The sequence below is a fragment of the Pinus tabuliformis genome, chromosome J, assembly GCF_031772625.1.
Source record: "Pinus tabuliformis cultivar Carrire ecotype Pingquan chromosome J, CPIR1, whole genome shotgun sequence".
Classification (NCBI taxonomy): domain Eukaryota; kingdom Viridiplantae; phylum Streptophyta; class Pinopsida; order Pinales; family Pinaceae; genus Pinus; species Pinus tabuliformis.
Window position 1 is genome coordinate 13,729,098 of NC_142295.1, and position 72,089 is coordinate 13,801,186.

At 40.9% G+C, this 72,089-nt stretch overlaps 1 protein-coding gene across 1 annotated transcript; it reads right to left on the bottom strand.

The window, feature by feature from the left end:
• Window positions 1–41,596: 41,596 nt before the first annotated feature.
• On the bottom strand, window positions 41,597–42,430 carry LOC149225185 (uncharacterized). Its single transcript, XM_089379885.1, has one exon. The coding sequence runs from the start codon at window positions 42,428–42,430 to the stop codon at window positions 41,597–41,599; it is 834 nt and encodes a 277-aa protein (XP_089236011.1).
• Window positions 42,431–72,089: the final 29,659 nt, after the last annotated feature.

Genomic DNA, 72,089 nt, shown 5'->3' on the forward strand with positions numbered 1-72,089 from the left:
TTGGGGGAGTAACAGGCGGCTGAAGTAATTCAACCATCCTACGTTTTCCAGGATTTTGCGAGCAGCAGCGGAAACTGTCAGCTTGTGAGGTTCGCTTCGGTCCGTCTTTCCGCCCATGATTCTACTCAGAAATGGAACAGCAACTGCTTGCGGTGTTTGCGACGCAGAGAAGATGATCACCGAGCATGCAAAAAAAAAGAGATCGTGGATGGCAATTTCCGTAGAATGGAATCAACATACCGTTAAACCATGCCATTCCTTCGTACATTATTTCGCCCGAATGGTGTGTAGCCACGTAATCATGGAGTAATGAGATTACCTTCCCCCCCGCGATCTGATAGGCTGTCCCCAGCCGTCAAAGAGAGGAGCAGCAGCCAGTCGGAGGTCCAATCATAAAGTACAGCATATGAAATTATGCCATGTTTTAGAAAAACAACGAAATGCCGAAACTGAGGCAAAAAGGTAGATCGTGTTTTATATAAGAGCCTGCGTGATATAATGAGGAGCTAGGGGATGGGACGTCTGTCAAGCATACGAAGTCTCCAGCGGTCACTGTCAGTTCCGTTGCCATGATTGGTGGTAATGAATGTTCATGCGATATATACATCGGGTGTGACATATGATCTTTGCAAAGGATAAGAGACAGAAAAATTTAATATCATACTTGTTGGTGTAATTATTACGACTTCTATGCCATTAACAGAGCTCTGCCGCCAACAGGTGTTCATAACCTTGGCAGAGTTGTTTATTTCACCCTCCGGAACCATGATCCTTTGTGTATATTCTAAAGAGTGCTTTGTCAAAATGCAGGCCATTATGTTGGCTTGGTAACCAGATAGCCATAATGCCATTCACAAGGTAGGCACGAAATGTGGTCAGGCCGGCTCGCGATGAGACCCCCTGTTCCAAGGTTTGCTTGTTAATTTACCTTCGGACCATATCCCTGGTGTGGTGGCCGTTATGGGAATGCCACTTCACTTCCATCCTTATGATCATGGTAGGTCGGCTCTTAGTGAGACCCCCTATCCTGCATTTGACAATTTTCATATTTTGTTTTTGTTTTCTTTTGCAGAACACCTCTCTTGTTTATTTTCACATAAGGGTGGTTCCGCACTCCTTAAGAGCGGGGAATGGTGGAAGAAGTCTTATGATCCCAACAGATAGATATAAATCATTCGTTCTTACTCCTAAGTAATGATCAAGAAAGATTTTTAGGGGAATCGTCATGATAAAGATCACCAACCAGGGTACCGGTAAATGACAATGACAGCGAAGATGAAAAGTTCACATCCCTCCTCTTGTCCTCTTATACATACTGGCTTCATAGTGATAGCGATTTATGATGTGCTGATTTTGGTATATCATGGTTTATGTTCATCGCATAAGTTCATTGTTGTATCTAAAAGATTGAGGAGAACATGGGGGCAAAGCATCCTCCATAAGGGCAAAAACATGTCGATGGCATTCCTGAGAGAAGAATTCATTCGTAGGATACCATTTCTTTGAGAGGAACAACGAAAAATCGCAAATGTTGTTCCTTTTGAGAAAGGAACAGCAAAGACACTCAAATGCTGTTCCTTTTGAAAAGGAACAGCAGACACACTCAATTGTTGTTCCTTTTTGCAAATGAACAGCAAAAACACGCAAATGCTGTTCTTTTTGAAAAGGAACAGCAGAATCACACAGGTGTTGTTCCTTTTCGCAAAGGAACAGCAAAAACACACAAGTGTTGTTCCTTTTCGCAAAGGAACAGCAAAAACACACAAGTGTTGTTCCTTTTCGCAAAGGAACAGCAAAAACACACAAGTGTTGTTCCTTTTCGCAAAGGAACAGCAAAAACACACAAGTGTTGTTCCTTTTCGCAAAGGAACAGCAAAAACACACGAGTGTTGTTCCTTTTCGCAAAGGAACAGCAGAAACACGCAAAGGCTGTTCCTTTTGAAAAGGAACAGCAAAATCACACAAGTGTTGTTCCTTTTCGCAAAGGAACAGCAAAAAGCACAAGTGTTGTTCCTTTTCGCAAAGGAACAGCAAAAACACACAAATGTTGTTTCTTTTCACAAAGGAACAGCAAAAACACACCAGTGTTGTTCCTTTTCGCAAAGGAACAACAAAATCTCACAAGTGTTGTTCCTTTTCACAAAGGAACAGCAAAAACACACTAGTGCTGCTCCTTTTGCAAAGGAACAGCAAAAACACTTGGAATACAAGCAAAAAATCAAGAAAACATATATACAAGATGTTATGTACAAGTTATAAAAATGAATTTCTTAAATTATAGGTGAGGAAGATTTCGCTTCCTCTCCTAAGATTTCCATATCAGTATCTTGTCGTAGCTGCTGACAGAAGGATTCCCGAGTGAGTGGCTTTCGATAAAGGCGAACTCGGTGGCCATTTACTTTGAATGCATATCCAGAACCGTCAATTGTGATCAGGGTAAGGGTCCCATTGTCATGTACCTTCTGGATTTCGTATGGTCCTAACCATCGAGTCTGGAGTTTCCCCGGGAAGTCCTGAAACCGAGAGTCGTATAACAGAGCCCAGTCTCCTTCATGAAAGACTTTATTCTTGATAAGTGCATCATGCCATTTAGCTCGCTGTTGTTGAATCAATGCTGTATTTTGTAATGCAGAGAGCCTGATTTCGTCCAATTCATTAATCTGCTGTAATCGATTGATTTGTGCCTCACTCAGATCTAGGCCGACTTCCTGTGCAGTTCGTAGCGTTTGGATTTCGAATTCTATGGGGAAAATTGGCTGCTTTCCAAACACTAATTGATAAGGTGAATAGCCTGTAGTACTTCTCCATGTGGTTCTGTAGGCCCATAGTGCCTCGGGTAGTCGAGTGGCCCAATCACGCCTATGCGATGCAATGGTCTTTGTTAAAATTGATTCTATTACCTTATTACTACTTTCTACTTGCCCATTTGCCTGCGGATGGTATGGGGTAGTGATCTTATGTTGGACATGATAATTGTTAAGTGTTGCAGCTAATTTATTTCCAACAAATTGTGGTCCACCATCGGTGATTAGTTCTCTCGGAAGTCCATAACGTACAAACAAATGGAACAAGAATTGTATCACAGAGTCTTCTGTAGCCTTAGGTAATGATTCGGCCTCGACCCATTTAGTAACATAGTTTGTCGCCACCAGAATGTATGTCCTCTGATTTGATGATGGATTAATGGGCCCAACGAAGTCCAGAGCCCATCGTTCAAATGGCTCAATGACCAATTGTGGTCTCAGAGGCATTTCATCGGCTTGGCCAAGTCTTCCTGCTCGCTGGCAGTTGTCACAGGCTTGTGCAAATTTTTTCGCATCCTTGAAAATTGTAGGCCAATAGTATCCCATCTACAATACTTTATGTGCTGTTCTTTTTTCAGCGAAATGTCCCCCGCATGGCCCGTCATGGCAAGCTTTTAGAATGTCGAAGATTTCGTCTTCTCGAATACACCTTCTGATTTGCATGTCTGCCCCTGTATGGAACAAATGGCCTCCAATCCACGAAAACCGAGTGCTCTTCTGAACAATCTGCTTACGTTCCTGAGGGGTTAAGTGTTTTGGTAGCTTACCGACTGCAAGGTAATTGGCGACATCAGCATACCAGGGTGTTCGAACAGCAACAGCAAACAGGTGCTCGTCAGGAAATTGATCTTCCACTGTTGTTGTTTCATTTGCTTTCGGTATTCGTGAGAGGAAATCAGCTACAGGGTTCTCCTTGCCAGGTCGATCCTTGATTGTGATGTCGAACTCCTGCAATAAGATCAACCATCTGGTTATTCTAGCTTTCGTAACAGGTTTATTTGCCAAATATTTGATAGCAGAATGATCTGTATATAACACAACGGGATAACCTATGATATAATGTCTAAATTTGTTAACAGCATGTATTACAGCCAGGAATTCCTTTTCAGTAACAGTATAATTGAGTTCGGCAGAGGATAAATTTTTGCTGATATAGTAGATAGCATATGGTCTCTTATCCTCTTCTTGCCCTAGGACTGCACCAATTGCTGTATCCGAGGCATCAGATGAGATTTGGAATGGCAAATTCCAGTTTGATCCTCGAATGACTGGGGCTGTTGATACAAGCTTCTTCAATTCCTTAAAAGCCTGGTCGCATTTTTTTGTCCACAAGAAATCAACATTGCCAGTTAAAGCATATAGAGGTGCAGCAATACGTGAGTAATGTTCTATAAATCGTCTGTAATACCCAGAAAATCCAAGAAAACTGCGTACCTCTGTTTGAGTAGTGGGGGTAGGAATAAGCAAAAGAATCTGGATTTTAGCCGGGTCTACCTGGATGCTAGCTGCTGAGATATAGTGCCCTAGAATGAGCCCTTCTGTCATCATCATGTAACATTTTTCGTGGCTCAGACAAAGTCTGGTAGCGATACAACGTTGTAGGACTTTTTCCAGGGTATCTAGAGCTGGGTCAAAATCATCTCCATATGGTGTAAAGTCATCCATATACACTTCAAGTCCGTCATTTATTAGATCTGCGAAGATACTAAGGACAGCCCTTTGGAATGTAGCAGGGGCATTACATAGGCCGAAGGGCAAAACTCGATAGGCAAACGTTCCCCAAGGGCAAGTAAAGGTAGTTTTATCCTGGTCTTCAGGGGCGATTTGGATTTGGTTATATCCGTTGAAGCCGTCCAGGAAAGAAAAGAATTTCTTTCCTGCCAAAGTGTCCAATACTTGATCTATAAACGGGAGAGGGAAGTGATCCTTCTGTGTGGCTTTATTTAACTCCCTGTAATCTACGCAAATCCTCCATTTTCCATTTTTCTTGGGTACCACCACCAGGGGAGAGACCCATTTACTGTCGGAGATGGGATAGATAAAATTAACATCTAAAAGTTTCTGAAGTTCGGCTTTTACTACCTCTTTTAGATGGGGGTTAAGTCTTCTTTGCGACTGACAAACAGGTCTTACATCTTTTTCTATATAGATGTGGTGGGTGCATAATTGGGGATCGATCCCTTTCATGTCAGGGTAATCCCACGCAAATGCTCCTTGATATTTTCGTAACAGATTTACAAGCTTTGTTTCTTGGTCTGGTGTAAGGTTGGCGTTGATATTTAGGGCCTTACCAGGTTCAATTTCCACTACTTTACTATTGGCAACAACAGTCACTGGTATTGTTTGGTCATGTGCGTCTTTCAAAGGGTCTTCCTCTAGCTCACTATCAAATGCTGCCTCTATCATAAAACACTGTGTGTGAGATCTAGATTCAGTTTGACTAATGAAGTTATTGATGGCATCATCTTCTATTTGATCTTTAAAATCTAAAGCCTTCTGTACAGTCAATGGGGATCTGATATTGTTAGTAAGGTATGACACGGAATACTGATTGGTTTTGATCATTGGCAGGCTTGGCTGTGCTGGAGGATATAGAACTAGATTTTTAACATCTGGTCCTTTAGTTATAGTCATGTTTCCCTGCCGGCAACCAATGTAGGCATCGGCAGTAGCAAGCCAAGGTCTTCCTAGTATTAGCGGATGTCCATCCAATCGGGTTTTTGGATTAATTATCAGGAAATCAGTTGGATATTCCCAGGAGTCTACAGAAACCATGACATCGTATAGGGTGCCTTCTGGTCGAACTACAGATCGATCTGCCAATTCTAGCAAAGTAGAAGTAGGTTCTACTGATGTGATGCCAAGTTTTTGGCAGGTAGAGGTTGTCAAAATATTGATTGCAGCTCCTAGATCAACTAAAGCGTTAGTCAGGGTTTGGCCATAGATTTGGACAGTTACAATTGGATTTATGGGGTCTTCGTATTTGATAGGTGTCTCTTTTCCCGATAATAAGTCAGATAAGGTGCCGACTACTTGGACTCTTGGGTTAGTGGTTGTATTCCTCCTTGATTTTTTATGCACAGTTCTTTTATAGTTTTTGCGTATATAGGAATATCTTGAATGGCTTGGAGGAATGGAATTTTTATGTACAGGTTTTGTAACTCTCCCAGAATGTCAAAGTCTGGATGTTGTACTGGTCGTGGTATGACTAATCGTTCCGGGAAAGGAGGAGAGGATGTATTCGCTTGTTGATGGGTCTGTTCTTTATTTACACCTTCTTGTTGTGGTGGTTGTTCTATTGGTAACTGATCTTCAATGTGAACTGTTTTGTCTCCCTCTATTTTTATGATACGTCCAGATCGTAACTGAAGGTCATTGCACTCCCTTAGGTCAGGTCCAGTTTCTGATGTTTCTATAATTTGGAGGGATTGGACTGGTCTATTATTAGGATTGGGATTGGGTTGGGCTGGGAGTTGCGGCCTTAGATTAGACTGGAGGTTTTGTTGTAAGGCTGGCAGAGTCGGTTGAGGGAGTGGAATAGTTCCTGTTGACTGATATGTCGATCTTGGCCAATTTGTCTGCCAGGGTGAACCTTGTGAAGTAGGGGGAATCCATTGTGGAGGGTATGAGTTATTCTGCCAATATGGTGGGGTGTAAGGAAAATTTGGCCAGCCGAATTGGCTTGTCTGATTCATCCATGGATTCGGAGAAGGAAACGGCTGTGATGACCAATTCAGGACTGGGGGTGTAGATTGGTTTTGCCACATACCATATTGCTAAGCATTATACTGCGGAGGCTGGAAAGAAGAAGTTGGGTCCGAAAACATACCAGATTGCCTAGGTTTCCATTGGCGACGTTGGTTAACAAAGTATGCTGGTTCTGATTCTTCTTCTACTTCCTTGTATACTGCCTTCAGTCCAGGAAGTGAGGGGCAGCTCTCAGTAAGGTGGTCTTTCGTACAGATAGCACATGTTTGAACTGTATCTAGCGGACATTCCTTGTGGCTGTGTTTTCTTCTGCATCGGGGGCAGAAAATTGCCAGATTTTGCTCCGCCTCCATTTGCTTTTGTTTAGCCTGCACAATATCAAGCTGAGTAGTTAATGTCCCCAGAATATCAGTTTTAAAATTTTCTAATAAATTCCCTAGTTCTACATGTGTTACTCCTTCTATTGATATTTTGTTATCTTTAACAAACCTATCATATTCTGTTGATTTTATCCTTGTGCTGCCTCTTGAACTCCTGATGCATAAATTAATGATATCAGCAAAATTCTCTTGGTAAATATCCCCTTTTCCCATGATATTCAATGTTTCAATCCACTGTTCTTTCATTCCTCTAATCAATGCAGTTTTCAACACATTATCAGGCAGAGGTAGTGATGCATAGGGGGATCTCTGTAAATTGTACTGGAAACGTTCTACGTATTCTTCTAAAGTTTCATTTGGTCTGGACGTCATTTGGAAAATTTCATCTTTTAGCTCTCTCGACCTACAATAATCCTGATATTTTTTGAGAAAGGATTCTTTCATTTGCTCCCAGTTGTTTATGACTCCACCACCTAAACACATGAACCATCTCAGAGCTACTCCTTTTAAAGTGGAGGGGAACAGCTTTAATTTCTGGGGGTCAGTGGTGTAATCGTACCCTCTACATAGCACATCGAATTCAAATAAAAATGCATCGGGGTCTTCTGATGTAATTCCATGAAACGTCGAGATGTGTTGAAGAGGTATTGCTTTCATGGGTGCATTTGCAGCAGAATCTACTATAGGATATTGCAATGTAGAAGTTTGAGTATTTGGCTGATTCTGCGCCATTGGATCAAATATGTGCCAATATCCTTCCGGAATTTCTAGGAGGGTGTTCCTAGGTTGAGAAGGGACGGCCTTGGCAGGAACTGTTTTAATGACACTTCCCTTATCTGGGATTTTTATCTGAGGGAATGGGGTGCCTTCAATGTTAACTTTGGCCGCGCTCCCCCTATCTGGGCTGTTTAACAATTGGATTATCCTAGAAGGAGACCTTGGTTCCTCTATTTCCCCTGTTTCCCCTTCTCCTTCACAAAGATTGCTTAAATTCCCTTCTTGCAGCCGTTCTGACACAGAATTTTCAATTTCTTGGAAGTCCTGTTCATCAGTCTGACTATGCACCTCAGCGTAGGCTCCAGATGGTGATGTTGTAGCCTGAAGGGAGCTAGTAGGCTGCTTAGAATGAATCTTTCTGAGGCCTACTGACGGCTGAGATTCAGTTTTCTTATAGATTTCGTCTATGAAGGTTGTTCGGCCAAGGGTCACCGGTCCTTTGGCTTTTTCAGGTTTGACTGGAGGTTTGATATTCTTTTCTAGCTTTTTCTGCTTAGTCATGCACTCTAAAAACTACTAAATCCTATTCAACCAGCAATTCTGCTAAGAGAGCGGACGGTGGAGCAGGGATTTTACATGCTCCGTACGCAGGTTCTTACCTTCCGTTTTTAAAATCCAACTCCCCCTAGCAGATTTGCGCACTACTCTGTAAAGGGCAAATGGCTATACTCCTTCCCCGACAACGGCGCCAAAATGTAGAGTTGTAACTAGGGTCTCTCACACCGCTAATTATTCCACATTAATAAGTCAATCCGGGAACGTTTTGTTATTGCAAGAAGTAGCTCAATCCGAGGCTATTTGTCCGAGTAATGCTTAGTAGTACAGTGTTCAGAAGATCCAAAGGAAAACAGATGCTAAGCTGTAACTAAACTAACCCAAAAGATGGAATCACACAAAACAGTTGATCAGTCAAGGGTACGGAAGCAATAACCCATCCCTCTAGAAACTGATTAAAGAAGGGAAATTAGAGCATGGACTTATAGGTCTGGGAGCTAAGCAGCATCTTGCTGAGGCTCACTACAGCCTTAGGCATTCTCTCACACCAAAACAACAAAGGCAGGTAAATGAATCAGCGGAAAGTAAAATGGAACGGAAATGGGACAGCAGTAAATGGAACAGCAATAATCAAATGGAACAGCAATCCTTAATGATTTATGGAACAACAACCATCACCTGTATGTACATGTTCTACACTAATATAGAAATCTGACAATATTGGATGATATAACTATGTTTCTAAACACAATGACGCTACTCTCAAATCCCACAAATATTGTTTCACATAAATCCAATGACAGTAACATTCATACCAGCACTCTGTTACAGAAATGGTTGAATAAAGATACAATTCGACCCTGTGTAAATCCAATTATACAGTGCAGAGTCCTTACTTGGAGAGATCATTCATTCATTGATCATAACAGAGCATAGCGTATCATATAAAGAATTTATCAGATTGCTAAGTAATAAAGATAAACAAACCACACACAAATCACTGTATAATGATACAAAAGCAAGTGTCCTTCGAAGCCGGGCCCTTAGCTGCCAATGGTACACCGCCTTAGATTACTCCAGACACAGAGACGGAATAAATACCAAGTCTTTTATATTAATCGCATCCACAAAAGTATAACAAAATCAGGTTTCAGTGAGACTCAATGATTAAAGTTTGTTCTGGAACTGTAAAATTACAAAAACAGTCGTCCTCTTGCTTAATGATGCTGTGCCATTATATAAAAGAAATGACGGGGATATCTAGATAATCATAGATAAGTAAAGCAGCGATCCCTCAGGATCAAAGATCCTGAGGGATTCGCTAATCATTCAATCTTTCTTGCATTCGTCGAGCCGGTATCCCGCATTCTTTTCCTGGACTATTCAATTCCGATTTTGCTTGATCGTGTCCGCATCCGGTTCCCTACTGGAGGAACAGCAATTATTTTTCCTCTGCTTCTCGCTTTTGGACGGGAACTCCTTGCTCGCACGTCTTCCTGCATAGAAAACGTCAATTATTAGCACTTGAGCTTCCTTTGTCTATTTTTGCACGTTTTATCAAAATCCTTTATCTTCTTTGAATTCCTAATGCAGAAAAGGTTACAATTATTATTGAAAAACCACTAGATTTCTTGTCAAAAGCATACCTTCCAAGTGCTCCACACTTAGGACTATGGTTTTAGGGTAGGATTTGATGCATGGCTTTAGAACTTAGGGAAAAGGTGTTTAGCATAAGATTTGATTTTAGGCATAATGCATTAGGGTTTTAGGTCTTAGGTTTAGTCATTAGGACTTAGATGTAGGATTTAGGGTTTTAGGTCTAGAATCTTAAAAACCCTTTTACAATCTTTCATCACAATGTGACGTAAAACCACATGTGATGACAAAGCCCATGCACATCGTCGACTCAACTGTCTTTGCAACGATAACCCGGATGATGAACCTATGCCATGGATGACACCCTGACGACATATCAAACCTCTGCGATGGATGATACAACCATGTCGACACCAATCCTGTTTGTCGAATGACAAAACACATGTCATCGACCAAACCCTGGGAACTGTCGATGAACTCAAGTCGACAAGCACGTGCTAAACCATCTCCATTGAATGCCATGAAAATTACTATGAACATTACCTAAACAAGCTAATCATAACCAACACTATCGAAACTGAACGACACCCATAAAATAAGGCGATGACGATACTGAACACTGATGACGACACTTTATACACTTGTGTAATTGGATCGATGGATCCTCCTTGATCATCTAGTCGAGTTGAAGTTAGGTAGATCAAAATTCCAATCAGTTGACGACATAGAGTAGAATTAATTGGATTGAGGTTATCATTTCTATAAAAATTCAACCTAACTTCAAAAGGAGTTATCATTGGCTTACAAATCAACATATTGAGCATCTTTAGAATATCCCAAGTATACTTTTCTTGTGACATGAAAATATTATCTTCCTTATACCACACTTCAATGCTCGTGAAATAATGCAACTCACCAAGATCTGTCATCTCAAATTCAGTAATCACGTGTGACTTAAACTTCTAAAATAGACCAAAATTGTTCTCTTTATAAATCAACTCATCAACATATAGTGCATCAAATAGAATATCTTTACTTTATTGAAGAATATAAAGATTGGGTTTAGATGAACCCTTGACTAAGACTTGATCCTAGAGGTACTTATCAATCCTTGAATTTCAAGCTTTTGGTGCCTACTTGAGACCATATAAATCCTTCTTCAACTTGTAAGAACAATATTCTTTTCCTAGAATCTAAAAACCTCCAAGTTTCTCTACATAAAATTCTTCATCTATATAACCATCTAAGAAAGATAATTTGATGCCCATCTAGAAAATTATCCACTTATCTTGTGCAACCAATGAAACAACCATCCTAAATATGTCCATCTTGGCCACTCGAACAAATGTTTCTGTATAATTAATCCCTATTTTGGTGCATAACATTTAGCAACTAAATGGGCTCTATGTTTATCAATTGAACCATCTAATTTATACTTAGTTTTATATACCCATTTAGTACCAATTACATATTTTCCTTTGGGTAATTTACCCAAGTACTAGGTATTATTCTTCACCGAAAATTTTAAGATTGCTTACATACCTTCACTGCATTATTTCTCCTTTGATTCTTTTGCATACTTATCTAGGTCATTCATCTCCATTACTTTAGCCATAAGAGAAAAATTCACAATGGAGATTTGTGATCTAGTAATTCTTTCCTAAAAATTTATATGCAACATATCAATTTCATAACGGCCTTTGGATAATCATTTAGGCTTCTTATTATCTTCATCTATCTAAAACTAGATAGATTACCAATTTTTACTTCATTCTTACTTAATCTATGTGTACATGATTTCGCTAATAAAATCCTTGCTCATCAAAGAAAACTTATCTACTTAATATAATTTACTTTGCTTGAGGATCAAATAACCTATAAATTCTTGCTTCATTATTGTACCCAATAAAAATACACTTTACACATTTATCATCCAATTTTCTCCTATTTTCCTTAAGAACATGTAATATGACATGCAACCAAATAATTTCATATGTGCAATGACTTGGTTGTATCCATAACATGTTTTTTTTGTAGTTAAATTCAACATTTTTCTTATAGGACATTTTTTAGAGTGTAGACTATTATATGCATTTCTTCAACCCAAAATTCAGTTCCAAGAGACTTGGTTTTTAACATGCTTCAATATTTTTCAGCTATGGTGTTGTTTTCCCTTTTTGCTACTCCATTTTGTTAAGGATATTATGGATTGGTAAATTATCTCTTTATCCCTTCCTAGAATAATTTAAAAATTCATTTTATTTGTATTCTCCCCCATTATCTTATTCATAGGGTGATAATTTTGAAGAAAGTTTTATTTTCAACCATTTCCTTGAACGCAAGAAAATGATAAAACACCTTAGACTTTTCCTACAAAAAATACACCCAAGTAATCCTAGAATAATCATCAGTGGAAATAAGAAAATAGCATGCCTCTCTAAAATACATGGTATCCATTAGACCACACAAATATCAATTTACCAACACTAGACATTCTCTAGCCTTCCATGTTCCATTTGAGAAATTTAGGATGGAAGAGTCTAGAGGTTCTTGTAGATAACTCAAATGTTTGCTTGTGAAGAAATGTTATTAGATTAATAATAATGGAGCAACATAATAAACCTAACAATATAATCACCAAATCATGTCATTTTTATGAATAAAATCAATATTTATACATGTACATGAGTTATAAATTCTCCAAACCAACCATCTCCTACAATCACTCAACAATCTCCACAATTCTCTTAGCTATATTTTCTATATACCAAATTATTCATTGAGTGGGTTTAATGGTTAAGAATAAGTGTTGCCTCCTGAGAGATTGTAAATTCAATTCTAGAAATGGGTAGCATATGTACACCTTCATATATTTAGATCGTTGCATGAAGGTGGGTCCCTTGTCCCACAAACAAGGGGTTTGTTGGGACAGGGTCCCCTAGGGTCAGTTTTGGGGAAAAAAGCCTAAGTTTTGTTGTATAAAGTGTAAAGTCTCCGAAATTTGTGGTTGCAGAGCATGTAGATAGTAAAGTGTCATAAAGGGTTTTACCCTTCTTTTGTTTAAGTTGAGTCATCTTTTGAAGATCTACCCATGGTGCATGAACCATGGGATTGTATAAAAAGGTGTGTCTTAGGATGTCTAAGTAAGAAGTAGTATCGATGATGATGATGAATGTAATGGGTCAGTGGAGAAAAGAGAAAAGAAGTCTTAGAGTAGAAGAGAGGCTCTGCAGCTGTGTGCGTAGAGGCCTAGAGTGGAGTCCGTAGCTGAGTGCGCAGGGAAGTCTTGAGTCTGTAAGAAGAACTGAATTATTAATAAAGATATTATTCCAGAAATTCTTGCTTTTTGACTATTTACTTATGTTATGAATGAATGTGCTTTTATGCTGTAATGAATGATGGGTTTATGAAGTAATACTGTATTGATGCACGACTTTACATAATTGATGTTGTTATATGAACACACTTAATATTAACTATTTATACGAAGCATATCTTATTGCATGTTAAAGTTCTCAATGCTTAAGTCGATCTGGGTAAATACAGGATTAAGAGTAATCATAGAGGCGTGTAAGTAGTTGATTCACCTATCTAGGGTCCGCGAAAGATAATCGTAGACCTTCTAGAAGGTCTAGAGGTTGATTAAAGGGAGTTATATCGATAAGACCTAAAGGCTTATCGATCTGCGCAAAGGCAAATTTAGGGCATAAAATGACATTACACTAATCTTTGGGTGCGGAAACTTGGTTCCAGCATCCCCCCATATTGCTTCGAGTGAGACTTCAGTCCATACTCAGCGGATTGATGCCGAAAGGGCTAGTAGTGCAGGGATTTGTTTGGAAAACTAACTCTGAACCTGGGTTAGGACCCACGAAGCCAACAAATGGTTTCGTTTTCGGGGCCGGGATCTACATAAAGAGATGTGTGATGTCGCATCACTGGAATCTAACAAAGAAAGAAATTCAGGAGTGGTTGGATAGAAAGATCCACGTATTCACAGAGCAAGAAAACATAAATATGTGCCTGACAAAAGAACAGTGGTTGGATAGATATCTGTACACAGAGATACATGAGATTTTCTTATGTTCCTTCTTGATCGAACTATAGGAGTGGATCACTAAATTGGCAGATGGTTCAATAGTGTGGACCTCGGAGCTAGTGCAGAGATTGCAAGCCTCTGAAGATAAGATCATGCGCGTTGTTGATCAATGGCTTGATCGCATCATAGGAGGATTTGTGACAGAATTCACAGTCGATACCTCAGTTAGCTACAGCAAAGCAGAGCGATGCTTCTTCAAGGGACTGCAAGGTAAGTATTTAAGATCTTTGAATACTTGGATTAAGATGCTCTTGTGTGAAAAGCGGGTTATGCCATTACCTTGATGTTTGGAGCTACACGAAGTGGAAAGTTATTTAGTGATAGAGGGAGGAAAGGCCCTAAATATAGCCCGCTGATTGAACCTCCTCTGAGTGACAATGAAGGAGCAGCACAGGCTTCACCACAGAGCGTTGTCTAGTTAATAAGGCAAGGGTTTCCGTGAATACCTCATCCATCCACACCACCTCCACCTTCACCTCCACAGCATACACCTTCGCCCACACTGCCACCACCTCCACCACTGTTCAATATGTCGAATACGATGAAGTTTCCCATTTTCAAGGGCTTGGGAAATGAGGACCCAGACTAGTTTTGGTTCGTTGCGAAGGCTGTGTGGACAACCCAGAATATTACAGATGATCATATGAAGAAAGCGCAATTGGTTACTGCTCTATAGGATCACACACTAACATGGTACATTAACTGCACTGATAACCTGATGGATCCATTAGCAGACACTTAGATTGCGCTGAATAAGGAATTCAATAGGCCCAAATCTGAATCACAATCAGTCATTGGATTCAAGGAAATCATGATGAGGCTTGGTGAAACACCCTACGAGATAGATCAGAGACTAAAGTTCCAGATCTGTGAAGCTAACATGAATCTCATAGATGGGCAACACCTTGAATGGTTTGTAGCTTCTCTCTTACCCCATCTAAAGGTTTCTTTATCGCAACAAAAGATTGGGACCCAGGTGGAAGCCCTAGAAATTACGATGAGATTGCATGAGACACAGATTCAAATCGCTGATTTGGGAGTTCAGCAGATTCACGTGGAGTTGCAGAATCTTTTCCTAGAGTTTCAAAGCCTGAATAAGGATAGAGCGACTCAGACAAAGGTGTGCGAAGAAGTTTGGTGTCTGAAATATAAGAGCCAGGGGCATGATAAAGATCACTGCCCCACCTTCATGAATTATGTTGTAGGAGGAGGGCCAATGCCTCTGAGGTCGAAAGCTCAAGCAAGGCCAAGTACAGGGCCTGCACTATGGTGTGCTATCTGTTAGGTAGCTAGAAAACATGTAACAAACAATTGTCACTTTCTGCAGAAATTTGTGCAGACACCGCAACGACTCTTTTGCAACTTCTACAAATCAGTGGGACACGCTAAGCACAACTGTTGTAGCTATGAGTTGATGATGGAAAGAACGTCCTCGTATAGAATGTAGATAGAGAATCGGTCCTCGGATCAAGGCATTGGGGGAGTGCGCGGGGGATATCAGGGGCGCGGACGAGGCCGAGGAGGAGGAGGACCTGGTAGAGGTCGGGGACAAGTCATTTGTTACAATTGTAGAGTGCCAAGACACTACGCACGGGAGTGTACAAGCCCAACACGCCTATTATGCCGATATTATACTCGGATTGATCATGTGATAGAAGACTGCCCTATATTGATAGCTAAGATGTAGGAGAAGAGGGCGTAGCCTCAGTATCCTACCCAGAACCTGCAGATGATGAGGGCTGAACCCTGCAAAGAAGATCCTAATGTGAATATCGTGTTGCGAAGTGGAATGATGACTGGTAAGGATAAAGGAAAACAACTTGCGGAAAGTGAATGGGTCCGCAAGGCTCCAGAAAAAGAGGTTGGGTTTGATTTGGAGCGTGCAAAAGAAACGTTCATGGAAGTGAAGAAAAGCTTCACTAAGGCCTCTACCTTAGGAAGTCAGGATAAGCTGTCTGAAGAAATGGACCCCTCCATGCTTACTATGTTCTTAGAGAGCTGTATGAAGTTGCTATGCGATAGAAAGGTCGTGAAAGGATTACAGGAGTTGATAAATAAATGTGCCAGTAAAGAAAATTCTCCTGAAGGACCTCGCGTAGTCAGAAAAATTGGTAAGCATAAGGCAAGAACTGGGCATGAGATGAGGCTCACCGCGCAAATAGGAGAATATGAAATGGACCAAGTTATTTTGGATCTTGGGTCGAATGTGAATGTTTTGCCTAAACAGACATGGGAGAGAATCGGGAGACCTGTGCTGAAGTGGTCTCCGATTCAATTGAGGATGGAAAATCAACAAAAGATTATCCCCATGGGAATATTGTAGGGAGTGACAGTAGATATTGAAGGCGCGAGCATGTTGGCCGATTTTGAAGTGATAGAGATCGTGGATGACAAAAATTCGTACCCCATGCTCCTTGGTATTGATTGGGCTATCTACATGAATGGGGTAATCAATCTGAAGAAGCAGACAATGTCATTTGAAAAAAATCACTCCGTGTGGTAGTACCTTTAGACCCTACAGAAGGACCGTGCTATACTGAACCGGTCCGTGATTCTGAGGAAAACAACTATAATCTGGACGAGATCTATAAAATATACAACGCGAGATCAATATTGGGTTAATCCAACAGCTGATGGGCGCATTGCATGGGACCGTGAAAGTTCCTGTACATCAGATTTAGATGAAGAGTTGGAGCACTGACAGAACAGGTTGCATGAAGTATCTACACTGCATTGTAACATGATGACTAAATCCCTGCGTTGTGTATCGTTGGAGTTAAGGAGTTTGCCTTATTATGATGGTCTAAATAACATAAATAAATTTTTGTATGCATTTGAATTAGGGAATTACCAGAGAAGCATCACTTCCAAGCCTTGGATTTGCGTTGCGTGCTATGCCTGCAAGACGGTGGGGTACGCATAAAGAAAGTTTTGATGGATGGCACGAATACAGAAAAATGATGAGATTGTGGTTTGGTCACCCAAAAATGTGGCTAACAGAGAAACATGATGGGATGAATGATCTACGCGATCACTTAGCAAAATGGACTGACGCTTATGGAATGGATCCGCAACCGGAGTGAGTGAATTTATTCTGTCACACTTTGGATGTAATACCAATGAATTGGTACCTGGAAACAGAGTTCCGCCATGGCACTGAAGAGTGGGACATTTTGAGATAGGGATTCTTGATGACATTCAACTTTGAAGATGGGTTCGAATGTATTGACGAAGTGTTGCAGGAGGTCAAGGTAGCGATCTTTAGAATACCGCAGGATCCCTTGGATTTGATTCAACTAGATTGGAGAACCCAATTGTGCCATGCGCTGGAATGCTACAATGTGATTGCTGAAGAAGAAGAGGAGGATCCAAGGAGCATTAACATCCCAGAGGCAGAAGGCCACCGCAAAGTTGATGGGCTGCAGATAGAGAATCCATATATCACCGCGCCACTGAAAACCCGATAGGTAAACATTGGCATAGAGGCGGAACCAAAGTTTGTGAAGATGGGTGACTATTGGGATGATGCTCTAGTGGACAAGGTCGTTGAGTTGCTCTGTGAATATCAGAATTTTTTTTCCACCAAATTTTTAGACTTGAAAGGCATCATCGGCGATTTGGGAGTGATGAAAATAACTTTAAAACCATATGTGAATCTTGTTAAGTATAGGCCATATTGCCCTAATCCCAAATACAAGGAAAAGGTCTATCTGGAATTGGACAAGATGATTGCAACAGGTATTATTGAATCGATGGAGGAATTTAATTGGGTGAGTCCAATGGTAGTTCAGGAAAAGAAGAAAAAGGATGAAATCAGGATTTGCGTAGATCTCAGGAAGCTCAATGATGCCTGCGTTCATGATCCTTTTCCAACTCCATTCACAGATGAAGTATTGGATAATGTTGGCAGGCAGGAAGCATATTCGTTCACTGATGGGTTCTCTGGATACCATCAGATAAAGATCGTGCTAGAAGACAGGAGTAAGACGACCTTCGTGACTGAGTGGGGATGATTTCAGTATACGGTAATTCCTTTTGGGCTTAAAAATGTGTCGGTGATCTTCTCGCGCGTAGTCATTGCAGTGTTCAAAGAGTTCATTCACAAATTTTTGGAGGTATATTTTTATGATTGGACAATGTTTGGACTGGTAAAACGCCATGTAGCTAGTTTGTGCTTGATGTTGGATACATGCCGAAGGTATCAGATCGTGCTAAACTTGAAGAAATGCTTATTTTGCATCCCTTTTGGAATCTTGCTGGGTCATGTGGTATGAAGACAAGGATTAATGGTGGACCCTACTAAGATCACAATTATAATTAATTTGGAGGCACCAAGAAGTGTTAAATAGTTGCACACAACACTGGGTCATACTAGATACTATCGAAAGTTCATCAAGAGTTATGCCCAGATTACCATGCCAATGGAAAAGCTATTAAATAAGGGCGCTACATTCTATTGGGATGAAGAATGTCAATGGACTCTAGATGTATTGAAGGAGAAAATGGTCGCCGTGTCAATCCTAGTCTTCCTAGATTGGAATAAGGAATTTCATGTGCATGTGGATGTGTCATGCATTGTGTTGGGAGTAGTGCTGACGTAGGCCGGTGAAGGAGAATTGGATCACCCTATAACGTTTGCAAGCAGGAAGTTGTCTAAGGCTGAAAATAATTATTTGACGACAGAGCGTGAAGGGTTGGCTATGGTGTACACGCTCTAGAAGTTCAGACATTACTTGCTAGGTGGACACTTTAAGATGTATATAGACCATTCTGCATTAAAATACCTAGTCAACAAGCCTGTGTTGGGGGGGGAATATGCAGATGGTTATTGTTGTTTCAGGAGTATGATTTTGAGGTCATTGTGAAGCCAGGATGATTGAATGCAGGGCCATACCATCTGTCACACATTGAAATAGGAGAGTAGCCCACCAATTTGGAGGAGGGGTTGCCTGACGCGCAACTCTTTGCGGTGTGCGTAGCAGATAATCACTTTGTAGACATTATCCACTTCCTAACTACAGGAATGGCCATAGAAGGATACACGAGTCAATAGAAGAAGGAATTGGTGGTGCACATGAAAAACTTTTCTATTATTGTATGCCACTTGTATAAGATGGGATCGGATGAGATATTGCGACGCTATGTGCCGGATTTTGAATGAAACGGTGTCCTAGTTGAAGCTCATGGAGGAGCTGCGAGAGGCCATTATGTAGGAAAAGCAATAACGTAGAAGATCTTACGCGCTATGTTGTGGTGTCCAACATTGCATAAGGATTCCAAAGCATATTGTAGGGTGTGCGATGCATGTCAGAGAACCGGCAGGCCATCGTGGAGGGATGAGTTGCCTTTGAATCTGCACGTATCATTGCAGCCATTTGAGAAATGGACAATTGATTTTGTAGGATTGATTCAGCCTCTGGGAAAGAAGACGAGTGCACGGTATATCATCACCGTGACCAAGTATTTGACCAGATGGGCGGAGGCACAGCCCATGAAGGACTGTACAGGGGCAACAATAGTGAAGTTCTTATTTGGATATGTGTTGACCAGGTTCAGTTGTTCAAATATTTTGATGAGTGATCACGATATGCATTTCCTTAATGAAACAATCACCATGTTGATAGAGGAATTCCAAGTTTATCATCATAAGAGTACACCATATCATCCTCAGGCCAATGGGATAGTTGAGGCATTTAATAAAATATTGGAGGGTGCACTGACAAAGGTTTGCAATGCGCAGAGGAATGATTGGGACGTGCATGTACCAACAATATTATGGGCTTATAGAACTACTTGTAAGAAGCTTACTGGTCAGACACCTTTTAGGTTGGTCTATGGCATAGAGGTTGTGATTCCTATGGAGTACATTGTGACTAGTCTACGCATAGTGGCTTTTACAAGAATGGTGGACCGCAGAGCCTTAGAAGAAAGGCTCATGCAACTAGCAGAGCTCGAGGAAGATAGATTTTTGGTTGGATTCCATCAACAGGTTTAGAAGGAACATGAAAAGGCATGGCACGATCGGCACATCAAACTACGCACCTTCAAGGTAAATGATTTAGTTTTATTATATGACAGTAAGTTTGATAAGTTTCCAGGAAAATTTCAGATGCATTGGCTAGGGCCATATGTCATCAAAGAGATTACCGATGGTGGAGCAGTTCAACTTGTGAAATTGAATGGAGATCCATTTCCAGGAAAGGTAAATGGAAGTCGATTGAAGCCATACACTGAGGATCTGGCCCAATGACTACATGATGGTAGCATAGTCTTAGTGCTCCAGGTAGTTGCAAGGAGGCACGGGACTAAAAACTACATTGCCTGGTTTGTAGATTTGCTCAACAGGGGGTCTGCGCAAAACATAAGGGTGTCACAATACCAGAAGAAGTGTGAAGAGAGCTACGATATAAGGGGGAGACCATGCAACGTAGCTAGAAAGTGACTGTTATTGTCACTGTTCATGATTTGATAGTGAGGAGACAGTTAAGAGGAGTGGGTGGGCAGCATTTAAGGCTGAATTTAAGAATGAAATCTTTGAAAATTTTCCGCCAATATAGCATTTATGAATGGATTTTGGGTGAATGGTTAAATTTGAATTTGAATTCACCTATAAATTATGTGTGGCTGCCCAACGAGAAACACTTTGCATTCTAAGAATTTATGAGTTGAGTTGTCGAGTGTTTATGAATCCTTAGCTTTATGCGGATTTGGTCGTTGCCTCTGTGATTGACAAGTTATCTGAAGACACTCAGCAATTTATTCTTATCACAATGTCCGGACCAACCGAGACCACTAGTACTGGGGAAGTTATCGCCTCTGAGGGAGCTGCTCCAGAGGTTGTGAGTATGGAGGTTCCAACTGCAGTGCCTACGATGCTGAGGTTGCCTAGGCCGAAGCCTATGCCGGTGAGGGAGGTCCCCAAACCGAAGAAAGATAAGAAAAAGAAGCCTGTGCCGGTGCACGAGTCACCGAGGAAGCATGCCACTACACAAGCCCAGAGGAAAGAAAAGCTGAGCGCAAAGGAGAAGGGGAAAGTGGTGGATCTGGAGGCTGAGGAGGGTGCGGAAGATATCGACATTGAGGGGGTGGACCCTATATCTAGGTTTCCGGAGTACATCCCTCCATGCAAGGGAAAAGTGAAGGTCCCGAAGGACCCAGATGCAGGACAGTTCCTCCTCAACACACCCCTGTTACTGGAGAACATCACCTTTGAAGGTCCATGCTTGGTGCGGATCCCGCACTTGAAGCTAGAAGATTGGGATTTGGCAGACCACGAGCAGTTCCCCCACCTTGCTACCAACACTGTCATGCAGAGGGTCTTCTACAAAGAATCTGGTCACTAATATGTTGATCCATTGGATCACACTATTGCCACACTCAGGGCTAAATCCGGCAAAGGCATTTGGCAGAAAGACGAACGAGTGTGACCTCACTAAGAAGATGAAGGACAAGTTTAAACTTGTGAAGAAGCTACGTGCGTACTCGATTACTTCAATTACTAACCCCGTGGTAAGGGTTGGCACACAGATTCTAGTTGGAAAGGTTATGAGAAAGTATCGTGTGGATGAGGTGCCAGCACCAGTGGTTTCGTTGGAAGCATAGTGCACAGAGGGCGTACAGTTCAACTGGGCACGCTACCTGCACAGTGAGTTCCTCATGAATTGTAGATAGGCACAGGATGACAGTAAGACATTCCACTATTCGTGGCTATTGCTCTTGATAGTTCTCATTGCATGGGATTTGCCGGAGGACAACCAATTTCCTCCAGTGGAGAAAGATTTACCGGAAGCCGTGAAATTTGCATCTCTTTGGGCCACGAAAGACGTTGCGTGGGTCACAAAGAGCAAAGTCTTTTGGGTGCTGATGTAGGTGAGAATTCACATGGCCATCAACTAGAAGCCATGGTTGTCATCAACTGTGTTTGAAAAAATCTCAGGGTATGCAGAGTTCAAAGCGGACTTCCACCATGTATACATCTAGGCAAGAAAGGATCCTAAGAAAAAGTGGTTCGACCTACCCTACCTTGCTATGGATGACGCTATTGAAGAGGTCATCAAGTGTTGGCCCACAGAGTGGAATTCTCCTTCTGACCTGGCCGTAGGGACTAGCAAGTCTGCGGAGAAACAAAAGAAGGACGTGGCCAAACAGAAGGTTCAACAGTTGGATGAAAAGCGCAAGAAAGAGGCTGAGGAGAAGGCCCAGGTAGAAGCAGAGCATGCCACGAAGAAACAGGCAGAGTAGGAAGAGCATGGCTCCGAAAGAAGTCAGAATTCTCCTTCACCCCAAACGGAGGAGGAATATTGGTCAGCGCAGGGTGGCAGTGAGCAGCAGGAGAGCAATCGATTCCGAGTGAAGTGGTACAAGGAGTAGGAAAAGGAAGGATGACAGAAGAAGACAAAAGCCACCAAGCTGTCGCTGGATCTGATTACTTTGATGAATGGCGACCTAGATGAAATTGGAGACAAGGTGCGGGATACTACCACAAAACTACTGCAGTAGTTTGAGCAGTAGCAAAAGCAGGCACTGAGCATCATCCAGAAGGGTCTGCGTGAGCTGCAGATCCAGACGACTAGAATCCAGGATAGAGCAGCATTGCATCAACAAATTTGGCACCGGGAGCCACGAAAGCCATAGAGATGGTTTGGTCATTGGTCCTCTGGGCAGTCGCGTTGCCTGATGGAGCTTTGACCATGGAGGCAGCCACTGACAATCCTCTTATCAGCTCTTTGAAGAATATTAGCCTTAACCTGGCTGCGCTCCCCAACGAGTTTCTTCACACACTGCAGGCAAGTGTGATAACAGAGGTTAAGGCCCGGGAGTAGCGCGTGCTGAGCCTGATAAGTGAGTACAAAGTCAACAATGAATAAATGTTCACAGAGAAATCAACAGCACTGGAGGCACAGAAGAAAGTTTAGGCACAGAATGACCAGCTTGTAGCCGTGGTAGCTGAGGCATGCATAATAGTCCCTGAACTACATATCCTGGAGGAAGTGCCGTTGGAGGTGAAGATCAAGAAGCTGGCTGCAGGTGTGCATGACGCCAAGACAGAAGTGGCCAAGTGTTAGGCCCATATACTACTAGTGTAACCCCTTATTGTTATTAGTACAACCCACTTATTATATCGATGTACCCATGTAGTGCCCATATTGTTACTATTGTGCCCCATAGAAGCCCACTATTGTTATTATTGTGCCCTTACATTATTATTGTTATGTCGGCTCTGATTATGTTATGACCCCTTAGACTCCTATATATAGAAAGGAGGTCTTTTCATTTGTATCATCCAAGAATTGTTCATTTATGTAATGCAAAGGAGGTTTCCCCCTCGAAGAGGCTGAATTAAAATGCGTTTATCTATCTTTTCTATCTTCTCTTGAGCTGGTTTCATAACATTTGGTATCAGAGCTTTGGATTCTAGGGTTTTCACTACTCCAAACAGGTCATCGTGGAATTTTCGCTATAAATTTTTTTCTGTGACGTTTCAGAAGTTGAAAACAAAACCCATTTGAGAAGAAATGCCGCTGAACCTTGGGTCTGAATTTCAGAGCTTTTCGTGCTATATTTTCAGAGATATGATCTGAGGAAGTTGGTCTTTTTTCAAACTCCTGAATTTCATTCCAAACAGGTGACGTGGGGAAAATAGTCATAACTTTCTCTCTGGGGATCGGATTGAAATTTTGTAAAAAGTTACAGAAAGAGGACGGACTGTAGTTTTTTGTATGCATTTTTTAGATCCAAAGGTCGAAACAGTGACTCGTGGCATGTCGTACAAGTTCGCTATACTGAACTAGTCTATAATCAAGTCACTATGGGAGATTTCGCATAACTCTTCCTTGGAGAATCCAAATTGGGTCAGACTTGTGGCATTGGAAAGAGGACACAGAGGGATACTGTAGGCCACAATTTCAGAACTTAAAGATCTGAAAGTACAAAGTTACAGTCGTTTCAAGATCGAGCTCCTAAAATCAAGAAAAAGCGAGATGAGGAAGTTTGATGGCAAGGATCCGGTAAATTGGATACTACAGATGGAGAAATATTTCGATCTACATGAGGTGCAACTGTTACAAAAGGTATGTATTGCATCTTCATATTTAGAACCGGATCAATTTTTATGGTATGAGGGGCTTTGTTCTCGTAAAAAACTTGTTACGTGGTCAATTTTCACGGAGGAAATGATAGCACATTATGAGGATACAAAGAGCAACACCTTCTTTAGAGCAACACCACAACAATTGGAAAGAGTAAAAGGGATTTGTGAGATAGTGGAAAGAAAAATTATGGAAACCAGGAAGCATACACCTCACAACTATAAAGATGGAAGTGTTGTTTCTCCTAGCCTTCCACAACCTACAAGGGTTACACCACAACAATTGGAAGAAAAAAGAGAAAAAGGGCTTTGTTACAATTGTGATAGCAAATGCATTAAAGGTCATAAGTGTGCTCAGAAGAAATTATTTTACATAGAATATGAAGAGGAGGAAGAAAAGGATCAAGAAACATCAAAAGAAGAATATATACGCCAGGACCCCATCCCAGAGAAAGAAGTAATGAATCAGACGATATCTTGTAAAGCATTGGCAAGAATTACCACTTCTCAAACTCTCAAGATAGAAGGACATATCAAGAAGAAAAAGGTGCAAGAAGTGAAATATCACATCGAGAAAGAAGCAATGAATCCAACCATATCTTGTAATTCATTGGTCGAAATTACCACTCCTCAAACTATCAAGATAGAAGGACATATCAAGAAGAAAAATGTTCAAGAAGTGAAAGATCACATCGAGCATCAAGAAATGAATCCGACCATATCTTGTAAAGGATTGGAAGAAATTACCACTCCTCAAACTCTAGAGATAGAAGGACATATCAAGAAGAAAAATGTTCAAGCAGTGAAAGATCACATCGAGCATCAACAACAAGTTCTCCAACTTTTAAAGGATAATGCCACTTCGGTGAAAAATCAAAGGAAACAACAGGTAGTTCAACATTGTAGTGAAAAATGTTTTGATGTAGGTGATTGGGTATTTTTACTACTACATCTCAAGAAAGCTATTTATGAGAAGGAAATGTTGGCAATACTACATGCACTTAAAAAATGGCGACCTTACCGAATGGGAAGACTCTTCAAAGATGAGGATGTGGAAGCATTGTTTTATGTTATTTCTATTATCCAACCAGATTGGATAAACGAAGCAAGGGATGAATGGAAGAAGGATGAAGAAGTATGGCCACTTATTCAAAAGTTGCAAAAGATCCCAATTCAAACAATATTGCCAGAAATTGAAGAGGAAGGAAAAATCATATTGGAACCTGGAGCAGTCACAGAAACAAGAACTCGAAAGCTACAAAATCGATCAATTTCAAAGTATCTCATCAAGTGGAAGAACTTACCCGCTGAAGATTCCACATGGGAGGACAAGAATTTTATACAGAAGCATCAAGAACTACTCAAGCGTTGAGGACAACGCTTTTTGAAGGAGAGGGGCATGTTAGGCCCCTATACTACTAGTGTAACCCCTTATTGTTATTAGTACAACCCACTTATTATATTGATGTACCCATGTAGTGCCCATATTGTTACTATTGTGCCCCATAGAAGCCCACTATTGTTATTATTGTGCCCTTACATTATTATTGTTATGTCGGCTCTGATTATGTTATGACCCCTTAGACTCCTATATATAGAAAGGAGGTCTTTTCATTTGTATCATCCAAGAATTGTTCATTTATGTAATGTAAAGGAGGTTGCCCCCTCGAAGAGGCTGAATTCTAAGGCGTTGATCTATCTTTTCTATCTTCTCTTGAGTTGGTTTCATAACACCAAGGTTCAGTTTGAACTAAATCTAAAAATCACAGAGTTAGAGTTGAAGTCACAGCCTTTAACTCCGCTAGATGTTAGAGAATAGTGTGAAGCCACTGTGAAGGATGGAGTCGCAACAGTGGATGTCGTGGTGGTGGATTGCACCGCGCTCTTCGAGCAATCCATGGAGGCAGTCACAGATCTGCAGGAAGATCCTAACCTGTAGAGGTTAAATACATAATCCCATCAATTGCAGTTGCAGTATGATGAAGCAAGAGCGACGACGCACACCATTGCTATAGCACAATGGTTGGCCAAGCTATAGGAGGTGAAACAGTTGCTTGAACAGGTGGAAGTAGCGCAGAGGAAAGAGGCAGTCCTCAAGGCCAGATTGGGGTCTTGGCTAGATGAGGCCTACATTATTTGCACCAACATTTAGGAGAAGTTGGAAATCATAGAGAGCACACAATAGAAAATCAAGGAAGATAGTGTAGGACCAGCAACAGAGCAGCCAGTGGAGCAAATCAAACAAGCAGCCGCATAGAGCGTGACTGAGGTAGCAGTGGCAAGAGTAGAGTTAGGAAGTCTCCACAGTAAGATCTCTATGCCAGCAAAGCGACTCGAGGGCGAGTCACGATCTTTTTGTTGGGGGCTTGTTGGGACAAGGTCCCCTAAGGTCAGTTTTGGGTCAAAAAGAACAAGTTTTGGGGCAAAAAGCCCAAGTTTTGTTGTTCAAAATGTAAAGTCTCCGCAAGTTGTGGTCATGGATTGAGTAGATAGTAAAGTGTCATAAAGGGTTTTACCCTTCTTTTATGTAATTTGAGTAGGCTTTTGAATATATACCCATTGTCCACAGACCATGGGATTATATAAAAAGGTGTGTCTTAGGATGTCTAAGTAAGAAGAAGTATCAATGATGAAGAGGAATGTAATGGGTCAGTAGAGAAAAGAGCGAAGAAAGTAGAAGAGAGACTTTTCAGTTATGTGCACAGAGGCCTAGATTGGATTCCACAATTGGGTGTGCAGACCCTTGCAACTGAGTGCGTAGGGAAGTCTTGTGTTTGTAAACTAAAGTATTAATAAAGAGATTATTCTAGAAATTCTTGCGTTTTGTCTACTTACTTCTGTTATGAATGAATGCACTTTCATGCTGTAATGAATGATGAGTTTATGAATTAATATTGTACTGATGCGCAACTTTACATAATTGATGATGTTATATGAACGCACTTAATATTAACTATTTATGCAAAGCATATCTTATTGCATGTTAAAGTTCTCAATTCTTAGGCCGATCTGGGTAAATACATGATTAAGAGTAATCACAGAGGCACGTAATTAGTTGATTCACCTGTCTAGGGTCCATGAAAGATAGTCGTAGGCCTTCGAGAAGGTTTAGAGGTTGATTAAAGGGAGTTATATTGATAAGCCCTAAAGGTGTATCGACCTGTGTGAAGGCATATTTAGGGCATAAAATGGCATTACACTAATCTCTAGGTGTGGAAACTTGGTTCCAGCATCCCCCCATACTTCTTCGGGTGAGGCTTCAGTCTGTGCTCCGTGGATTGATGCTGAAAGGGCCAGTAGTGTAGGGATTTTTTTGGCAAACTAACTCTAAACCTGGGTCAGGACCCACTAAGCCAATAGGGTTGCATGCACCACTTTGGTATATGGATTCATCGTGACCCTAAAATTAGATTATTATTATTATAATAGAAATGATTGAAAGTATATAGATAGATATAGATATAGATATAGATATAGATATAGATATATATATATATATATATATATATATATATATATATATATATATATATATATATATATATATATATATATATATATATATATATATATATATATATATATATATATATATATATATATATATATATATATATATATATATAAGAAGTATGTAGTACATAGAATGATTTAGTATCCCCAAGGGATAGCTCAATTGGTGGAGTTCATGTTGCTAAGTACCTTGCCAATTAGGAGGTCACGGGGTCAAATCTCCTCGATGTCCTTGGGGTTAAGCCCGCCAAGATAAGTCAGCTGGTAGATCCCTTCAGGTGGATTTGCCCAAATTATTACTCGTGGATGTAGTGGCCACTCAGTGACCGTGAACCACAGTTGAAAGAAAGAAAAAAACATAGAATAGTTTAGTTAGAATAAAGGATTTTTTTGAGGTTCTTATAGTGAGGCCAACACTTGTTCGTGAAGAAATGTTATTACACCAAAACAAATGGAGCACCACAATAATTCTAACAATACAATCACATTTTCATTAATAAGACCAATATTGATACATGTATGAGAGCTACAAGAAGCATTTTAAGGTTGAAAATTTATCTTAAAGTTTAGAAATCTTAGTGTTGAAAAATGTAGCAAGAAATTCTCAATTTGTTTTTTCCTTGATTAAATTAAGAAAAATCGAATTTCCACATCAGCAAACAACTTGGATGCAGTTAATTTGTGTGACATGGCTTGTGTCACCTAGTTTACTCAGTAAATTTCAGTTGGAGGAGTTAGAGTTCAGTTAAGCATGTGTGATTGCTAATTTGTAGTAATCAAGGTCAGTTAGCTCAAGTTGTTTTCAATTAAACTAGTTCCAATTATTGGAGGAACTAGTGGAAGGTTAGTTGTGGAGTGGGACTTTAGTCAAACTCAGTGATCATCCAGTTAATTGATCAATCATCCTAAAGTAGCTATTGCATGCAAATAATTCGAGTTCCCTAGCTATGGTGGAGATTCCAAGGTAGTGTAACATCAATAGTAAACTAGTCTCGAATGTACAGGAGTTGCATGCAGTGCGGTGAACATCCTTGGGAATTGTACAATCCATTTTGGAGAAATTCTCAAATAATAGGGGCCTAATTTATCAAGGAATTGTGCAGGAAATAGGGGCTTAAGAAGAGGCATAAATTGGCTATGCCTGGGTCAGATTTTCTCAGTGAGTAGAGAGATAGATTATTCACTTGCAGCTTATGGTCAATTGAGAAAATCAATTGTCATACATCTCTATTCATCAAATTAATGCCAGCAGGCATTGGGGTTTTTAGCATATTGTTTTCCCTAGAAAAATATTGTATGCATGTGTTTTATTTCTTATTGCATGTCTAATATTTTTGTTTTAAATTGTGAATCAACTTCCGCAGAGCAGTAGAGTAGGTTTGTGTCTTGTGATTTTAATTAAAACTTCATGAATAGTTGCAAATATACACCATAATTTCTATACAGTATCAGAGTAATATTCACAGTAGAACAAGAATTACAAAGTTGTTTCTCAGGAGGATCGAGTTTGCAATTTAGTGTAGCAGGATCTCTTAAGTGCTGAGAAGATGACCTTCAGTAGGTTGAGGCTAGATATGCCTTGGAATGCACCTCTAATTTCATCGCATGGAGTCGATATTGGATGAAAATGGCTTGCTAGAATACATCAAGATAGATGTTGCAAAACCACAAGCATCTGATGCCTAGAACCTTTCTCAGTGGAAGAAAGATGTAGCCAAGGCGACGAGAATAATCTTAGAGGAAGTATAGTATCACATTGTCTCAAATATCCATGGGAAAGAAATTCCATTTGCAATGTGGAAAGAATTGATAGAATTGTTTGAGAATAGTAGTGACCACAAGAAGTTGGCACTCAAGGATAAACTTTGAAATATTAATATTCAGAAGAATGACATTATTCTATAGTAACTGAGCAGTTTCACATAATGTCGTAATGTAATTGGTGGGGTTTGTGTCAATGCTTTAGAGGATGACTTGGTAATCCTAGCCCTTCTAGGCCTTCCCAAGAGTTGGAATAGCTACCGAGATTCAGTGAATGGGAGGGAGAAACTATTGAATTGGGAACTCTTATGACCTTGATTGGTACAGGAGGAAATAAGGTGGAATACCATAGACGAGACTTCATCCAAGGGCGAGGATAAAGAAAACTATGCATTGGTTGGAAAGGTAAACAAGGGAAAAGGGAAGAAATCTCAAAATAAACTAGAATCCATCCAAGGGGTCAAGAAGAAAGATTTGTCCAAAATTAAATGCTTCAATTGTCATGAATTCGGGCATTATGCCACAAAGTTTCCAAACAAAAAGGAAAGAAAGAATACCTCAAGAGGAGAAGTAGGTGAAGCCTCGAATTCACAGTTTGAGCTTGACTTTACCCTTATCACATGCATGGCCAACACAGTGATGGGGAGGGTGTAGTACTTAGATTCAGTGCCTTGTTCCACATGACAGGGTATAGAGAATTTTTCAGTGACTTGGAGGAGAAATATATCCAAATGCACATTGATCTAGGGGACAATAAAAGGTACAATGTGACTAGGATTGGTACAATCACCTTTCAGACGGATTCGGGCTCCCCTCTCAGGCTCAAAGATGTCATGTTCATTCCAGGCCTAAAGAAAAATCTCATCTCTGTTGCAATTTTGGTAGACTATGGTTATGATGTGATCTTTAGCAAAGGAAAGGAATTATTGAGAAACATAGCCACGGTAAAGGTGAATTAGATCGGGGTTTGTGTGAAGAACCTGTATAAGCTAGACATGGAAGACCATGTTGCATTAAGCACTAAGGCAGATAAAGTGCAGGGTCGCGATGTTGGTGAACTTTGGAATATTTTCATCATGGTGTTGTTGAAGGTGTTGGAAATCCTTCAACCAAGAGGGTCTTCCCGATGTGAATTCCCAATTACATCTCACACCATTTGGAATAGGAGCCCCATCCAGAGTATCAGCCTAATTTCCATATATTCTTATAGATTTTCCTTGGCTCTAAATGTTAGTAAGAGAGAGGGATGCACATGTACTTTCGGAAAGAAAGTGAGTGTGCGTGGTGAGTGTTCAATCCTAGGTGTGTTAAGGTTCTTCTATTGAAGAGGGGAAGAGAGGTGAGCCTCTATGGGAGAGGTAATAGTACCATTCTAGTAGAAACACACATAAAAAGTAAGAATTCATCTAACATCCAACAGAATAATCCACAAATATGCCACGGTCATGCAACCAAATTTATCAAGAAGGATATGTCTAACATCCAGCAAATTAGTCCATAAATATGTGACAATCATAACATCCATTACAACACATTCTCAATATGATAAGCACTAAAATACTGAAATAGTTCTACACTTCAGAAAAGGTGAGAAAAAACACGAACTACAAACATTCACAAAACATTCTTACAAATATTCATAATTCATGCATGAAGAACATGATGGCCATCAAGCTTCATATATTAAGTAAAATTTCCCAGATACATGTATATAATGAACACCACAAGCTCCAATAGTGGAGTGTTGGAACCACTCCTTGCTCCACAAAATAACTAGTTTGTCTCTCTAATGCCTTGCGGGAGGAGCCAAGGTGAAAAGTCCTTTTCCCATACAATGAGGGTGTATATATAACCAAGAGGTGATTCTTCACCTTCTGTGTGACTCTTTAACTACCCTCATGATTGTTTGACTTCCCATGACTTTTCAAATTTAAATGAATCTTCACATTCTATATGTGTCCTTTGTACTTCCACTTACAATACATTTTGAGTAAGAATTTACATGGTCCACAATAATTATGTGGCATATGACAACTCATGACATGACATGACACTGCTGACATAGACTGCTTGATGATATGGAAATGCCAAGCCATTGTTGTTGCTCCTTGGTATATGTCTTCAATAAGACATGTGTCCAATGCTTAATCTTCATGAGAGATAGGATTTTTTCTTCATATATACCCTCCAAAAGGTTGTGAATCAAATGGAGTCTTCATGTGGTCTTGCTATTTGGTATTTCCTTGTAATCTAGTGTTCCTTTGTCTTCTTTTCTGATGATCATATTATCTCCTCAACTCCTTAGGTGTCTTATAGCATGTCCTCCTTCATCATCTTTCCATAGCATGATAGATTTCTTGCATCTACAATCCACTCATGACAAGATGACATCAGTCTGATAAACCCCTAGTCTAAGATCTTGCATAATGATCCAGTAACTGAGCCGGAACCGGGTGGTATGCCAACGGAGAGGCTCAGTGACTGTGTAGTTGTGCAACTCAGGAAGTCAAGGGTTAGGCATGAGCCTTGAGACTATGCAATTCATAGTTCAGGCTGGACTGAGGAAGAAGATTGTGCAATTTGGGAGCTCAGTGAGGTAGGATGAGGGGTTGGGCACTGATTCATCCAATTGCACAGTTATGGAAGACAGAGGAGATTGGGTGATTGCACAATTACGTAGTTCAGGAGCTCAAGGCTAAGGCCTCAACCTTAAGACTTCATAATGCATAGTTCTAGTTGGGCAGGAGAGAGAAAATGCACAGTTTTGGGAGTCAATGATCTAGGATGAGGGGTTTTGCATTGTTTTAGCCAACTGTGAAGTTCTAGGAGGAAAATAAATCCTGGTAATTATGCAATTGCAGAGTTAAAGATCTCATAGTTTGAGCTTGAGTTCAGAGATTGCATAGTGCGCAGTTGGGGCCAGGTTGGAGGGATGAATTGCGTAGCTTTGGAGGCCAAGGCTCGGGTTTGAGCACTGAAACTACACAGTGCACAATCTTGGGAGGCAAGAACTATGAATTCCGTAGTTTCAAGAGGAAAGGTTACATCTTAATGGTTGGGACTATACAATGTGCAGTTTAGGTAGGTCAGATGAGGCTAAGTCGTTAGGAATTTTCTGAAATTTGACTAATTGTGGGATTAGTGAAACTAATGTGATTAGTGAAAGGAAATGACGATGATCACACACTTATAAACTTGAAGACATAAGATATAAACAAATGAAAACATACTTTCCTTAGTGTGACAACCTTTGCGATAGGTTATGACAAGTGCAACATTAAAGATACACTTTGTGATGACAATGACGACACTTGTGCTATAGTGTGTGAAAATTTGGGAATGAGTGTGGAACATGCCTACATGACAAGAAAACTTCATTATCACAAATATTTACCTTTGAAACAATCCAAATCCACTTAACATGATGAGTGGCAATTCCCATGCCAAAAGACGACACTTTCTATATGAAAACAAAAGTGCGAATGACACTTGAGATATGTGAACGATGATGAAAACCACACATGCTAGGGCAAAGATAACATGAAAGTGACACTAATTAAAAGGAAATAAAGTGAAAGTGACTGTCATAAACACAAAAACAACACTTGCGATAGTAAAAGTGCGTAAAAGCGACAGTTGGAGAAACTCACAAAATAGAGGTACAAACACAGGTAGAAGTGAGAAAATTCTGATGTCAGTGTGCACTGACTGTTGACATGGATTTGACATTGCACAGGCATAGTCTTGATGGACCATGCTATGCTTGTTCAAGTTTTCGTAAAAGAATGTGCTCATGCACTTGTTACGGGCTAAGCATGTGAGAGAAAGTGACTTCGACACTTCCAATCCAAAAGGGAGCTCAAAGACTTAACAAAGCTAGAAGTGACTACAGAAAGGTCAATCAAAAGATCCATGATAGGCTCCAAAATTCAAGTGTAGGAAAAATTTTGGAGGGTATTTGTCATAGCGACAACACTTGGTGACACACTGGTAGAACTCCAACTTCTCTGCCTTGGTCAATTCTTTCATGCAAGGTCTAGTTCTTCAGGGAGTATTGATTCATCATTCAAATTACCATGGCTTCCCCACTTACCCCGTGCATAAACATAGTCCCCTTCATTCCTTTACTCAGTTAAACACAAACATAAGGTCAGTGATCACATAATCTTTCGAATTAGGATAGGGTAATGATGTTCGCGAGCTTTATTTTTTCAGAGTATAGTTTTCCATCTTTGGTGTTGCTCTGCTACCAACAGGCCTGGACAATACCCCAATGGAGTCACTTTAGGAACAAAAACATTGCACCGCTACCATCGAGCCTAGACAATACCCTGGAAAAGTTGTTTGTTTGACCTCTCTACATAGGAATCTGTTCTCTTCTTTTGCATTTATTTATTTATTTATATAGAACTTTGCATTGGAACTTCTTTATTTCATGGGTGGAAGAGGGATCCCGATTTATTGGGAGTAGGAGAGGTTGTCCCTTCATATAAGGATATATAAGACCTCTGATGTTGGTTTTCTCATTTAGATTTTCCCCTTTTCCTTCTAACTTGATTGGATCAATTCGAGAACACCGAAACATAAAGGCATGAGTGTAGGCATGAGGTTTGATTCCATAATAAACATGGATATCATGGTTCAGCATAAGGATTTCCTAACATAAGGATTGTATTTTTTTTCAGAACATCATCTACCAAAAGGTGTAACCAAGACAAGGAAGAAGGATGGAGAGTTAGCCAAATGTTGCACTGCCACAAAGTGTTTTTCTATTTTTCCACATTATCTTTCCAGCCAGTGGAAACATTATTCATGCAATGTCTTATTCAGTAAAACATGAAAAGAGATAAGACATAACAAGATAACCAAACCAAAATAAATAAACAAAAGGGGGCTAAACCCAAAAGAGGATGTAAGGCAAAAGTATAGAAAGAAAACGAAAGACTACAAAAAGGGAATACAAGATGCATGTGCAAGGAAAACTAACATGCAGTTATACCTACTCCTAACTTATCTAGCTAGAAGGTTAGGGTCACATGTAATGGAATTTCCAATGTAGCCACCATAATTGTTCCTGACCTACATACACAAAGATACGAACAATTAAAATAGATATAAATTAATGTGCAACAAAAAAGATAATAACTTGAATAACTTGCACAAAATTTTGAAGGTCTTGCCTATCAACAAAAAGATAGACCATCACCACTGTTATGGCCTGAATCTACCTCAGGCTGAGAAAGGTAGGTCTAGGGTAACATCAAACCACGCTTAACCTGGTAGCTAGCCCTACTAGGTCGGGAGAGGGCTCTCTCCTTGTCAATCTCAGGAAAATATGGCAAATAAAGCTTGAGATGACTGATATAAAAACTAATTTTAGGCTAGGTATATGCTCAGAAGAGTTTGATTGATTTTAATAATGGTTTGTTGGATCAGATGTGAAAGGCAGTTTTGGGTCCGGGAATGAGCTCAGTTTTGCAGAGGGTTCTATGGGGCGAGGTAGGCAAGTGCATTAGTACTTTGAATTAAGTGAAATTGAGAGTCTTAAGACTGATGAGGAGTTGGAGAGGGCATGGAAATGTCATGAGTCCTCTTCAGACAGTAGAAAACATGTAAAACTAAATAAACCCTAAGGTAGAGCACTGCAACATCAATGATTTCCACCTTTATACTTGATTCATTTAGTTAAGTAGAAAAGAGAGAGATAATGGCACACATAAACACATGATAACTTGAATCACAGAAGGAAAAACAATACTAAGTCACCTTGCCACAAGAATCCCATAAAATGTTGCAAACCCTGGTCTATTTCCTTTCCAAACTGCAGAGATGATGTACAATAGTGCTCAAAGCATTCACAAGAGTCCAACCTTTACAAATGACTGAAAAACACATGATATAGACCTCCAAACCACCTATGCTATCCATTAGGGGTCGAATCCATGAGAATAGGGGTGGTTTCAACCATATCTAAACTAGGAACACAAAAATAGGCAGTGGAACAACTTGCCTCTAAAACATAGGAAACTGATTCATTCAACTCAAAACCACCTACAACTAATGTATCTACCTTATCAAGTCAATATTTTATCATTTTTAAATCATAGTACAACAATTTGCATAATGTCACATCATGAATTTTACCATAAGAGAGAAAAAGTCAAACTAGAAGAAAACTAGGCGAAAAACAAAGTTTTTGAGCAAAATTGGCACTTTTTCATCCTGTGCGTAGCGCCATTTTTCTGTGCATAGTGCGTTTTCCAAGCTGCTTTTGGAGGTCTTCCCGAGGTCCAAATCAGGTGCAGGATAGCTCATTCGAAAGCCCTACGAGTCTACTTTCTGGAAAAACTTTAATTTTTTTATTTGGAGTCCATTTACCCCTCCAAAATTGCAATCTCCCAAGACTGCTTCGTGTGTGGCCAAAAAGCGGAAAAGAGGGCATTTTTTAGGTGTTTTTGGCCCTTTAGGTGACCCAAAACTTGTAGAAATTTCCTAGTAATTTCTAGGCATGCATAAATTTTCATAATGAATTCAAAAATGCCAAGTTTTATTCAAAAGGAGGTCCCTATCAAAAGCGAGCGCCAGGTGGTGCTACGCACCTATTGGAAAAGCCTGTGTTAAAAATTTCTATGCGTAGCGCCACTGATTCTGTGCATAGCGTCGTTTTCAGATCAAGTTTTGGAGGCCTTCCTAGTGTCCAAATTGGGTTCACGATAGCTCGTTGGAAATATTATTGAGTCTACTTTCCAACGCAACTTGAATTTTTCAATTTGAAGTTCATTTGCCCTATCAAAAGTCAAATCTCCCAAGACTGGTCAAAATGTGCAAAATGAGGCTGCCTAAAGGCAGAGTGCTGTTGCAGTCAACTTTTTAAGGTCTTCCTCAACTCCAAATTGAGCTCATGATAGCTCATTGGAAATATATTTGTGTCTAGTTATCATTTTACTCATCAAGCAAGTCATTTGGCCAACCAAGCTAGGAGAAATATTGATTTTCCCAAGGTCACTTCAGAGGTGCATCAATTCTCCTTAGGCAACTGTATTTTTGACATTTCTCTAAAACCATGACACCTGTGTAAAAAGTGAAGGATATTTTTCTTCCTTGGTGTATTATGGCCAAAAACCTCTCTCATGTTTTCCAAATTCATTTTTTCTTTCCCAATTACTCTAGCATTGTTTATGCTTGATTTCTTACTCCATACTACAACTTTTCCGTCAATGAAAGCTAGTCCATCACCCTTATCTTCTAGACTTGAAATAGAAAGTTAGTTCTTATGCAAACCTGGAACAAATAGGATGTTGTTGAGATGAATGTTGCTTCCATTTTCCAGCTCTATAGAGGTTGACCCAATTCCTCTTACAGGATAGCTCTTATTATCTCTGAGTTCCACTGAGTAAGAAGATTTTCCCTTTGATAATGTTTTCAGCTATTTGTGATGACCAGTCATGTGTCTAGATGCATCACTATCAATTACCCAAATGCTCTTGTCTTGGAATGTGCTAGTGAGTGCTAAGAAGAGACATTCATCCTTTGTCTTGATTACTTCCTTCTTTGTAGTAAATAGAAGATTCCATTCTTCCTTGATGCCTTTATTGAGATGACTTGCTATCTTTGAACACTTCTTGAGGAACTTCTTCAATGTAATGGAGATCTTCATAATGCCCTTAGTCAACCTTAGCTCTGAAACTATGTTAAGATATTTATAAGGCAGTGATTAAAGTGACTTCTCTTTACTTGATAACTGCTTGTGATGTCTTTTTACTTATTATCTTTGTTACTTATTATTATGTGTGTGTATCATCAAACAACTACCAAAACAAGAAGAACAAGAACACAAAATATAGGCTGCAAGCTAGGACCAAACCTCTCCACTTGAGAGGAAAACCCGCAAATCTCTTCTCTTCCTTATAGATTCTTCAATTGATGAATTCCAAGACCTTAAGACTAAACCCAATACACTCCAAGACGAAGACCAACCTCTCCGGATGATGTGCTAACCTTGATCTAGTCAAACCCAGTCAAATCTCTTCCCGTAGCACTTCTTTGACCTCCAGCTGCAGAATTTCAGCCTCCACTGCGGATCTTAAATTTTCAGCGCCCCAACAGTTTCTACTGCCACATGTGTGAGCCTTTTCCTTCTAAGCCTTCCTTTGACCTTCGCTTGCCTTTCTTTGACTTCTGGAGCTTGGGGATGACCCTTGGTGACCTTCGCTTGACCTTCTTGCCTTCTTTTCTCCAAGATCGAACTTGTAGATAGAAAACCTAGATCTATTGCAGAAACTCTAGTCCTCCTTAGCATGTGTGAGAGAGAAATAGCCCAAACAAAAGTCTCCTTCATCCTCTTCCTTCTTCGTCGCCTTCTTCTTCCTCCTTCACTAGAATGAGTGATGGATGAATGACTCTCAAGGAGGTCGAGTTTCCTCCTATATATAGGCTCTTCAAGTTAGACGTGGCTCTTTCTTTTAGGCTGACTTGCCAACTGCCAGACCGACTTGGTCTTGGAGGGTATTTTGACCCTTTAAATGACAAAAGTAATTTTCTTTACAAGTTACAATGTGCTCGAAGGAGTCTTCAACTTATGACAATGACTCTTTTGACTTCTTGACCTAGGAAAAACCCTAGAAGCACTCAATGGGTGGCTTGACCTATAAAATGAAAAACCTAGAGCATGAAACCCATGCTCCAAAAACAATAATAATAATTTCTCTTTCATTTTACAATTTACAAGAATCAAAAGTACATTTCATATTTATGAAGATCGAACCTAGTTACACATTTTTCAACAAGCACAAGATTAGCCTTGTTATGCTCTTAACCTGCAAAATAATACCTAGATACAGAATATGCGAAGAAAAGATACCCAGAACACAGAATATGCGAAGAAAATATACCCAAAACACAGAATAGCAATGATTTTATTATTCAAAGAGCAATGTTCACATGCCTCTTCGAGGGGGCAACCTCCAATAGAGCAGAGCTCGATTACAAAATAAGACATGATGCTCCTCGCAGGGAGTCTCTATCCTTTATATATGACTCATACATGCAATACCACGGGTCAATACCGTGAGTTTTATTAATACCATCTATCTAATACTATGGCTAGGGCCCATTTGCAACTAACTGTGGTCCCGTCATTAATTTCGGGTTAACCACTTACAAAATATATGGGCTTTATTGACTCTTTGACTATGACGTGATCCCAAGACATAAGTAAGGGGGTTAGGGTGGGACCCTAACATGCCCTCCCCCTTAAGACTAGCCTTGTCCTCAAGGCTGAAGCTGCGGAAACTACTGAAGAATAGTAGTTGGTTCCCAAGTTGCATCTTCCGGAGAGGTGTCTTTCCATTTGACGAGGACTTCCTTAATCATACAGCCGCGCAGGTGCTTGTCTCTTGTGGCGAGGACCTGTTCGGGTTGAAGCCAGATTGACTCTTCGTCGTCCAGTTCAGGTAGACTGGTTTGAACTCGGCAATTGTTCCCAATTACTTTCTTGAGGCATGATACATGGAAAACTGGATGGATTTTTGTAGTAGGTGGCAAAGCCAACTTGTAAGCCACTTCTCCAATGCGCTGAAGTACTTGGTAGGGTCCATAGAATTTTGGAGATAGCTTCTGACACCCCTTGTCTTTGAGTGATGTTTGCTTATATGGTTGCAGCTTCAAAAAGACTTGGTCCCCTTCTTAAAACTAGCGCTCTGAGTGATGCTGGTCGACCTGTTGCTTCATGCGGTTCTGAGCTTGATGAAGATTCTCTCTAAGATGGGCGAGCATGGTGGCGCGGTGTTGTAGGAGTTGATCCACTGCTTGTACTTTGGAGCATCCCTGGAGATAAGAAATAGGGGAAGGCAGAAGTTGACCATATACTGCTTCATAAGGAGTCATTTTAGTAGAGGCATGATAGTTGGTGTTATACCACCATTCCGTCAGAGGTAACCACTGTACCCAAAGGTGTTGCTTTTCTGAAGTGAAACACCTGAGGTAGGTTTCTAGACATTTGTTGACTGCTTCGGTTTGACCATCCTTTGCGGATGATAGGAAGTGCTGAGTTTTAGTTGAGTGCCCTGTAGCCTGAAGAGTTCTTGCCAAAAATTACTAGTGAAGATCGGGTCACGATCAGACACAATAGAAGTGGGCATGCCATGTAGTTTGAATATCTAATCCATGAAAGTTTGCGCAACCAAAGTTGGTGTAAACGGGTGGGGTAGGGCACAAAAATGAGCATACTTTGACAAGCGGTCCACCACCACCATGATGACTGACTTGTTCCCTGATTTTGGAAGACCTGTAATGAAATCCATGGAAACCTCCGTCCAAATTGATGTCAGAATGGGCAATGGTTGTAATGTGCCTGGTGTGTTGACGGTTTCTCCTTTGTGGCGTTGACAGACATCACATTCTGCGACAAAAGTAAGGATGTCCTTTTTCATGTCGGTCCAAAAAAATGATCTTCTGGTGCGAGCATAAGTTTTCTGAAAGCCCGAATGTCCTGCAATGGGGGATGAGTGCAATTCGGCCAATATGCGACTTTTGAGGGTTGATGTTGGTGATATTACTACTCTGTCTCGGTAGCGAAGAATGTCATCCTGCCAGGAGTAGCCCTTGATGGAATTTGGATCGACCTGCAATTGAGAAATGAGTTGGGATAGCCCTGGGTGTGAAAACCATTCTCTACGAGCTTCTTCAATCCATTCTGGAATGGGGAGGGAAATTGCTAGCAGAGTACTTTCCTCCTCAAATTGGCGACATAATGCATCTGCTACCCTATTGTCTTTCCCTTTCTTGTAAATGATCTCATAATCATATCCCAGCATTTTAGCTAGCCATTTATTTTGTTGTGGGGAAGATAGGCGTTGCTCCAGAAAATATTTAAGATTGTGATGATCTGTGCAGATTTGGAAACGTCGCCCCAATAAGTAAGGGCGCCAGTTGTCGACTGCATGTAAGATGGCCATCATTTCTTTTTCATAGGTAGATTGGCCCAGATTCTTCCCACTTAGTTGTTGGCTTGTGAAGTCCAAGGGTCGCCCTTCCTGTATTAAGACTGCCCCAATACCTATCCCTGAAGCATCACATTCAATGACAAAAGATTTGTTGAAGTCAGGTAGTGCTAAGACTGGAGTGGAACATGTTAGCGCTTGGAATTCACCTAGGCTGAGATAGACAAACTCTCAAGGCTACATCAAACCATTTCACCTCGTAGCTAGCCCTACGAGGTATGAGAAGGCTCTCTCGGGTCAGATTTGATAGATCTTATAATATAATAAGCTGACCAATTAGGATCAAAGATATTAGGCTAGTAAATTGATGAGGGGGGTTTGATTTAATGATTTTTGGGGTTTTTTAATGGAATGACGGGGCTTTTCTGGGCTACATGGGCAAAATCACAGCTTCAAACAGAAAAATATAATGACTACACAGGTTGTCAACTGAGGCAAGGTAGGCATGCAATTTAACACCAAATCTGGTTTCAAACGGGATGGCAAGACTGGTGAGGAGTTAAGGAGGGCAGACAATAACTCTGAATCCTCCTTAAACAGTAGAAAACATCGAATGCGAACAAACTTATAGGAGGAGCATATAATACTATGAATTCCTACCTAATCACTTCATTTGTTCAGCTTGAAAGGGTCATGAAATGAAATGGAATATAACTGATTACATATGAGACAAAGGGAAAAACTTATGCTAAATCAACATACCACATGAATCTCAGCAAACAGAGCTGTGAAATTCCATTAAATTCTCTGCAGAAAATTGTACAATACAAAGCTCTCTGCTTCTCCAACAGCTCCCAGCGCTCAGAAAAACTCCCCTCTCTCCCTCACTCTCTCCAACTTTTTTTATTACAAAATCATTATTTTTATAAACTATTCTAAAACAAAACAACAGATTGACCCACAATCTGGGCGCTGTTTGAAACTGAAATTACAAAAATTAACCTAAAAGCGTTACATCCATTCCATAAACAGAACAGTGTTCCCCTAAATCTGCTGATGATTAGGAGACAAAATCTGGAGAAAAATCTCATGAAATCAAGATTAAGTATCGAAATAGCAAATGTGTTTCTCTTGAAATCAAAAACTCCTGCGCTGTCTCACTTGAATTCCATTAATAGAACATGTAATAACTATCCCCTCGTAAATCTCTAACCAAAAAGCCTAACAATTGGAGCGCAGACTCTTATGCATCTGGTAACAGGTGTTTGCAGGTGGCTGAAGTGAAGGGCAGGTGTCAATCCCATTTGCTGAAGCTACAGGCAATCCAATCTTGCATGCCACTTTGCAAACTGCGCCCCAAATCTCTGGAAATGCGCTGGCCATTCAAATAAGGAAATCTGAAGTCTTAAATAAGAAATTGAATCCTATTCTTCTGCCTATGATTGATATTCTGTGGCGTAAATGAGGGCCGGATCTAGTGCCTTGGCGTGGTTCCCTGTTTTACATTTGTCATTTAACCGCACCCCATCCATGTATTCCAAAAAAAGAACTTTTTCTGCTGACCGGATGACTTCAGGAATAAATACATCAACATAATTAGCAATGGAACTATCACTCTGCCTGCTTCGATAATTAAGGTTCCTGGCAACCTTTCGTGTATTTTCAGCTTCTGTGTTGAAGTCGAGTTCTTTGGGTGCTTCATTACACCATTCATCAATCACTGGACTAAAATCATATTGTGGTTCTGCCCAGGCTATCCATTCAACAATTGTCCTAGCATTCTTCAAATCCTGAAGAATGACATCCTTGATGCCCTTATGCTGAACCTTTACAACCACATCCCGTCCATCCTTCAAACGACTTCGATGAACTTGGGCTATCGAGGCTGTGGCAAGAGGTGTTTCATCAAAATCCGTAAATATTTCACTTTTGGGCTTTCCCAACTCTTTCTCTATGGTCTGGTAAACCTCTGATAATGGACGAGGTGAAAGAGAGTCTTGTAACTGCTTGAGCAGCTGTATATAAACATCGGGAAGAACATCTGCACGGGTAGAGAGATACTGGCCTAATTTCACCCATAATCCTTCTAATTCAATCATGGCACTAAGAAGGCGATTAGCATTCCGTTCATGAGCTCTCTCCCATAGATCATCCCGTTTATCCACAGTAATCCATTCGTCCTTCTTCTGGATTGTCTTGTAATCCAAATATATTGTCAAGGCAACTGTAAATATTTTCAAACGCCTTCTGAAGTTGCTTCCCTGTCCCATTGACAAGAAGGGGATATGCACTTGCTTCCCTTTCCTTTGACTAGTTCCATCCAGTAGAATCCTCGTTTAAAGGACAAAATATATAACAATGGAGATGACTCCCACTCCAAAGACTATCTGTAACCTCCCCAAATAAAGGAATGATATAATATTAAATGCATTAACCTCATGGCAATTGTTCTCTTCTCACTTTACCGTGTAAATAACAAACAGCTCTCGTCCATCTAAACATGAATGTGGTTTCTCCTTTCAATGGGCTTCAGGCTATCTGGCAGAGCATCTTATCACAATAATGGAAATCAACCCCTGGATGGAACAACGCTTGAAGAATGCCGAGAAGAAAAACGAATATGGGATTATTAAGTTAAAGCAACCATGTAGAGATATTGCTGCTTTACTCTGATGCCACCGCCACCATCAAACTTATCTACAATATATAGATACTCTGTTTCTCCATTTTGTAGATGATCAATTACAGGGAAACCATTATGACTATTGCTCTGTAGCATTGCAACTACATCTCCAACCTTAACGACACGTGGAAAATATGCAACCTTTTGATTTGCACAAGCTTCTTTGGCAATCATATTGCGCATATACTGTTTTGGCCTCGATTCGAGCAATGGGATACCTCTCAGCCGAGCTTGCTCTTCATAAAATCCTCCATTAAAAACATCACCAACAGCCTTAGATATGAGAAGAACTAGCATAATCAGGGGCAAAAGCTGCAGATTGTTTGTGATTTTGACCATAATGACACAAAAAGACACGGTCATTCTCATGGATCCTCCAAGAAAAGACGCAGCTCCAGAGACACTTATTGCTGTCCTGACCTTTGAAAACATTGTGCTTAATGCAAATGCCATAGTAATCAGAGATAATGTGAAAGAATAAACAAGTAGAAAAGTCACTTTTGTATCTGATACAGCAAAGAGTCCAGTGACTTTGGCCATCAAAACCAAGATCAGAGAGGTGAAAGCACCCATTGCGGCATATGTCAGCAACCAACTCGTCCAATAGACAGATTCACGCAATCCCATAACTAAAATACAGTCCTTTATCAGGTCCTCCTCTGTACCAAAACTCCTTGGTGCAAGAACTGGTGTCTCATACTCATTTCCAAACTGGTGAATAACTTGATGGATGAATTCATCACTAAAGCATTTCCTCTTGGAACATAGGCAAGCTACAAATTTATAAATGCATGAAAAATGCATAAGAAGCACTGGATAAAAATCCTCATAAAAGCTCTGAGGGTAAAAAAGTCCAGTATCACAATAAAACACTTTGATTGGAGACACACTATTCAGAGCCAAGGACATGGAAAATGTTTCTTTCACATCTAAGCCACCCAATAAACATTTCCCACACATATAAGAAAAGTGAATTAAACTTTGCCCAAATTAAGTGTAAAGAAAATGATTTTCAACTGTTGTAACATGTCTCATAACTGCAAAATAACCATTGTCTCTGTTGGGATTTCGCTTATGTAGGTTCTCGCAAACACTCTGACTCCCTGACACAACAGGCTGACATAAAGCATCCACCTTTGGTTGCCATGGGGTAGCAGGAATGTTGGTTTCCGGTTGAATAAGTTTCAAAAGAACGAGAAGTCCAATAATGTATACTTTCAAACATTAAAGCGGAAAGAAATGGATTTGAGGGTAGACCATTCTGTGGCCAAGTTGTTCCTCTTTGATAATTATTGCTGCTCTAAGGAGCTGCAAAGCTTCGAAATGAATGACTGGATGTGCCACTGTAGAAAACCTCTGTACCATGATAATTGAAACCATATGAAGATAAAACTTGACCAAATTCATCAACAGTAGAGTCTGATGTATGTTTTGCTTTCTTTTGTTTTTGCAGGGATAGAAGCTTGAAGTTTGCTACTGTCTTTTGAAAAGCTGGAGATAAATTACACAAATTTAAACAACACATTAATGATTTCTTCTTCAAAACCCCGTTTTGAAGAAGAATCTATCTCTGACATGAGACGGAGTCTAACATTGGCTCCATTTGGGATGGCAGCTGCAGCTTCCTGGAGGTGCCAAGAACCGCAGAACTTTGGTAGAGCAGACCGTGCCTCCACCATTGGGCAATGGAGTCATCATCAACAAATCAACACAGCTGAAGACTTATTTTCAAACTGAAACTGAATTCAAACAAACTAAAAGCCAACTGAAACAAGATGCTGCCCTTATGGCTGCTTATTTATGTACATAACCTATTCTAATCTGCTGTACAAACAATAGATCAGGTAATGCTAAAATGCCATATTAACCATTCAATTAAACCTGACAATGAAGCCGCTTGAGAATGCTGCCACCAGGACATAGATGCAATTGCTGGCAGCCCTTCATGCACATACTGAGCCCGGTCACGGAAAAGACAGCCTGATCTGTCCATCAGAGTGAAAAATATGTCCATATATGCCGCAATAGGATCACGGACACCGGACTCTGTTGGCTGCCCCAACTCTGCGATGCATACCTCCAGCTGCACATTATCAATGTATACCTCTATAGGCAAGTCTGTTATTGCTTGTTGTGAAGGAAGGAGGATTTCCAAGAACTTTTTAGGGTCTTGGAAATCATAAGCCTGGATCTGCTCATCTAAATCTTGAATCTCCTTCTCGATTCTTTCAACAAGTAACTCACAGACGCTAGGATGATAATTAGGAGATTTCAAACATTGAAGGAAAAAACTTAAAACTTCTTCATTAATTTCAATATCCACTAAGCTTTCTCTAAATTCGTTTAGAGCTTCACACAGTGCAGGGTTTGCCACATACCCTACCATTGCATGAACATATCAACAGGCACTGGAAAGTCTAGATCGAGCTGGAGTCGCCAGGTGAATGATTCAGCCTGCAAATGTATCTGACTGCTGTCCACCATCAGCATCAGATCTGACATTGATACAAGTACTGGGGTAAAAAGCAAATGAAGTGCTATATTCACAAGCCCACGAAGATTGACTGAAGCAGCGTTTATCTACTAACGCTGATGTAAAACAAGAGCGTTTTCGAAGGCTACCTGGCGTAACTTCAGGCTCCGTCTAAGACTTATGAAACAAACACATCAACCCACAAACAAGTTTGTTCTTCCCAGTATGGTCGCCAATATGTTAGCGCTTGGAATTCACCTAGGCTGAGATAGACAAACTCTCAAGGCTACATCAAACCATTTCACCTCGTAGCTAGCCCTACGAGGTATGAGAAGGCTCTCTCGGGTCAGATTTGATAGATCTTATAATATAATAAGCTGACCAATTAGGATCAAAGATATTAGGCTAGTAAATTGATGAGGGGGGTTTGATTTAATGATTTTTGGGGTTTTTTAATGGAATGACGGGGCTTTTCTGGGCTACATGGGCAAAATCACAGCTTCAAACAGAAAAATATAATGACTACACAGGTTGTCAACTGAGGCAAGGTAGGCATGCAATTTAACACCAAATCTGGTTTCAAACGGGATGGCAAGACTGGTGAGGAGTTAAGGAGGGCAGACAATAACTCTGAATCCTCCTTAAACAGTAGAAAACATCGAATGCGAACAAACTTATAGGAGGAGCATATAATACTATGAATTCCTACCTAATCACTTCATTTGTTCAGCTTGAAAGGGTCATGAAATGAAATGGAATATAACTGATTACATATGAGACAAAGGGAAAAACTTATGCTAAATCAACATACCACATGAATCTCAGCAAACAGAGCTGTGAAATTCCATTAAATTCTCTGCAGAAAACTGTACAATACAAAGCTCTCTGCTTCTCCAACAGCTCCCAGCGCTCAGAAAAACTCCCCTCTCTCCCTCACTCTCTCCAACTTTTTTTATTACAAAATCATTATTTTTATAAACTATTCTAAAACAAAACAACAGATTGACCCACAATCTGGGCGCTGTTTGAAACTGAAATTACAAAAATTAACCTAAAAGCGTTACATCCATTCCATAAACAGAACAGTGTTCCCCTAAATCTGCTGATGATTAGGAGACAAAATCTGGAGCAAAATCTCATGAAATCAAGATTAAGTATCGAAATAGCAAATGTGTTTCTCTTGAAATCAAAAACTCCTGCGCTGTCTCACTTGAATTCCATTAATAGAACATGTAATAACTATCCCCTCGTAAATCTCTAACCAAAAAGCCTAACAATTGGAGCGCAGACTCTTATGCATCTGGTAACAGGTGTTTGCAGGTGGCTGAAGTGAAGGGCGGGTGTCAATCCCATTTGCTGAAGCTACAGGCAATCCAATCTTGCATGCCACTTTGCAAACTGCGCCCCAAATCTCTGGAAATGCGCTGGCCATTCAAATAAGGAAATCTGAAGTCTTAAATAAGAAATTGAATCCTATTCTTCTGCCTATGATTGATATTCTGTGGCATAAATGAGGGCCGGATCTAGTGCCTTGGCGTGGTTCCCTGTTTTACATTTGTCATTTAACCGCACCCCATCCATGTATTCCAAAACAAGAACTTTTTCTGCTGACCGGATGACTTCAGGAATAAGTACATCAACATAATTAGCAACGGAACTATCACTCTGCCTGCTTCGATAATTAAGGTTCCTGGCAACCTTTCGTGTATTTTCAGCTTCTGTGTTGAAGTCGAGTTCTTTGGGTGCTTCATTACACCATTCATCAATCACTGGACTAAAATCATATTGTGGTTCTGCCCAGGCTATCCATTCAACAATTGTCCTAGCATTCTTCAAATCCTGAAGAATGACATCCTTGATGCCCTTATGCTGAACCTTTACAACCACATCCCGTCCATCCTTCAAACGACTTCGATGAACTTGGGCTATCGAGGCTGTGGCAAGAGGTGTTTCATCAAAATCCGTAAATATTTCACTTTTGGGCTTTCCCAACTCTTTCTCTATGGTCTGGTAAACCTCTGATAATGGACGAGGTGAAAGAGAGTCCTGTAACTGCTTGAGCAGCTGTATATAAACATCGGGAAGAACATCTGCACGGGTAGAGAGATACTGGCCTAATTTCACCCATAATCCTTCTAATTCAATCATGGCACTAAGAAGGCGATTAGCATTCCGTTCATGAGCTCTCTCCCATAGATCATCCCGTTTATCCACAGTAATCCATTCGTCCTTCTTCTGGATTGTCTTGTAATCCAAATATATTGTCAAGGCAACTGTAAATATTTTCAAACGCCTTCTGAAGTTGCTTCCCTCTCTTATTGACAAGAAGGGGATATGCACTTGCTTCCCTTTCCTTTGACTAGTTCCATCCAGTAGAATCCTCGTTTAAAGGACAAAATATATAACAATGGAGATGACTCCCACTCCAAAGACTATCTGTAACCTCCCCAAATAAAGGAATGATATAATATTAAATGCATTAACCTCATGGCAATTGTTCTCTTCCCACTTTACCGTGTAAATAACAAACAGCGCTCGTCCATCTAAACATGAATGTGGTTTCTCCTTTCAATGGGCTTCAGGCTATCTGGCAGAGCATCTTATCACAATAATGGAAATCAACCCCTGGATGGAACAACGCTTGAAGAATGCCGAGAAGAAAAACGAATATGGGATTATTAAGTTAAAGCAACCATGTAGAGATATTGCTGCTTTACTCTGATGCCACCGCCACCATCAAACTTATCTACAATATATAGATACTTTGTTTCTCCATTTTGTAGATGATCAATTACAGGGAAACCATTATGACTATTGCTCTGTAGCATTGCAACTACATCTCCAACCTTAACGACACGTGGAAAATATGCAACCTTTTGATTTACACAAGCTTCTTTGGCAATCATATTGCGCATATACTGTTTTGGCCTCGATTCGAGCAATGGGATACCTCTCAGCCGAGCTTGCTCTTCATAAAATCCTCCATTAAAAACATCACCAACAGCCTTAGATATGAGAAGAACTAGCATAATCAGGGGCAAAAGCTGCAGATTGTTTGTGATTTCGACCATAATGACACAAAAAGACACGGTCATTCTCATGGATCCTCCAAGAAAAGACGCAGCTCCAGAGACACTTATTGCTGTCCTGACCTTTGAAAACATTGTGCTTAATGCAAATGCCATAGTAATCAGAGATAATGTGAAAGAATAAACAAGTAGAAAAGTCACTTTTGTATCTGATACAGCAAAGAGTCCAGTGACTTTGGCCATCAAAACCAAGATCAGAGAGGTGAAAGCACCCATTGCGGCATATGTCAGCAACCAACTCGTCCAATAGACAGATTCACACAATCCCATAACTAAAATACAGTCCTTTATCAGGTCCTCCTCTGTACCAAAACTCCTTGGTGCAAGAACTGGTGTCTCATACTCATTTCCAAACTGGTGAATAACTTGATGGATGAATTCATCACTAAAGCATTTCCTCTTGGAACATAGGCAAGCTACAAATTTATAAATGCATGAAAAATGCATAAGAAGCACTGGATAAAAATCCTCATAAAAGCTCTGAGGGTAAAAAAGTCCAGTATCACAATAAAACACTTTGATTGGAGACACACTATTCAGAGCCAAGGACATGGAAAATGTTTCTTTCACATCTAAGCCACCCAATAAACATTTCCCACACATATAAGAAAAGTGAATTAAACTTTGCCCAAATTAAGTGTAAAGCAAATGATTTTCAACTGTTGTAACATGTCTCATAACTGCAAAATAACCATTGTCTCTGTTGGGATTTCGCTTATGTAGATTCTCGAAAACACTCTGACTCCCTGACACAACAGGCTGACATAAAGCATCCACCTTTGGTTGCCATGGGGTAGCAGGAATGTTGGTTTCCGGTTGAATAAGTTTCAAAAGAACGAGAAGTCCAATAATGTATATTTTCAAACATTAAAGCGGAAAGAAATGGATTTGAGGGTAGACCATTCTGTGGCCAAGTTGTTCCTCTTTGATAATTATTGCTGCTCTAAGGAGCTGCAAAGCTTCGAAATGAATGACTGGATGTGCCACTGTAGAAAACCTCTGTACCATGATAATTGAAACCATATGAAGATAAAACTTGACCAAATTCATCAACAGTAGAGTCTGATGTATGTTTTGCTTTCTTTTGTTTTTGCAGGGATAGAAGCTTGAAGTTTGCTACTGTCTTTTGAAAAGCTGGAGATAAATTACACAAATTTAAACAACACATTAATGATTTCTTCTTCAAAACCCCGTTTTGAAGAAGAATCTATCTCTGACATGAGACAGAGTCTAACAGAACACATGGCATGTTTGAGGGCTGTAAATGCCTGTTGGGCTTCCTCATTCCAGAAGAAGGAATTTTTCTTTAGGATTTGAGTGAGGGGCTTCGCTATGCGGCCATAGTTGCGGACAAATTTGCGATAATAGTCGGTGAGTCCCAAAAATCCTCTCAAGCTCTTCAAGGTCTTAGGTTGAGGCCATTCTTGCATTGCCTGGATCTTTTTGGGGTCCACCTTGACACCTTCCCGCCCCACAATGTGGCCCAAATACTCAACTTCTTCCATGCCAAACGAACACTTGGACAATTTGACAAATAATTTATGTTGGCGGAGCAGTTGCAAGAGTAGATCTACATGGTGAAGATGTGCAGCCCAAGTGCCACTATAGATGAGGATGTCATCGAAGAAGACCAGGACAAATTTCCTGAGATATGGTTTAAGAAGGTGATTCATAAGGCTCTAAAAAGTAGAAGGGGAATTACAAAGACCAAATGGCATGACCAGGAACTCATAATGGCCTTCATGAGTTCGGAACGCCATCTTTGGAATGTCGACTTCCTTCATGCGAATTTGGTGGTAGCCTGAGCGAAGATCCAACTTAGTGAAGAATTGAGCCCCATTGAGTTCGTCCAGCAAATCGTCAACCACCGGGATGGGAAATTTATCTTTGACTGTCAACTTATTGAGGGCCCTGAAGTCTGGACACATCCGCCACTCTCCGTCTTTCTTGAGCACCATGACCACTGGGGATGAATAAGGACTAATGCTGGGACGAATGACACCTGCTTCCAGAAGTTCCTTGATTATCTTTTCTATTTCATTCTTTTGGGTGAATGGATATCTGTATGGCCGCACATTTGGGGGTTGGGCCCCTGGAACCAATGTGATGCTATGATCATGTTCCCCTCGTGATGGCGGAAGCTCCTTAGGCTTGTCAAAGACCTGCCTATGTTTATTTAAAATTTGTTGCATCTCAGGATGAATTTGTGGGGACTGGGTTTCAACGACCTGGATGGCACTAAATTGAGCTACCACTCCATGATTGCCCTTTTTTAACAATTTTTCCATCCTATGCGATTTGATGATCGAGGGGGGTCCCGCCTGGAGTCCCCGGAGGGTATGTGTGAAGTTGTTTTGCTTAAAACTCATATATAACTCCTGGAAATCCATTGTGATTGGCCCAAGAGTGCGGAGCCATTCAGCGTCGAGGACAATGTCGCATCCCCCCATATGGATGGAAAACATGTGTGTTTTCAACTGATAATCCCCCATTTGAAGTTTGACATTTTCACAGCGGCCTTCACATTTCATTGTGCCCCCATCCGCGATTTGGACTTGGAAGTTAGAAACTGCGTGTACAAAACAATGCACGACGTCGGCTACTTTTTGATGGATGAAATTATGGGTACTTCCACTATCAATCAAGACTACTACTGGGCGATGTTTAATAAAACCTCGGATTTTGAGAGTTTGAGGGGAAGAAATTTTGGCCAATGCATTTAGCGAAATAACTGGTTCGTCAGATACAATCTCCTTTTGGTTGTCTTCTTCTATCGCCTCAGGTTCCTCAAGTGGTGGATCTTCCTCTGTTGAGCTGTAGTCAGTGGCGTCTATTTGAAAAAACTTGGGCTCCTTGCATTTATGACCAGGGGAATATTTTTCATCACAGTAGTAACATAGTCCTTGCTTCCTTCTTTTGGCCATTTCCGCAGGTGACACCTTTTGGATCTTAAGTGTCTGAGTCGTATTGTGAGCTTGTGGGGGACGACCTTTAGTGGGGAAACTGGGGCGGCTGTATTGGGCTGCTAATGCACGTTCCACCTTACGAGCTACCTGGCAAGCTTCCGTCCACGTGGGAGGGTGGTGGAGTAGAACTTGAGCTTTGATGGCTTCTTTAAGACCGCTGATAAAACATTCCGTGTAGAACTCATCTGTGAGACTTTTAGTGCGGAAGGCTAAGGCTTCAAAAGCGGTAATATATTCATCCACTGTACCCGTTTGTCTAAGCTTAGTGAGACGCCCCAAAAAAGAGTCTTCCTGTTCAAAGCGAGCTCGAAGAGCTTTGGTAAATTGGGCCCAAGTCGGAAAAGGTCCATTGCAACGCTGATGCCATTCCGCCCATTGCCATCGTTCATTGTCCAAGTACATGGTCCCTACCATAAGCTTAGTCCAATCATCATGGATATGATTCAGTCTGAAATACTGCTCCATTTTTGCTAGCCATGCGGATGTGTGAGAACCGTCAAATTTATGCATATCCAACTTGGGAGGTCGTTGACTGGGTGGTGGATTGGTGTGCCAGACGTGAGGAGAGTGGCTAGACTCACCCTCATGGTGTTCATGGCCATCATATGCTTCCTCGTGGGCTGGCGCCTTGCCCTTATCGAGTACTTCCTGTACCTGGGTAGTTAGGCCTTCAATCATACGTTGGAGGGTGTTCAGATTTGCTTCAATTTTGTCTATCCTTTCATTGGCCATCGCTTGAGCTCTAGTTTCTACCATACACCAACTGGATGAAAAATTGGGACCGCCAAAAAAATTTGTACTAATAAATTGAATGGTACCACCGTGCTCAGCTCGTCGTCCTGATGCTAATGGGCTAGATCACAAATAAGCGCTCCTAACGGAGTTTTACTCCTTCATCAATACTGCAGTCGCCAAATCCTCAAAATGTCAATGCTGCCAAAAGTCCTGCGAAAAGTATACCTTGGTACAGGAACCCTTCACAACAACTCCGATCTAGTGGATCTGATAGATCTGGATGGTGGAACAACTGCTGCTGCGGATCTGATGTCTGTTGCTGCGGATCTGATGTCTGTTGCTGCGGATCTGATGTCTGCTACTGCGGATCTGATGTCTGCTGCTGCGGATCTGATGTCTGCTGCTGCGGATCTGAATGGTGGAACAACTGTTGCTGCAGATCTGATGTGTGATCCCCGATAGAAAAAGGAACTATGGTCTAGAGGAGTGTCAGGTGCTACAGATCGCAATATACATAAGGGTCTGACAGTAGTACTCGGCCCAATGTTTCAGGGCTCTAACTAAGGAGGATCGACTGTACCCTTAGCCGTACAACCCGACTACCCTATCGTACGGGCGAGTAATCTCTCCGAGTGCTGTTCTCGGTGTACTATAGCCACAAGACGGCCGAAGGTTTATCTATGGTGAGGTTTCAAGGGAGCCTAGGGGGCTTCCTATATACCCAAAGGGTACGTGGAAGACAGTCAGTGCGCGGTTCTATCTAATGCGCTACTACTCGAAGGGGTACCCACAGGGGTTACAAGGGAGTCCAACAGACGTGACCACCTCTTGTATTTCCTGCGTGCATGCCTCCCCAAATTTGCATGTTTATGCGCTTAACGACAGATCCCGTGGTTTAAAGATGCCGGAACACGTCTCTAGCCAAAAAAAAATTGCTAAAAATTGGAGATCCCACCGAGCCCTGGAAAGTGCTCTGATACCACTTGTTATGCTCTTAACCTGTAAACTAATACCCATATACAGAATATGCGAAGAAAAGATACCCAGAACACAGAATATGCGAAGAAAAGATACCCAGAACACAGAATAGCAATGATTTTATTATTCAAAGAGCAATGTTCACATGCCTCTTCGAGGGGGCAACCTCCAATAGAGCAGAGCTCGATTACAAAATAAGACACGATGCTCCTCGCAGGGAGTCTCTATCCTTTATATATGACTCATACATGCAATATCACGGGTCAATACCGTGAGTTTTATTAATACCATCTATCTAATACTACGGCTACAGCCCATTTGCAACTAACTGTGGTCCCGTCATTAATTTCGGGTTAACCACTTACAAAATATGTGGGCTTTATTGACTCTTTGACTATGATGTGATCCCAGGACATAAGTAAGGGGGTTAGGGTGGGACCCTAACAAGCCTACATTAATCATCAATGAAGCAAATTAAATGTTACTTAATGAAACAATGGGAATACAATTAGATTAGAGGATTAGAGCAATGTCCCAAATGTCTTTAACAATAAATTCCTCTTAAAGATGTTCTTTACTTATGTTAGATAATGGAAACAAGTAAAGTTTTATAATCAAAGCATATATGAACGATGACAACTGAGATTGCTAACAAGATTAGAAAGAGGCTACTTTAAATCTTCAACTTGCAAATGAAACCAAAGACAAGAACAATTCCAAATGCAATAGATGAAATAGTCAATGAATGAAACTAAGGAGATCCTATCTAAACTATGAAACAATTTAACTAGCAATGGAAGAGAAACACGTTAGTAAGCTAGATCTAAGAGAAAAGGAAAAGAGAAGGCCTCCCTCTTCAATAAGGAGGCAGTATACCATGGGATTGAGATCCCAAGCTCCCTAAAAACATGAAGATCTTATTATATTATGTTAGGACTCTGGACACCACATATCTCCACAATGGTATGATATTGTCCACTTTGGGCCTTAGCCCTCATGGATTTGTTTTTGGGCTTTACCCCAAAAGGCCTCATACCAATGGAGATATTTGTCCATCCTTATATACCCATGATCCTCCCCACTTCTATTCGATGTGGGACTTTGGTCGTATACCCAACAATCCTCCCCTCAAACGATTATCCATCCGTCCACTCTCTACCAACCAAGATTCTCCACTCCAATGCGTTGGAAGCACACACCTTACATGGAAGCACCACCTGCCTCGAGAGCTTGCTCTATCCCAGGTCAACTCCTCTTCACCGTGTTGGGACCAGGACACGTCCATGAAGAATCCGGAGCACACCGCCTGTCTAACCGAGCTCATCCATGGATCCCATCGTGATATTATCGGGGCCCACCACGTTCGTTCGGCATTCCGAGGATTCATCCACTTGGCTAACTTCGGGGCATGGCTCCGATACCACTTGTTAGGACTCTAGACACCACATATCTCCACAATGGTATGATATTGTCCACTTTGGGCCTTCGCCCTCATGGATTTATTTTTGGGCTTTACCCCAAAAGGCCTCATACCAATGGAGATATTTGTCCATCCTTATATACCCATGATCCTCCCCACTTCTAGTCGATGTGGGAATTTGGTCGTATACCCAACATATTATTACAAGAAGTCGTCCTTTTGACAAAGGGCGAGGACTCTTCGATCTCAAGGAAGATTACAATGATAGAAGATTTTCACAACCCAATCTCCTCAAGATACAAAGATGAACCAGATCAACTATCAATAATGATTCCAAACTCTTCAAACAAGTTTGATCCAACCCTCAATGGTGCTCGACCTTCAACAAGAAATTATATCAGTCACAAAGATCTCACATATTTGAGGAGGAAAGCTTCCAAAGACATGCGGCCAACCTAGAAATTAAATGAAAATCTTATTAAAATTTTGTGGTGATTTTCTTAATATCAAGGCTCAAATTACTTCAAAAATAATTTGGATCTCCAATACTATCAAACCCTTTCCTTCAGTCAAGGAAGAGGCTCCTCTAGGAGCTCTCAGTGTTGAGAAAACAAGTCTCAAAGTATGTAGCTATCCTTCAAGAATATTTACAAGTGATAAGAGCCTTTGCAAACATATTTTTATGCCAAGAATTCATGATGAAACCCTCCAAAAGTTCGTTGAAACACCCACAAGTGACAAGGGTTAGCAAATAAAAGTTAATGGAAAAAGATTAAAGCCCTAGAGGCTAGTGGCCTGGAGGAATAGGGCCTAGAATGCTCACGACTCTAAAGGAAAAGCCTCAATTTTTTTTATATGAGCCACAAAATAATATCCAAACCCCACTTGATGCCAAATATAGCCCTTCAAAATTAGCAGCTAGTCTAAAGAGTGAGATCTAAAGAAAATAATAGACAAAACCCCAAGCGAAACCCTTCAACAATTTTGAAAAAAAATTTATCGAGGTGAATTCCCTTAGATAATTTGATCATAGGGCAAAAGAAATCCTCAAAACCCTTGTGACCTTCAAGAAATGGCTAGAAGACCTTTCAAAAAATTTCGCTGACCTCTAAATCCTTGGCCGCCTAGGCTAGGAGGCTGATTTTGTCTTGAGAAATCAATCTTCTTCAAAATCCTTCAAACTATACATACCCATAGATCCAAGCCAAAGGTCGATGCCCTTATTCAGATCTGCAAAGAAAATTCAAGAAGACCCAACAATATATGTACAAATAGATGGAAATATATACAAGGTTAGAAGGAAAGATATACAAGATCTATTCACAAATTTACATGTAAAAACTCTTTAAATCACAGATCTATTCATCATAGTTCTAAAATAAATTTTGAAATATTTTTTAAAGATAATTTTTAGATCTGGAGAAAATGGTAAGGAAAACCCCTTTTCTTATTCTACTGATAAATCTTCAAGTGACCCACTATGTATTCGTCAAATTTTCTTTCTTGAATAGTTGGCTAATTCAACTGAGAATGTCCCCATGTATCCAAGATATGATCAACAATATAATTTCTACACACTTGAAAGATAATTGTTAGATCCACAGAGATTTGGATAGCATAGTGATAGAGGAGTCTAAGGGTTATACTGAAAACCAATAGATCTACTCCACCTAGTGTGTTTCTCCAAATCTAAACAATGACGCAAGGTAACTATCCACCAATGAATATTCAAGAGCTAATGGAAATAACAATATAAAACACTAGTATAACATTAAGCACAAGAGATAAGAAAAATTATACCATATAACTAAAGAATAACACCATAGTTTCGCTCCAAAGACTTTTATTATATTGCTCAAAAAAGATATTACAAGGATAGCAGAGCTTCACTGACCAAGAGCTCAAGATTACATGATCTTGTTATGAGGAGCTTGGAGCTTCCTTATATAGAAAAATGAGAGCATGAGAGCGTCCAAGTGGAAAAAATGGCTAGTTGACTTGATCCATGGCTTGATCCTCTTCAAAATAATTCGAACCCTTGATTATTGCTGCACAAATCTCCAAGAATTTCGACTTCTTGATTGATGTGCTGGATGGACCAATCTTTGACCTCCGGGGTGGTTTAGGACCACCAAAAATTATTCAAAAATAATTTACTTGAAATTCCTTCATTCAAAATAACCACTTGGACCAAAAAATTTGATTTCCTTAAGAAAATATTTTCCTTCTGGCCCAATGAAGTTTTTGTGGGTCTTCTCTGCCTTGGAAATGAGACTTTTCTCATCTTTCAATTTGATCCCTTTTTTGGAAAGTGCACATTCCCTTTTTAATTATTTTTCCACTTGGAGAAAATTTTATTTTCTCTCATTTTAATTTTTTGACTAATTATTTTGCTATTTTTTGCCAGAAAATAATAAAAATGACTCTAGAGGGGGCTAGACATATTTTTTAACCCTCAAAGTGTGTCTCACTATCTAGATAGAAAGTGTGGGAGTTTAGGTGTAAAATTAAGTACTCATACCCCCTAGAACCTCTATAGACAACACTTTTTACATAAAATATTAATATATCCCATACAAAAGGGGAAGTTTTACAATAAAAACATGACCTCTAAACTCAACCAAATTCTGTGACACTTTACAAATGATATAGTATGATAATTTACATAGACTCGATACACTAGGACTCACCTAAGACCTCATCATTGAGCCCCACTCTAGCTTTGGGGCATGCTTGGGAGAAATTTGGAAAATTAAGGTCTTTAGAGATTAATGTTGATTTTCTTTACTTGATAATTACTTTTGATATTTGTTGGCATTTTATTATTGTGTTTTACTTCTCATCAAGCAATTATCAACAAGTCCCATTGGACTAGGATCGAAGATTAATCCCCAATTTAAGGTTAGGGAACAAGATCATGGTCAAAACCCCTCCTTCCAGGTCACCCCATAATCCATATCAAAAGCCCAAATACAAGCAACCATAAGCACCCAATCGTGAAATGAATAAGTACCTTCTGATTGGAAGCCCACCTTTGTCCATGTGCTCTTGCTGGATGGGTGAGAAGGCATATGACTGATGCAGGTGGCGGAGATAGAATGGCATGTTATTGGCCAGTGGTGGATGTTAGGGATTGTTGGCTGGCCAGCTGGATTCGAAGTGTGGGAGAAATTTTTTCTCCCATGGGGTCACCCACTTTTGGTAGGTAGAACATTGTTTGGAGCACAAGTGGTGAATGCAATTTTTTTTGTCAAGCTATAGTTATTCAGTTTTATGATGTCAGATGAAATCACTATACCTATCTGCATAAACAATTTGAGATCTATTCTCAGATAGCTTGCAGAGGTCAAGGCTACGATAGATGAAGAGGATGCCAAAGCCACTCTGTTACCATCTTAAATACAATAGTGTTATTTTTACTATAAACTAGTTTCCTTCTCAAAGTCTGGAAGATATGATTGTTGCACTCTTATCTAAAGAGAAGAAAGCCATTGCAATTGTTATAGATAATATAAGGTGATACTCAACTTGAGATGGCATTCTACTCAAGAAACAACCGTAACAGATCAACCAAAGACAAGAGGGAGATAGAATGTTACTACTGCATAAAAATGGTTCATACAATAATTAATTGTAAATTCCATGCCAATGATCTTTTCAAAGGGACACTTAAAAAATCAACAATATAGTTCTTATTGAAGATCCACCAGATATGGAAATGAAGAAGACTTTGCTAAAGAATTCACATTTTAAGAAGGTCTACACTTTGAAGACAGGAAGTAACAATGAAGGAACTTTGCTGAAGAATTCACATTTTAAGAAGGTTTACACTTTGAAGACAGGAAGTGATGCATTGGAAGATAGATAGTTGTTCAATAGTCCAGGATACTTGTGGATCAAAGAAACTATTTCCCATTGGGGTTATGAGACATGCATGTGGGGATTGATGTCCAATCATTTAGGTGAGATATGGGATCTGGAAGTTGAGTGTCAGACCTTTACAAGGGTTGTGAGACATTCCAAGTGCTAATGATGTCCAATGATGTTGAGAAATTTGGATCATAGCTAAGAGTCTATACCTTTTGGTGGAATAGGGATCAGCTTGAAGGAGTCTTATTGGTCCAAGCATTGTTTTCAAAGTTGAAACTTCTGAAGACTGCCTTGTTCTATTTATGGTTGTGTTCAGTCAACGTGTGTTGCTTTTAGTGAGTTTTTTTTTCAGTAGTGTAAGCCTTTAATGGGGGTGTTAGATTATAAGGGTTTTAATTATGTAGTAATGTCAAGTTGTTAGGCAGGAAGTTATTGTTGGATGATGGTTGAGATAATCATATAACCACTTCCTTTTTAATAAGAATAAGTTAGATCTTACAACAAACTACAATCTCTATAAAAATACAAATGTTATTGTGTCACTGAACTGAAACTACTATTGAATATCTTTTTAAGTTTCTCTCTTTCATTCTTCATTGTGTTTATCATTTGCACATCATGATCTATATTTCTTATAATTTGTTGATTTAATAATGGTGTTTGCTGCGTAAATATACTCCAGTGGAGGTGCAGGTGATTGCAGCTCCTGTGTGGCTGTGATGTTGGAGCTCACTAGTGGGCTCCGGTATTGCAGCAATAATGCTGCAACTCCTGGGACTCCCTTCTTTACTTTTATCAACCTGGTAGTTCGTAACAGACTTGGAAGTGACGGTGCTATATGCACAAGTACTAGCTCTTGCCGCAGGCTGTCACTTGATCAGCTGGCACAAGTCTGCTAGGAGCTTAAGCCAACTTCTATGAGCTCTTAGAAGAAGCTTTTAACTATGATGGATGAAAGCTAACTCTAAGGAGGCTAATCTATTTGCAGAAAGAAACTAAAAGCTGAAAGGAAATGCAAACCCTAGCAAACCCTAGTTTTACCGACTAACCCTACTGGTGCAAGAAAAGAGATGAAAGCTGCTGAAATGGATGCCATTGACTCTTGGAAAGGTAAAATGCATGTGTCTAAGCTATTTCTGAAGTAAAATCTGGAACGAACATCTTTTTGTATTTTTGTGTAATTTTGCAGAATTATTATGAATGTGCTTTAATTGTTTTTTTACTATGCAGAGGTTGATTGGCGAAAGGAAATGGAGCAGGCACTTGCAGGAGGTTGGGAAGTTGAGAAGAGGGCCTAAGGGGTCCCTAGCACCCTACCAGAGAGTTTCACAATGATCAGATCTCAAGAAACTATCCACGTGATCTTCTACAGGAAGTCTGCAGGGGTTCTACAGGAAGAGCCGAGAGAGGATTTTTGAGGGTTGATGGAGGAAAACTGGTGGGAAAGTGGAAATGGAGGTTGGTTGAGGCTGTGAGGAGGTCTAGGACCTGGTAAATGAGGCTAGGGAGCGATGAATATGGTTGGATTTGTTCAAGGATGGAGGGACCAATGTTGCACAAAAATGAAGGAATTAGGTCAAACTGGCAGAGTGTGGTGAATGAAGGGAAGAAATCTGGAATCTGGGGTTGGAGCAGGTGGTGTGAGGAAGGAAGGATAGGAAGAGATGGATTACAGGTGATCTGCACACTATTTCTCCAACTAATCAAAGAAAGACTAAAAACATCATAGATCTATCTACTTTGACCTATTCTGACCTAAAAACCAGAAATCATGGTGGACAGAAGTTTATTGGCAGAAAACCATGTAAGACAACTATGAAAACCAAGAAAGAACAGATCTAAGCATGTCATCACAAATGGTATCAACTTCCCTAACTAAAAATCTAACACTTGCGATTGCATGGAAAGGCAAAACAGTGTTTTTGTGGCAGCAAGTATGCCTTGGTGTCAGCTCATGGTCCCAAGGAGGGAGACATGAGATCAAGGATTACTTGGTGGCATTTTTGTAGGTATTTTCCTTTACCAAACTATCAAAACAACCTGAAGCATGAAAATTTATTTCAATCATCAAAAGCAACCTAAGTAACAAAACAATATTTTAATCTTAGCAGAAATTATTCTAGGAATGCAGCAAAAACATATAAAAGTACACAAAAGGAGGTACTGGCACTTGGGTTGGACCCAACCCCAAGAGCTACAGCCTCCTAAAATAAGCTTAGAGCTAATGCTAAGTGAAACTGATCTCCATTACTCAAAAAATAACCATGTCACAAAAATGTTTACAGCAAAAGCTCGAAAATGAGCTGAAAGGCAGAGCAGCACTAAAGTGCGAAAATACAATTGTTCAAGAGCTAAACTACGAAGGTTGGAAGCCTTCCTACTTATCACCACGAGGACCTCCAATAGCCCTCCTTAACTCAAGGGGCTTGGCTGCTCAAAACTGCAAGTAATCAGCCACTTCACAAAAGCTGCTCGGCTACCCTTGGGGATCATCTTCGGTGGGCTGCTGAACTCCAAGTTGATGGTGGAGAACTCAAGGAAGGGGCCATTTAGTGCAAGAGACACCCTTCCTACAAATCCTCAGCCTTGTTCCCTCATATTTGGCTGTCAACTGGCTCATAAATGCTTGACCTTGGTCCAAAAGATGTCCAAAAATTTGCAATAAGCATGTATTAGACTTCATGGTCAAGTGACTATTCTCATTCATTCAATTAACATAAATATACTCAAAAGCATGCATAAACTATGAAGAATGGTGGATTAATGGAGAACAATAGGCAAAATGAGCCCAATAAGTTACCCATTTTTGGGGCTCATCATCACCCCCCTGCTAAATGGGTTGCTCATCCTCTGAGCAACTAATCCAGCTCATCATCTTTGATTGCTTTTACTGCCTCTCTCACATCCCAGGCTTCCGAGGTGATGTCTTCTTCTCAGTCATGGAACCCTGCTTTTCTCTCTACTTCCCCCCATTTCCTATGCTCCTCTTCTTCTTTGACTCCTTCTAGCAGTCCTAAAAGCAAGGGAGGACTGAACGTTAGGTCGATCCAGTTGGCCTACAAATTTTGCATTGACTGTTTATAGAGTGGTACTCTTGCCAAGGCCTCCCTCATCCTTGTTGGGGTGTGTTATTCTCTTATTTTCAGACTGTGGGACAGTGTGTTCCATCTCTTTGTGCAAGCATGAATGCAGTTATCCCCCAACAGTCTTTCCATGTCCTCAAAGTGAGCAATGGCCTGAGCTTGTTTGTCAATGTAATCTGGGAGAACCTGAGGGTTGTTGGCCATGTGCTGATGGGCATATATTAAGGCTGAGGGATCCTGTGGTTCTGCTCTAATCATGAGTGGATCGCTTAGCTCCCTGTTCATAATATTCTGAATCTCTATTGCCCTCTTTTCCTCGTGGTTTAACGAAGAGGCCATGACCATAAGTTGTACATCTCCCAATGTAGCATTGGGGTCCTACAGATTCATGTTTGGAAGGGCCAAGTTGTGTAAATAGAATTCTGATAACTTGGCCTTATCTTCTGCTGAGCTGCTGTCACACAAAGCCATAAATTGATGGTAATTCTGAAATGGAATGGTGCCCCTTTAGGCCAAGGTGTTAATTTGGAATTGCAACCATTGATCTTTAAAATATAAAGCATATGACTTAGCAGGTTGCCTATATTGTAAGGCTTCTACTGGCCAGTTGGCCATGCAGGCCAGTTGGGCCTCTTTCTCTTGCACCTGTTGCTTTAGGGACTGTATTTCCTCTGCTGCCTCTAACTCCTTTTCCTGTAGCAATTTTGTTAGCACCTCAACCTTAGCCTGCAGCTTGTCCCCTTTTTTATGTTCATCAGATGCTTCCTTGTCTGTCGGAGGCCCTTCTTCATGCTGTTGTTCTCCCAAAATGGAGGGCCTATCTTCCTTATGACTTCCCTGTAGCTACAACTGTTTTCTTGGCAGCTCATTCTCCTCTTACAGTTGGGCTCTTTTACAGCTTTCTACATGCCTAACCATGGCCAGCTCTCTTCTTAACTCTTTTAACTTCTCCTCCATGTGGCCTATGTCCTCAATTCCCTTAGATTTGGCAATTTTCATCCATGTGTGTGTTCTGATCCTCTCTTATTCTAATGCAAAGAATAGTGGCACAGAAAATTTTTGTGGGATGATTTTCCCACCCTCTAATAGGTTGTAGTATGAGCCCAAGATAGGTTGAGGGCTTGGTTCTAGTATCTCCTCGGTCTTTCCCTCTCCCTATGATGATTTGGTTGTCTTTTCCTCCAATTTATCTGTCTCTTTTAACTTAGCCAGAGTTTCCTGTAGAGACGTCTCGGCTTCGTGTAGAGCTGTCTTTGAGTCCATCATTGTAATTCTCTCTCTCCAGGTGGAGGTTTTTGGGCTTCCTCGTTCATAGGTGATAGACATCTTTGAAGGAGACTCTTCTTTTGGTTTAGTTGTGGTGTCCTGAATGGCAATTGGCTCTTTTGACTGTGGCTGGGGTCTGCCCACTTTTATCCGTGTGCTCCTCCTTGCTTTAAAGTACATGGAGGTTTGCCTCTTTCTCTTCCCTTTTTGTTTTGGAGGTGTGTTTAAAGTAGCAAGCACAGCTGCTACCTCCCTTGCCAATATCTCAGGTGATTTCTCCTCTTGTTGTCCTTTTTCCTTGCTTCCTGTAGAAATCCCTGTGTCAATTGTTTCTATTTGTGTTACTGAGATTTCAGGGTGTGTCTTTCCCTTTTGTTTCTATGTGCCTGCTTTGGTTGTGGCAGCCTTCATTTGGGCTTTTTCGGCCTTCTCTATTCTACTCTGCATCCTCTTTTCCCGTGGTGTTTTTGTTGTTGTTTCTTCCCCTGTTTTAGGCTCAGCAATCTGGCCCATTTCCCCTTTTTCTTCCTGTTCTTTTTGTGCTTGAATGTCCTGTGTTCCTTCACCATTGGTTTTGTCACCTTCTTCAGTGTGTTCTCTCCCCTCACTACTGGATGAGGTGATGTCTTCGGCCAAAATTCTAATATTGTCATCCCTGGACATGTTTCGAAAGATCTCCCAAGATATGAGGATAGTGTAGGTGTGCAAAGCATCTTCCACCAATAGTTTGATGAGCCCATGATGGGCCAACTGATCTGGGATCCCTTCATTTAATTTTGTACCACATTAAATTAGTGATTGAAGAAGAAAATAGGGAATGCTCAGTTTGTTGGCTGGAGGTAAATCAATCCCATGCCTTAGTTCACACAGCAACCTGAAATGATATCCATAGATGATGATAAACCTCCCTTCACATGTGATGTACTTCATAATTTGGAAACTGACTTCACTCCAGAGAGGAGGCAAGCTGGTTCTTCTAACCCCTTTTTTGTCTTCTACAAGAAGCTCTGTGGGCAGAAAGAATGACTTCTTGGCAACTTGGCCCAATGATCTCTCTTCTTTGCTCCAAGGGAGCCCCAATGGTAGACCAGTAACTGCACTAATGAGCTCAGGGGTGAGTTCTAGGGTCAAACCCCTAAAACTAACTGTGGCATGTGTTTTTTACTGTGGTCTCAGGGACATTAAAAACTCCTCAATTATCTCCTCATCATGACCTTGAATTTTGTCAAAGAAGGATATCCAATTTGCTCGGGTGAAAAGGTCCACCACCTCAGGATGCTCGTGCAGTTTTCTAGAGTTTAATGGTTCTTTCCTTATGAATCCTCCTGGCATGGTGATAGTGCTATTTTTATGCTTTAATCAGAAAAAGTAATGCATTTTATGGTTTCCCCTGAACCCAGGAAGGAATTTCTCGAGTGTCCAATATCAACTAGCAACAATTCTTTGGTTTTAAGACTGTTGTCACCCAGAACTCGATTGTCTGCTTATGAAAATATGAATTTGGTTTTTACAGACAGAGCACAAGGATCAAGTTTTCTTCTCAACACACAGACAGATATACAAATTCAAAAATTTTTACACGCACAGACTGGCCTCCACAGCTGCATATATCTTCCCTATAGGAGAATTCAAAAAGGAAACATGGAGGAGAATTTTGATGCAGAAAACTGGGAAACTCAGTACAATACGCAGGCAACCGTTTTACTTCCAATACACAGGCAGATTTTTCCTCTGATTTTCCAATCTGATGCCATTCAATTCACCACCTTGCACAAACACATCATGCATAGAGGAGTTTTTTGAGCCTACCTCGTTTGGAGCTCCAAATTCGACGAAAAATCCCAGGTTCTCCTGCTCCGGAAAGCTGTGCAGGTTTTCCTGTAGAACCCTTCCTGTAGAAGGCCCCCGGTTCCTGTAGAATGTCACTATGCTGCTGAGTGAGCCCGATACGCGGGAGATTTTCGAAAACAAGCAGGAAAACTGGTAGAGGACAGCTAGTTAACAATTTTTGGAAGTGGAGGACGCATTCTCCAGTCGAGGACGTTGAGGGTGTAAGATGAACAGAAGGTGGTGTAAGTTTCAGCCAGGCATCTTTTAACTGCAGCGTGATTCATGGTGAGGGGATGAGGTGGCCGGACCGAACCGTTGATCCGACATCACAGCCATAATTTCTCTGCATGTTTCTGACCACCATCACCTCCTTTCTATCGTTATCCGCCGCCACCACTACCAGTCCCGACGATTTCTCCCGGAATGGACACTCCACACGTGCTGGCTGCACATTTCGTTGGAAATTTTGAATGTAACGGGGCTCGTTTGGATCCCGCGAGGATATGTAACTGGCCGAGGGTGGCCAGTTGACTGGCCACCGATTCCACTCAATCCGAACCATTCCCATAGGCATGCAGCTTTTAAAATATAATTTATGCAATTGATGAATGAGTTTAGGCACTTACCTGTGTGGTCACAGCCACGTTATGCAGACTTTGGGTTTTGGAACCACTCCTTCGTTTGTTGTTGCTTCATGCACGGGTTTTGGAACCCATTCCTTCATTCGCTAATGCTGCATGCACGATTTTTTCTTGGCTTCGGCTGCTGCTGATATTTTCACATTCAAGGAGAGCCCTTTGCATGTCTCCTTCGTTGTTTTCACCTGTCCCTGTCTCCAGAGTATTTCTTCCAGAGGGATCAGCTGCTACAGGATTCCTGTAGGATGTCCTGTAGCTGCTTCTCCTCCTGGAATGAAATGCTAGAGTGAGCAGGGCTATACTGCTGACGAGGGGTTCAGCTGATGAGGCTTCCAAATGGAGATTGATAGGTATGGTGAGTGAGACACTACTGCTTGATTTGTCACTAGAATTTCCTGTTGGCCGATATGAAGAAAACAGGGTTTTTTTTGTGTGTGACTATGCAGGCACAAATAACAGGATGAGTGCAATGGAGGTGTAAAGAGATGAAAAAGGGTGACTTATGGTGATGGATGGAAACAAGGGTGTTTGCAGGTCACATAGGCAGATTCCCAACCTTCGGATTCTCTTATGAAATCAATTTTGCTTGTCTGTGGGTTCTATAGGATTTTCCTGTAGAAGACACAGAACTTCCTGTAGAAGACACAAAACTTCCTGTAGAAGGTGAAATCTTGGTCGGAATGAGATCAAATCTTAGGAAAGGGGAGTGGTCATGGAGGACTTGTTTGTGAGGGATGCTTGTAGCCTGGTGCCGACCTCTGTCCTTGTTTTGTGCGCTCCTCCTAACCTGCAATGTCTTCCCCGCAACCTGCAACTATTCAACATAGATTAGTTTTATTTCTTGTTTTTTGTTTTTTTGAGAGAGACAGTTGGGGCACCTCCAGGAGGTTTTCACCCTCAATGTCTGTCCCAGGCGCCTCTAAGAGGTTTTCACCCAAGGATCTTTTTATTATTTTCTGTTTTTTTCCTCTCTTTTTTTCTTTTTTTTTTTGGTGCTCAAAATGTGGATGGGGTGGAGACAGGGGCCTGCTCCACTAACAGCACTGATTTACCCAGAGTTTCAATGAACTCTCGCTTAGAAAGGGGCTTCTTGTAGATCTTCAAACGATGCCCATTGACGAGCATGGGGATGGCTTCTTCATCAATGGTCCTGATAAGGACGGAACCATTGTCGTTACATTTCTCCACTATATATGGTCCCAGCCATATTGTCCTCAACTTCCCTTTGAAATCCTTGTATCTTGAATCATATAACAGTGCCCAATCTCCTGGCTGAAATTGCTTCTCTTTAAGGTGTCAGTCATGCCATATTTTTCTTTGAAGTTGGACTACCTCTGAGTGGAGGAGGGCCTACATTATTTGTTCATCTAGTCCATTCAGCTGAAGTAGTCTTTCCTGTTGTGCATGGCTGAGATCTAGGTCTAACTAAGCTGCCAACCTCAATGTGTTGTATTCAAATTCTATGGACAGCAAAGCCTTCTTCCCGTAGACCAGCTCATAAGGTGTGAAACCTGTTGTAGTTTTCCAAGTAGTGTTGTAGGCCCAGGTGGCCTCAACCAAGCGATCTGCCCAATCCTTTCTGCTGCTGCTCACCACTTTAGTCAAGATCTCTTCCAAAGCCCTGTTAGTGACTTCCACCTACCCATTTTCTTGCGGATGATAAGGTGTGGAAGTTCTGTGCTTGATCTTATGATGAGAAAGCAGGTCTTCAATCAAGTTAGAGGTAAACTAGCTTCCTTGATCTGTGACTAATTCCCTTGGGTAGCCAAATTTATAGAAGATATTTTCCCTCAAAAACTCAACCACTTTTTCTTCTGTTGCTGCCTTGATTGCCTTTGTTTCTTCCCACTTTGTCAGGTAGTCTGTGCACACAATGATGTAAGACTTTTGTCTTGAAGGAGGGTTGATAGGACCCACAAATTCCATGCCCCACTTCTCAAATGGCTCGAAAGTCACCTGAGGTTGGAGGGGCATTTCATCCCTTGGAGTCGGTTTCCCCATCCTTTGACATTGGTCACATTGGCTGATGTATCTTCTGACATCTTGATGAAGAGTGGGCCAATAGTAGCCTGCCTGTAGAATTTTGAAAGCGGTTCTTTTTGCTGCAAAGTGGCCTCCACAGGGTCCATCATGATAGGTCAGGAGGATGTCAAAAACTTCCTCCTCCCTGACAAAATGCCTCAAAATCTGATTTGGGCCAAGTTTGAACAGGTTTCCCCCAATCCAAGTGAATGGGGCTCTCTTCCTCGCGATCTTTCTCTTCTCTTTTGAGGATAGGTGTGGCGGGAATTGTGTTGAAACCAAGTAATTTTCTATATCAGCAAACCATGGTGAGAATATTGAAATAGAAAACAGGTGTTCATCTGGCAGTTGATCATCCACCACCCCTTCTTCTCCTACAGGAAAGTCTAGTCTAGACATAAAATCAGCAACAACATTTTCCTTACCTGGCTTGTCAAAGAGGGTCAAATCAAATTGCTGCAATAAAAGTAACCATCTAATGATACGAGCATTTACATCAGGTTTATTCATTAAATACCTAATTGCAACATGATCAGTGTGTACGAATGTTTGATAACTAGTGATGTAGTGTCTGAACTTGTTTAGGGAATGGACTACAGCTAGGAGCTCTTTCTCGGTTACCGTATAGTTTAATTCTGCCTTGGACAAGTTTTTACTGATGAAATATATGGCATATGGTAGCTTCTCTTCAACTTGTCCTAAGGTTGCTCCTATGGCTTTGTTCGAGGCATCTGTGTGAATGTGGAAAGGTAGGGTCCAGTTTGGACCTCTCAAGATTGGGGCAGTTACCAGCTTATCCTTCAACACATCCAGAGCCTCTTGACAATTGTCAGTCCACATAAACTCAACATCTTTCCCCAAAAGAATAAACAATGGAGAGGTTAGCTTACTGAAATCTTTAATGAACCTTCTATAATATCTTGCTAAGCCTAAAAAACTCCGAACATCCCTTACCTTTTGAGGAGGTGGAACCCTTTGGATGATAGCAATCTTGTTGGGATCTACTTGTAAGCCTTGCTGAGAAATTGTATGACCTAGCACGGTCCCTTCAGTCATCAGGAACTCACATTTTTCAGGACTGAGGGACAGGTTCATTTCAACACACTTGGTTAAAACTTTTCCCAGGTTAGTCGATGCTTCCTGGAAGTTGGACCCATAAGGAGTAAAGCCATCCATATAGATTTCCACCGAATCATGAACCAGCTCAGTGAATATGCTCAGTACTGCTCTCTGGAAAGTGGCAGGAGCGTTGCATAACCCAAAGGGGAGGACGCAGTAGGCAAAGGTACCCCATGGACAAGTGAAAGTGGTCTTATCTTGGTCTTCCGTGCTGATTTGGATCTGATTATACCCGCTAAACCCATCTAGGAAGGAAAATGACTTCTTCCCTCCCAGGCCATCTAACACTTGATCTATGAAGGGAAAAGGGAAATGGTCCTTCTTGCTAGCTTTATTAAGTTCTCGATAATCTACACAGATTCTCTACTTCCTGTTTTTCTTGGGCACAAGCACCAGAGGAGAAACCCACTCGCTGTCAAAGATGGGGTAGATGAATCCTGCATCCAATAACTTTTGCAATTCTTCTTTGACAATGTCCTTAAGGGTTGGGTTCATTCTCCTCTGAGGCCACCTGACTGGTTTACAATATTCTTTAATGTAAATGTGATGGGTGCAGACTGAAGGGTGGACTCCCTTCATCTTCTTGTAGCTCCAAGCAAAAGCATCCAAATGGCGGTTCAATATGCTACGCAGCTCCTTCTCTTGAGAGGGAGATAGGGACGAGTTGATCTTCAAGGTTCTTTCAGGGACGAATTCCACATTCTTAACTCAGGAAGAGGTCGGATCAGCCCCACAGAGATCCCCTAAAGCACTGGCTTGGGTGTATCCTACCAATTCTTCTAATGGTAGCACACTGGGAGGTGGATTTTGGATTAAATTCACAATAAGGTCATCCTCGGTTTGAGGACCTCCTCTGGTGGCTTCCACAGTGCACACTGGTGCATAGTAAACTTCATCCTCATCTTCCTCCTCCAACCAGAGAGGTAAGTCATGTTCGAGAAAAGGTTAGGCAGGAGGATATAGGACTAGCTGTTTGGACATTGGCCCATTCTTAATGGTCATGCTCCTAGCTCGACAACTGATATAAGCATCTGCAGTAGCTAACCAAGGCCTTCCCAAAATGAGGGGGTATCCAGTGAGTTTTTCCTTTGGTTGAAGGACCAAAAAGTCCGCAGGGAACTCCCAAGAATCAACAGAGACCAGGACAACTTCCACAATCCCTTCGGGAGTCACGGTGGAGCGGTTTGCTAACTGCAGTACTGTCGAGGTCTTTCTCAGTGAACTCTGAAAGTTAAGTTTGAGCATAGTGTCCCTGGTCATCACATTAATGGTAGCCCCTAGATCAATCAGGGTGTGGGGGATTATGGTGCCATTGATGTGGACATCCACTACAGGACTCCCAGGGTCAAAATATTTTGGACAGATTACTTGTCCCAACATTAGATCAGACAGTTTTCCTATGACATTGATAGTTGGGGTATCTCTCTTGCGCCTGCCTGGGTGCCTGAAACACTTCCCTTTGATCAATTTGTTGTAGTTTGGTACATCTTTGATGGCCTGGAGAAGTGGTATTTTTACACAGTTGTTTAAGTTCTCCCAGAAGTTCAGTCTCTTCCGGGTTTGGTTGCGTGTTTCCAGTTAGTCTCTCAGGAAAGGGTGGAATGGCTTTGGGTTCACTTTCTTGTTCTTCAGCCTCCTCCTCCTTAGGAGGGGGTTGGCTATCTGGGAGGACCTTCCTAGATCGTAGGTTGATCTCCTGAATCTCCACCGTGTAGGTAGGGCATGTTGTCTCTCCAGTATATACCTGTTGGGCCTGTCTGTTATTGGGGTTCGGGTTCGGTTGAGCAGGCATCTGGGGTTGTCTTGGAGGAGCAGGAGGTAATGGCTGTGGTTGAGCAGGTGGTGGAGGCAAAATGGTGGGAGGAGAGTTGTACTGGGGCCTCCACCCCTGTTGCGGTGCATTCCACTGAGGTTTTGGCTGAACATGAGAATGAAACGAATGAGCAGTAGGTTGAGTATGGTATTGAGGTGGATATGACCAAGGAGGGGGTGTGGACCAGGAAGGATGAGCGGGGGGACCCCAAGAAGGTATGTGAGTGGATTGGTTGGGGTTGTAATATGTTTGGGATGTCCCTTGCATCCCCTGCTGGTAAGGTTTGGATCCATGTGGCCTCCTTTGGTTGAGGAAGTAGAGTGGTTCAGTGGCTCCTTCAGCCCCTTGGTACACAGCTTTAAGTCCAGGTAAGGTTGGGCACTGGTTTGTAGGGTGGTCTTCCTCACAAACGAAACATACCTCTACTGAGTGCAATGGACACTCGTTCTTAGGATGCTTCCTTGTGCATCTGGGACAAAAGATGGCCAAAGCCCTCTTGGCTTCTTGTTTCTTTTGTTGGATTCGAAAAGTATCCAGTTGCATAGCAATGGTCTGTCTCACCTCACTTTTAAGGTCTTCCATCTGATTTGTAAAATCATGTTTGGAGAAGGTGGAACTAGCTGAAAGTGGATTCCCCCTACCTTTTTTCCGGGCTGCCTTAGAATGGTTTCTAAACACAGTCTTTATGTCATCATAAGGTAGTTGGTAGATGTCTCCCCCAGCTAGCAAATGGAGGGTATCTAGAAGGTCTTCAGGGACTCCTCGGAGTAGAACCAGCTTCAGAGATTCAGGGTCAAGTGTGCACCTGGCCCTTTTATAACTGAGTTGGAACCTTTCTTCATAGTCTTCCAGAGACTCATCACTTCCCATGGTCATTTGAAAGATTTCTCCCTTCGTTTCCTTTGACCTACAGTAGTCCCGGTATTTGTTGTTAAAGGCTTGCTGCATTTGAGCCCAAGTTGTGATACTGTTTCCAGGTAACCCCATGAACCAGCGTAGTGTTGCATCCTTGAGGGTAGAGGGAAAGAGTTTCAACTTTTGCTCATCTTTTGCATAGTCATAACTTCAAAAAAGGACAGCAAACTCAAACAAGAAGGTATCAGGGTCTTCAGTGGTCAATCCATGGAAGTGAGGTAAGGCTGAGGGACTTATGTTTTTCATTTTTGTGTCCCCATTTGTCTCTCGGATGGGGAAGGCACCTTCTATTATCTCCTCATTCCCTATACCATTCCTGTGTTCAACCATGGTCTCAAGAGGAACGTTTTCTTGCTCTTCTTCTGTTATAGGGTCTTCGTATATCTCTGGAGTTTCATTATAGGTTCTTTTGAATCATTGCCACTGAAGAAGAGAGAAGGGTGACTCAGTGATGTGGTGGGGGTGTTGGGTAAGAATTTTCCTGTATGGTCTCTGTTCCTACAAGGCATGAAATGAAATATTTTTGGTTGATTTTTGCTTTTTTCTACTTGTACCTGCAAAACTGAAATAGATTGAACTGCAACTAACTAAAATCTATCTTGCTGAAATGAAAATGCGGAATTGAAATGAAAGCAGGAAATGACTAATCTATGTTGCTGAAATTAAATTGCAGAAATGAAATGCTAATCTACGCTTGCGTAATTTAAATGCTAGTCTAGGAAAGCAGGAAATGTCTAATCTACTTTTGTAGAAATGAAATTGCAGAATGGAAATGAAACAACTACTCTACGCTTGTTGAAATAATCTACTGAGCAGAAGGTTGTAGTAGAAAATAGAAGAAAAGCAGAAATCACAAATACTCTAACGCTTCCCCGGCAACGGCGCCAAAAATATGGTGGGCTCCAATATTGCAAAAATAATGTTGCAACTCCTGGGACTCCCTTCTTTACTTTTATCAACCCGGTAGTTCGTAACAAACTTGGAAGCGACGGTGCTATATGCACAAGTACTAGCTCTTGCCGCAGGCTG

Bases quoted from the DNA above. Each gene is read 5' to 3' on its own strand.
- LOC149225185 (XM_089379885.1), bottom strand. From the start codon at position 42,430: ATGGGACAGGGAAGCAACTTCAGAAGGCGTTTGAAAATATTTACAGTT.